The 72089-nt window shown below is 44.1% G+C and overlaps 3 protein-coding genes across 3 annotated transcripts; 2 read left to right on the top strand and 1 right to left on the bottom strand.

Moving 5' to 3' along the window:
- Window positions 1-13204: 13204 nt before the first annotated feature.
- On the top strand, window positions 13205-17659 carry LOC123445745. The gene is made up of 3 exons (XM_045122778.1): window positions 13205-13308; window positions 14382-14449; window positions 14954-17659. The coding sequence occupies exon 3, from the start codon at window positions 15099-15101 to the stop codon at window positions 17385-17387; it is 2289 nt and encodes a 762-aa protein (XP_044978713.1). The 5' UTR covers window positions 13205-13308; window positions 14382-14449; window positions 14954-15098; the 3' UTR covers window positions 17388-17659.
- Window positions 17660-20984: 3325 nt separating this feature from the next.
- LOC123445744 (ABC transporter B family member 20-like) lies at window positions 20985-32086 on the top strand. Its single transcript, XM_045122777.1, has 11 exons — window positions 20985-21148; window positions 24079-24133; window positions 24220-24395; window positions 24684-24884; window positions 25070-25329; window positions 25416-25726; window positions 25836-26056; window positions 26158-26498; window positions 27895-28673; window positions 28908-29149; window positions 30107-32086. Exons 1-11 carry the CDS (start codon window positions 21020-21022, stop codon window positions 31334-31336), a joined length of 3945 nt encoding a protein of 1314 aa, XP_044978712.1. The 5' UTR covers window positions 20985-21019; the 3' UTR covers window positions 31337-32086.
- Window positions 32087-46026: 13940 nt separating this feature from the next.
- LOC123441219 lies at window positions 46027-46430 on the bottom strand. Its single transcript, XM_045117712.1, has one exon. It carries the CDS (start codon window positions 46428-46430, stop codon window positions 46044-46046), a length of 387 nt encoding a protein of 128 aa, XP_044973647.1. The 3' UTR covers window positions 46027-46043.
- Between the last annotated feature and the right edge of the window lie 25659 nt (window positions 46431-72089).

Below are 72089 nucleotides of genomic sequence, written 5' to 3'. Positions count from 1 at the left end.
GGCGGTCTCAAGGAAGGTCTCCATGAAATCTTCGAATCGAAGCTTCTTGGTGTTGGCGACCTGCAACGCCTTCAGCTTTTCTTCGCGAGCTTCCTTGCACTGCACTCGGACTAGCGATAGCGCCACGTCCGCACCACAACGAGCGGCAGACTTCTTCCACGCATGCACTCTATTCGGGACGTCCTCCAGCCGAGTCATCAACCCTTCTATTTCCCGCTGGGAATCGTCTTCGCGCCATAGCTCCTTGTCGATCCGGCCCATGACTTCTCTCAGGCGGCCGATGAAAGGCCCCACTCTGCCAAGGCGAATATGCGCTCGGAGCATGTCCCGATTGGCTTTGTCGCCGAGTGGAACGTTCGGAATAACCGACCGCTCAATGTCAGCTGCTTCAGCCTCAACGCCCATACAAAAATCTGCAAAGACAAGACGAGCAGAAAGTAAGCGCAGAACGAACTACAAAGTCAGGAAACACTCGGCAAAAAGCTTACCACCGAGCAGCGCAATCATCTTCCTTGCCCAGTCGCTGACGTACTTCTCCTGCGAGATGCACCGACTGTTCATCAACTTCATCTGACCCATCAGTTCAGTTCTTTGCTTGCCCATTTTCTCAATTTCGGCCACCAATGCCTTGTTGGTATCCCGGGACTCCTCCAAAGACTTCTCTCGGTCAGCAAGAGTCCCCTTCACACCAGCTAAGTCATTCACGGCCGCCTCCAATTCCGCAGCAAGCTGAATCTTTTCAGCCTTCAGAGCATTGTACGCGGATCCCATTTCGCAAGTCTTCTGCAAATCAGCGCGAAGGGAAGATCAGACACATTCAACAAGGAAAACAATAAAAGCTCAAAGTTCTTCAGACCCCTGCCGACGCAAGCAGTCGACAGCGGTCTCGGGGACTACACCCAGTGGGTTCACTAAGAGTGACCCCACTGGCATGAAGCTCGAACAGGTCCGCCCTATTGAGCTACATGACAAACAGACAAGCCTAGGAGACTACTATTACCCGACCTAAGTAAAAGTACTCTCGGGGACTACTTCCAGTGGGTGCACTCGGAGTGCCCCCACCGGTACCATTCGGCCAGATCAGCTCTGATCCGATCAAGTCACGGAAAACGTATATAAAGACAACTGCCGGTGCAAGCACTCGACAGAAGTCTCGGGGACTACACCCACTGGGTTCACTCGGAGTGAACCCACTGCAAAATAATCCTACTATATCCGAGTATATCCGTTAAACCCCAGTGGGTTACAAGAGGAAAGTAAACACTTACTAGCGCACTTACTCGGATATCGTCCCGGAGCTCCAAGCTTCTCTTGTACAAAGATGCGATGGAGTCGTACGCTCCCTTGGCATCACCCACCATCAACTCCACCTGCACCATGGCCTCCTTGGCGGCTCCCACTTGGTCTTCCGGGAGGTGTCGGGCGTCGTACTGGACGGTCGACGGACCCGGCACGACAAGAGACTACTTGGGCATCCCAAGTCCCGCTTCAGTCGGTTCCGCCGCGAGAGGCACCGCCTCAGTCGACGACATCGTCTCGGTCGGCGGCGCGTCCATGGTGGGAGCAGCAGCAGATGGAACAGCCTCAAGGATAGGCGCCAAAGTTTGCCCTGACCCCTTCGGGTCGTCCTCCTCCAGATGAATCACCTCCAAAGGAAGCCCGACTGAACAACATGAGATTACAGAAAAAGGGCAAGATTAAAGACAACACTCGTGAAACAATAATGCGAACTCTCGGAGTCGTCACAACGTACCTTGCTGGGATGTGGCAGCGTTATCCGTATCCATGGGGTCATCGTCCTGGCATGGCAGAGAGGTGGCGGAGGTAGCAGCTCTGTCGAGTAAAATCCACTCGACCGATAAGCATGAGTTTAATCAAATACTGAAAGAAGATAGGAGAACAAGACACTTACGCTGAGGCAACTAGAACAGCGATCCTCATCCGAGGCAAAGCTTTCTGAGGCTTGGACCCACTCGGTTTGGCCACCTTGGACGGTTGGTATGTGGACTCGGCAGCAGCGTCCCTGGTCCTCTTCACGCTCCGAGCACTCGGAGCCACGGGAGGACCTGGCGGAGCACTCGGAGCCGCTGGAGGAGCCGACGGAGTCGCAGGTTCGTGACGGCGCTTGGTTCGAGGCTCTGATGGTGGAGGTGGCGAGCTCTGCTCCCCAGCCTCCCCCTCCTCCTCTTCGGTCTCCTCCTCCGTCTCCCCAGTGTCGGAGACGTACTCGGCACTGTCCACGCTGCCCTCCTGGCTGCCCTCCTCTTCCTCAGCTGGATTGCCGTTCGAGACGGGAGAATACCAGTTGGTCCACTCCTGCACAAAACACAGTCGACAACATCAGACGTCAGGCGGTGGAACAAGAAAAAGCGATAAATCTAAGAAGATTGAAAGCACTCGACAAGAGGTGCTCACCTCATTCGGAGGAGGATTATCGGCGCAGAAGGGCTTCACCCGTCGGGCTCCTCTGGGGTTGTCGCATGCACCTGTGATGCCGCGGACCCACACTGTCACAACCTCCCCGGTCACGCATTCTGGATGAGTCCGAGTGGAGTCCCAGGCCCCGCGTAGTGCCACATGGCGTGGTGTCGAGCTTGCAGCGGCTGGATGCGCCGACCCAGAAAAGTCTCCAGCAAATTTGTGCCGGTGACTCCCTTGCGGACGACATCTATCGGCGCGTCGACCAGAGGTTGGATCTGGATCTTTTCCACCTTCGAGAGCGCAAGCTGCCTGGGAGGAGCCGGTCGGTCTAGGCTGAAAGGTGGCAGCCCAGTTGCGGCATTCGGACAAGCGACGTCCTGGCAATAGAACCAAGTCGACTACCAGTTCCTAACTGACTCGGACAACTGAAGAGAGGGGTAGCTACTCTTTGTTTTCTTTTGGAAGCCTAAGCCCCCGCACAGCTGGAGGAGATGGGTTTTGTCGTCCGACTGGCTAAGCTTTTTGACAGTCTGGGACCTAGCGGAGAAGATGTACTTAAAGAGCCCCCAATGAGGGGGACATCCGATAAAACACTCGCAAAGGGTGACGAATGCGGCGAGATGGGCTATCGCGTTTGGAGGAAAATGATGGAGCTGCGCCCCGAAGTGGTTCATAATACCTCCGAAGAAGGGGTGAGGAGGCAGAGAGAAACCCCTGTACACGTGGCTGAGCAGCAAGACGCGCTCTCCCTCCTGCGGCGCCGGCTCCGTCTCGCCCTCTGTCGGCAGCCTCCACGACTTGTTGGCAACCATGACTTGCTCCACCAGCTCCAGCAGGTCGTCCGCCGTCATCGTGGAGGGGAGGAAATCCCCCTGGATCCAACCCGCCGGCAGTGCCCGCTGTCGCCGCTGAGCAGGGGCCGCCTTCTTCTTCTTCTTCTTCTGTGACTCGAGCTTGCTCGTCTGCCCCTTCGTCATGGTGGAGGCAGCAGATCCGCAGAGGAGGAGAGGAAGGAGGAGGCTTGGAGCGCACAGGGAGCTACGGGAGAAGCGAGGCGGGTGCGAGTAACCAGGGGAGCGCAACGAGAAACCCCCGCTGGAGAAGTTTAAATAAGCTTCCGACTGGGTCACTAATAGGTGGCCCCGAAATCTTATCCCCCGACCGGCTGCTGCGATATTAGTGGAGAAGATAGAGGCGCGGTAATCGAGGCGGCAGAAACTACTCGATGACGATGCCGTCATCCCCGCTGAGCGCACAGCAACCGAAATTTGAGGATCCCAGAAAATCCGCCGCTGTCAGCTGACCGGTCACATCGAAAGATTCCGCGGAAGCACTCGGCCCCTGATGGTTCGTTTCGCGGATATATTCACTCGGATCACTGGTCGAGAGGATAAAATGGATCGAGGCAAACAACGCCAAAGTCACATCCATACCAGTCGGATCCGTACTCCAGGCATCACTTCGTCGTTCCAACCCCGATCCATTCGGGACTAATGATGGGGTTATAGTCCCCAGGTAGGGTCATAGGCCTGCCCTATAGGTCCTACCCAAGGACTACCCTTCATAAAGGACAAGGCCCTTAGACAGTTCCGACTGAACCGTGGACTTCCCATCATCCAGTCGATGACGATTCCCCCATCATCCAGTCCATGACGAGCATTCGGAGCATATTAAACGTACCGACTGGATTCCACTCTGTATATCGTAACCTCCCTGGAGGGCAACGGTCATACGTTTTCATACACCATTATTAGCATTTAAGACATATGTTACCTGTAACGTAGGCATTTAATCGCCACTACTCCACCCCTGTCCACCAGGCCGTTGTGAAGGGCAGCGCACTCTATATAAGCCGCCCTTCCCCACTGGTGCAAGGGTTGGCATTTACTGTAACCCCATATTCCACTCGACACTAAGCTCCCAAGAGCACTGAGACGTAGGGCTTTTACCTCCACCTTAGAGGGGCCTGAACTCATACATCCTCGCCGTAGCTAAGGCTCCGCCCATCCTTTCGTACCCTACTCATCTACTGTCAGACTTATACCCACGACACCAGTGATTAAACCTGAAGGAGATAGGTAAGTACATTTACCCTTTTTAACTTTTGCCTCAAGGTTGTTCAAATATCTAATGCGTTGACCTTATCATACTGCAGGGGATGGGTACACCCTTTTGGAGTCCACAGGCCGAACTCCGTCCTTGATGTGCTTTGCCGGAGAAATTTCCCGGGGTTTGTCACGTTGCCTGGTGAGGGTCAGGTTCCTACACTAGGATTTTCCTGGGAGCACTACCAGGCTGCGCAGGCCCCACCGGAGGAGATTATAGATGGTGTCTTGTGTCACACGAGGGCCGAGATGGTGATCAAGAGCTTTTGGGTAAATTATCCTTTTACAGAATCTAAAATTAACAATATAGCTAATTATTGTACTAATCGGTGTTTTCACGTTTGATTGCAGACCTTCTATAGGTGTGAGGATGGATATGAGGAGGAGGTGGCCAGGGTTCTCGAGGCCGAGTGTAGGCGGTTACTACAGAACTTGCGCCACGAGGCTCGGCCGCAGGCTATTCGAGATTACTACGCCACGCGTGGTATTAAGAAGCAGAAGAAGGATTGCCGCGGAAAGTTTTTGAAGAAGGAGCAATACATGAAGGTAATTACCTATTCTTAAGTCCTTCTACGTAGTTTTCTTGATTTCATTCATAGGCGTAGCGCTGAAAATTCTTTCTAATAACTTACAGATGCCCCCGAGATGGTGTGCGGATAAGATGGATTGTTGGGAGGCGTTGGTTGATGAGTGGTGCGCAGGCAGCTGGCGAGCCGTCCACGAGAATGCGAAGGATCGGCGTAGCCAAATGGTTGGTGTGCCACACCATCAAGGCAGCGCCAACTTACTTCAGTTTGGACGAAACTGGGTATGTGATTTGCTTCATGATTCATGCAATTCATTCTTGATGCTAATATTTTGTTCCTCTCTTTTAGGCGCATCACAATAAGACGGAGATGCCACACTTGTACGACCTTTATGGCATGGCCCATACTGTCTCGTACAAGAAGGCGAAGGCATTCTCTGAGTCTGACCTGGATGATCCCAATAACTTCACCAACATATCATCCACCAGAAGCTCGTGGCATACAGGGACGCGGGGAAAGGGGATGACTTTAACCCTAGCCAGGAACCTTTGGATCCAGAGCTGGTGATGATATCTGGTGGCGGGAGGCCCCATGGCTCGATAGCCATTGGAGATGGGATAATACGTTGTCCACTCACTCTTCTGGAGATCAAGGCGCGCCAGTCGAGCAGCTTTCCTGAGATAACGCGTTGTCCACGACGAGTCGAACTTGCCATCGAGGTTAGTTGTACGGACTAAGAACACTTTCATCCATTTTATTATGTGTGTCACCATAGATCATTACTGTGGTAACGAGGAATGGTGTTTCAGGCTGCTCTTCAGAAAGAGAGAGCGGCTAACCAGGCTGCTCTTGAGAAAGAGAGATTGGCAAGCCAGGTTGCTCTTCAGGATGCTCTTGATGAGAGGGATGAGACCAAGGCACGATTGATTGAGGAGGAGATGGCCCGGAATGAGGCGGGTCAACGGGCCCTGTACGAGCTTTTTGTGGTATGTTTTTTTTCACATTAGCCAAATCATGTGTGTAATGTCTGTTTCATTACTAACTAATACGACCCACTCTTCAGGGTGTGCGAGAAGAGCGGTCAAGTCCCTCCGCTAATGCCCGTCTTCTCTTTGATTGGCACGATGAGTTTAATTATAAACTAGTATTAATAATTGAGTGTCATCATGCTATCTGAGACATTACAAAATATCTTTTCTGCAGAATAACTCCCGAGCAGCATCGCACGACCCTTCTCCAGGGCAACCGTCTCCAAACGAAGCCACCGCGAGCAACCGTGGTGTTTCTCCTCCTTGATGACCACTACGGTAAGTTTCTCTTCTCCTCTTTCATATTATCCTTGCTTTAATTTCCCCAAAAAGACATAATTAGCCCATTTAGCTCCAAAATGCCATAATAACCTCAAAATGGCATAAGAACCTTGGTTAGCTCATGAATACTATATACTTAGCTTGTTTTCCTCTAAAATGAGATAATTAGCCCATTTAGCTCCAAAAAGACATAATTAGGTAATTTAGCTCCAGGAAGAGGAGAAGAGGAGAAGAAATAGGAAAAATGAAAAGAAAGAAGAAGAAGAGAAGAAGGAGAAGGAGGAGGAGGAGGAGAAGGAGGAGAAGGCCAAGGACCTTCTAGTCCTTCTCCTCCTCCTCCTTCTTCTTGATTTCTTCTTCTTCTCCTCCTCCTCCTATTTCTTCTCCTCTTTCATATTATCCTTGCTTTAATTTCCCTAAAAAGACATAATTGGCCCATTCAGCTCCAAAATTCCATAATAACCTCAAAATGGCATAAGAACCTTGGTTAGCTCATGAATATTATATACTTAGTTTGTTTTCCTCTAAAATGAGATAATTAGCCCATTTAGATCCAAGAAGACATAATTAGGTAATTTAGCTCCAAGAAGAGGAGAAGAAATAGGAAAAATGAAAAGAAAGAAGAAGAAGAAGAAGAAGAAGAGAAGAAGGAGAAGGAGGAGGAGGAGGAGGAGAAGGAGGAGAAGGCCAAGGACCTTCTAGTCCTTCTCCTCCTCCTCCTTCTCCTCTTTCTTCTTGTTTTCTTCTTATTCTCCTCCTCCTCCTCTTTCTTATCCTTTTTCATATTATCCTTGCTTTAATTTCCCCAACAATGACATAATTAGCCCATTTAGCTCCAAAATACCATAATAAGCTCAAAATGGCATAAGAACCTTGGTTAGCTCATGAATATTATATACTTAGCTTGTTTTCCTCTAAAATGGATAATTAACCCATTTAGCTCCAAAAAGACATAATTAGGTAATTTAGCTCCAACAAGAGGAGAAGAAGAGAAGAAATAGGCAAAATGAAAAGAAAGAAGAAGAAGAAGAAGAAGAAGAAGAAGAGGAGAAGATGGAGAAGCAGGAGGATGAGAAGGAGATAATTAGCCCATTTAGCTCCAAAATACCATAATAAGCTCAAAATGGCATAAGAACCTTGGTTAGCTCATGAATATGATATACTTAGCTTGTTTTCCTCTAAAATGGGATAATTAGCCCATTTAGCTCCAAAAAGACATAGTTAGGTAATTTAGCTCCAACAAGAGGAGAAGAGGAGAAGAAATATGAAAAATGAAAAGAAAGAAGAAGAAGAAGAAGAAGAAGAAGAAGAGAAGAAGGAGAAGGAGGAGGAGGAGGAAGAGAAGGAGAAGGCCAAGGACCTTCTAGTTCGTCTCCTCCTCCTCCTTCTCCTCCTTCTCCTCCTTCTTCTTGATTTCTTCTTCTTCTCCTCCTCCTCCTCTTTCTTCTCCTCTTTCATATTATCCTTGCTTTAATTTTCCCAACAATGACATAATTAGCCCATTTAGCTCCAAAATACCATAATAAGCTCAAAATGGCATAAGAACCTTAGTTAGCTCATGAATATTATATACTTAGCTTGTTTTCCTCTAAAATGGGATAATTGGCCCATTTAGCTCCAAAAAGACATAATTCGGTAATTTAGCTCCAACAAGCGGAGAAGAGGAGAAGAAATATGAAAAATGAAAAGAAAGAAGAAGAAGAAGAAGAAGAAGAAGAAGAAGAGAAGAAGGAGAAGGAGGAGGAGAAGGAGAAGACCAAGGACCTTCTAGTCCTTCTCCTCCTCCTCCTTCTCCTCCTTCTTCTTGATTTCTTCTTCTTCTCCTCCTCCTCCTCTTTCTTCTCCTCTTTCATATTATCCTTGCTTTAATTTCCCCAACAATGACATAATTAGCCCATTTAGCTCCAAAATACCATAATAAGCTCAAAATGGCATAAGAACCTTGGTTAGCTCATGAATATTATATACTTAGCTTGTTTTCGTGTAAAATGGGATAATTAGCCCATTTAGCTCCAAAAGACATAATTAGGTAATTTAGCTCCAACAAGAGGAGAAAAAATAGGAAAAATGAAAAGAAAGAAGAAGAAGAAGAAGAAGAAGAAGAAGAAGAAGAAGAGAAGAAGGAGAAGGAGGAGGAGGAGGAGGAGAAGGAGAAGGCCAAGGACCTTCTAGTCCTTCTCCTCCTCCTCCTTCTCCTCCTTCTTCTTGATTTCTTCTTCTTCTCCTCCTCCTCCTCTTTGTTCTCCTCTTTCATATTATCCTTGATTTAATTTCCCCAACAATGACATAATTAGCCCATTTAGCTCCAAAATACCATAATAAGCTCAAAATGGCATAAGAACCTTGGTTAGCTCATGAATATTATATACTTAGCTTGTTTTCCTCTAAAATGGGATAACTAACCCATTTAGATCCAAAAAGACATAATTAGGTAATTTAGCTCCAACAAGAGGAGAAGAGGAGAAGAAATAGGAAAAATGAAAAGAAATAAGAAGAAAAGGAAGAAGAAGAGAAGAAGGAGAAGGAGGAGGAGGAGGAGGAGAAGGAGAAGGCCAAGGACCTTCTAGTCCTTCTCCTCCTCCTTCTCCTCCTTCTTCTTGATTTCTTCTTCTTCTCCTCCTCCTCCTCTTTTTTCTCCTCTTTCATATTATCCTTACTTTAATTTTCCCAACAATGACATAATTAGCTCATCTAGCTCCAAAATACCATAATAAGCTCAAAATGGCATAAGAACCTTGGTTAGCTCATGAATATTATATACTTAGCTTGTTTTCCTCTAAAATGGGATAATTAGCCCATTTAGCTCCAAAAAGACATAATTAGGTAATTTAGCTCCAACAAGAGGAGAAGAGGAGAAGAAATAGGAAAAATGAAAAGAAAGAAGAAGAAGAAGAAGAAGAAGAAGAAGAAGAGAAGAAGGAGAAGGAGAGGAGGAGGAGGAGAAGGAGAAGGCCAAGGACCTTCTAGTCCTTCTCCACCTCCTCCTCCTCCTCCTTCTCCTCCTTCTTCTTGATTTCTTGTTCTTCTCATCCTCCTCCTCTTTCTTCTCCTCTTTCATATTATCCTTGCTTTAATTTCCCCAACAATGACATAATTAGCCCATTTAGCTCCAAAATACCATAATAAGCTCAAAATGGCATAAGAACCTTGGTTAGCTCATGAATATTATATACTTAGCTTGTTTTCCTCTAAAATGGGATAATTAACCCATTTAGCTCCAAAAAGACATAATTAGGTAATTTAGCTCCAACGAGAGGAGAAGAGGAGAAGAAATGGGAAAAATGAAAAGAAAGAAGAAGAAGAAGAAGAAGAGAAGAAGGAGAAGGAGGAGGAGGAGGAGGAGGAGAAGGCCAAGGACCTTCTAGTCCTTCTCCTCCTCCTCCTTCTCCTCCTTCTTCTTGATTTCTTCTTCTTCTCCTCCTCCTCCTCTTTCTTCTCCTATTTCATATTATCCTTGCTTTAGTTTCCCCAACAATGACATAATTAGCCCATTTAGCTTCAAAATACCATAATAAGCTCAAAATGGCATAAGAACCTTGGTTAGCTTATGAATATTATATACTTAGCTTGTTTCCTCTAAAATGGGATAATTAACCCATTTAGCTCCAAAAAGACATAATTAGGTAATTTAGCTCCAACAAGAGGAGAATAGGAGAAGAAATAGGCAAAATGAAAAGAAAGAAGAAGAAGAAGAAGAGAAGAAGGAGAAGGAGGATGAGGAGGAGAAGGCCAAGGACCTTCTAGTCCTTCTCCTCCTTCTTCTTGATTTCTTCTTCTTCTCCTCCTCCTCCTCTTTCTTCTCCTCTTTCATATTATCCTTGCTTTAATTAACCCCTTTAGCTCCAAAATGCCATAATAAGCTAAAAATGGCATAAGAACCTTGGTTAGCTCATGAATATTATATTCTTAGCTTGTTTTCCGCTAAAAATGACATAATTAACTGAAAAACATCATATTTTGTTCTTCTTCTGACTTTCTTATTCACATTTTTGCAGATTGGATATACTACATGCATGGAAGGTGGCATTCATGGAGTTGAACAATGTCGATGGATTAACTTTATATGTATATCATCTAGTTTTCATTTGAGTTGATGAACAATGTCGAACTATATGTATATGTATATATGGATAAACAGTGCAATACTTTTTATGTTGGTTCTTTCGATATATGGGGATGTACATTGATTTATATGTATATCATATATGTGTGGTGAATTATATATATGTGTTGGCAAGTATATGTGTGGTGAACTATATATCATATGTGTGTGGTGAATTATATAAATGTGATGTCAAATATATATATATATATATGTGTGTGTGTGTGTGTGTGTGTGTGCTGTGAAATAATATAAAACAAAAAAACAAGTACTATATGGGCTCTTTGCCGTATGCCAGCTGATGGCAAAGACCTGTGCCATCAGCTGGCAGATGGCAAAGGTGCCACATGGCACCCAGCTGTGCATCCTGGGGTGTCTATATAGGCTCTTTGCCGTCTGCCTCCAGGGTGGGCAGACGGCAAAGAAGAGGGCACAGAGGAGGGGGGAGGAGGAGGCAGACGACAAAGAGTGGAGGGGGGGAGGAGGAAGCAGACGGCAAAGAATAAGGGGGAGGCAGACGACAAAGAGTGGAGGGAGGGGGGAGGAGGAGGAGGCACACGACAAAGAATAAGGGGGAGGCAGACGACAAAGAATAAGGGGGAGGCAGACGACAAAGCCTCCGTTAACCCCTAACAGAGGCAACGCATGTCGGCTGCCGTCTCGAGCACTTTGCCGACTGCTCCTGAGAAAAGCTGACGGCTAAGAGCTTTGCCGTCCGCTTTTGGGGGACAGACGGCAAAGAAGGTCCTATGCCGTCGTAGGCTGACACAGAAATTTTGCCGGCCGTGAGATTCTTTGCCGTCTGTTGTTTTTTCTTTGCCGTCCGGGATTTAGTCTTTGCCGTCTGTGATGGCAGACGGCAAAGAAGGTGATTCCTGTAGTGAACGGGGAATGGAGGTCTTACACTGCTGCAAAGAGGGGGAGAGAGTTGGTGTTGACGACGACAAGATTGTTGGTGTAGATCCCGTCACAATGCTTGCCCGAGTGGCACTCCAACGCCACCGGGAGAGAGGGGTAGATAGCCCCCTCCTTATTCTCCTTACTTGGCCTCCCCCTAGATGGGAGGAGAGTTCCCCCTCCGAGATTGGATCTCCCTCTCTGTTCTCTTTTGTTTCGCGTGCTCTCCTTTCTGTCTCGTTTTTTGGCTGAAAATCGTTTCTTATATTCTTGGAGATCTGTAACTTCGATCGGACTGAAATTTTGAGGGGATTTTTATCCAAAAAATAGCTTTCTTGCGACTGAAGGAGAGCTCCAACAGACATACGAGTTGAGCACCAGAAACGAGGCCGCACCTGGGCCCCTGGGCGCGCCCTGGTGTCTTGTGCGCTCTGTGGGCCTCCGTTTGCGTTGCTTCCACTTCTCAAAATTCTCAAATATTCCCAAAAAATCTCTGTTAATTTTTATCGCCTGTGGACTTCGTTTGATATGGAATTTCTATAAAATAAAACACACACAAAAAACAGGAACTGACATTAGGCAATTGATCAATAGGTTAGTCCAATAAATCATATAAATTGTTACCAAAAGTATATGAAAGTTGTATAATATTGGCATGAAACAATCAAAAATTATAGATACAACGGAGACGTATCAGTGTCCCCTTGGAGGAGGGGTCCGAAATCGACCCTAACTCATTTTTCCCACACACACGGACTCTAAAAATAGCCTATAATATGGTATTTCGAAATTACATGGGCCTGGCCCAAAAATAAGGTGGCACATCACCTATAATAGTCTATGGACGAAATTTATAAAGTGACATCTTGAATATTTCATCCAAGCTTTCATGGTTTCCTTATGGTGGCTTCAAAGTACGAAAATCATCAGTGGAAGCTCCATTGTTTTTCGCGTGTGTGCACCTTCTTCTCCATGATTGACCCTGCTCCAACGGATGTCTTTTTTGTCCATGCTAGATCCTTCATTCATAATGATAAGTACAACAAAAGAATCTAACTTAGGTAGCATCATATGTTCATGAACATTAGAAAAGATTTACAAGAAATGAAAGTACCTAGTAATTCAATTGACGTGCGTGAGCTCTAGTAACTGGTCCAGTATGTATAACAGTTGGGGCTTTTGTGTGTAACTATGATGTTGATGTCCTCGTCAAGTGTCATGGCTCAAAAGGGGGGATTGATGCGGTAACGTGATCATGGAGCAGGGGAGGGTGGAGTTACGTGGCGGCAAGCGCAACATAGGGGCACATGCGAGCATGGCGACTCAAGAGCTAAAACAACAATGTAGGGATGGAGTCGACGACAACGGGCAAATCAGGGGAGGATGACACGAGGCCTGATGCCAGCGAAAATGGGCGGCTCAACCCAGAGTAAAGGGCAAACAAGCACACTTGGCAGCTCCTTTTTGTTTTGTTTTGCACGGTTGATATTTTCAGGCCAGTTTTTGAAAGCCCAAAGCAGAGGATGGGTTGTGAGGGAGGATTATGTCAACAAGTGTCCTCCTAGTTTTAAGGCCCACCAGACCTCTTTTTCAGCCCTAGCCCTCAAAAACCGTGTTCAGTCCTGTTTCGATGGGACCGCGAGAGACGACATTACTTAACATCGAAGTCTTCTAGAGAGTTCCACCCAACCCCCACCCACCCACCCACCCACCATATACTTAACTCAACCATGGTCAAAATCTAACCACACCCTTGGGTTAGGTTAAGGATTCCCCTTAGATTAAGAGAAGCTAGGGTTGGGTTGGTTGAATCAAAAAAACCAAATCCATGGTAGCCAAAGATACCAAAGGAGAAGAAATGCTCTGCCCATTCGTCTCCCCGGGAATCTAGATCGTCCGTCGCCTCCGCCGTATCTCCTCCGCCCCGCCCGCCCGCCCGCCCGCCGGTATAATCTCGCTCCTGCCCCCCTCCGTCCCTCCCTCCCCGCGCTGGAACTCCACCCCCGAACTGCCGCCGAGCTTCAGCGGCGCCGCCCCTCAATTTCGGGCATTGGTTTCCGAGGCACGCCCAGCTTCCGCTCCTCCGGCGGCTGGTTGCTTGGTAGTCCCGGACCAGCCTCCTCGAATCCCGCACGCCCGGCCCGCCGCCTAGATCCGCCCCCGTCTGCTGCTCCGGCTGCCGCTCCGGTCCTGCTCCGCTCCGCTCTGAACAAACAAAAAAAAAAGTTCCCCGTTTTCCGAAAACCAAAGCAATCCGTCGCTCCGCCGTAGAGTAGTCATACCAGTTTGTTTCAGCGATGGCTGGGTGGGCTCAGTTCAACTGATGCTCCGGGTTGCCATGTGTTCTGCTGTCCTCAACAAATTCTTGCACAAAACATCAGTTTCTGTCAGTTGGACCGAATTCCCCATGCCCTGCATCAAGCCAGCCCTGTCCGGATCCCCGCGCTCTCTCGGCGGATTCGCCCTAGCTAGGGTAGGTTCTGGGTTTGAATCATGCCGGCGAATGAATTATGCTGTTTCGCGGGTCGCGCGCAACGTTTGAGCTCCATGTACTTGTGATTCCAGCCACGCGGCGCCGCGCCGAGGACGGTTTTGTCGGTACCCTGTCTGTATATCTTTTGATTGGTCCTTCGTTTTGTCGGTACGATGTTCTGTATCTTTCAATTCAATTGGTCCTTCATGACGTGAAGTGTTGTCCGTTGCGTGTGTTACGGGAGTGTTTCAGTTATGCGCATTTACAGTTATGTCCGCTGAAGGTGGTTACTGTAAATTTCTGAATCTGCACTTGGTCTTGCACCCTTAATGCGGTGCTGCGGCGTCACCCATTGGTTCCAGGATGGTTGTAATTATACGGCAATTTTGTATCTTCACTTGATCCTGAGCATTTATGTGCATTGTTCATGCACTAGTTTCTGTAGTTATAAATCCTGACATGCTGGAGAGGGCTGTATTTGTAATAGATTATTTTTATCCATTGGTTGTATACCATTTTTGGTAACATTTGTTCCCTTTTGGGCAGGGCCTGGAAGCTTCTTGTATGGTCACTTGCTCGACGGTGATTGTTGGAAGATATTGCAGGGCTCGGAGGTCTGATATTTCTCCAAGTAACTTTGCTATGTTTCGTATTAGGTTAAAGTTTGAGTTCTGTGTAGTTGTAATTCCAGCCACGTTGACGTTGGTTTTGTCGGTACCATGTTTCTGTATCTTCCAATTGGTCCTTCATTTTGTTGGTGCTATGTTTCTGTATCTTTAATTGGTCCTTCATTCCGTGACGTGTTGTCCATTGCGTGCCACGGCAGTGTTTCAGTTATTAGTGTGCTGAAGACGGTTACTGTAAATTTCTGAATCTGCACTTGGTCTTGTACCCTTAATGCGGTGTTGCTTCGGTCACCCATTGGGCACCAGGATGGTTGTAATTTTGCCACATTTTTGCATCTTCAGTTAACCTGAGCATTTATGTGCGTCGTCATATAGTAGTTTTGTGTAGTTATAATTCCTGTCATGCTGGAGAGGGCTGTATTTGTAAAAGCAAATTTTCTTCATCCGTTGGTTGTATATCATATTTGGTAACATTTGTTCCCTTTTTGGCAGGGCTTGGAAGCTTCTTGTATGGTCACTTGCTCGACGCTGATTGGTGGAAGATATTGTGGGGCTCGGAGGTCTGATATTTCTCCGAGTACATTGTGACTTTTGTGAGCGTGTGACTGCTGTTTGTACCTTCTTGACCTGTGACGGAATGGAGTGCAACAAGGATGAGGCCCTTAGGGCGAAGCAAATTGCAGAGAGGAAGTTTGAATCCAAGGACCTGCAGGGGGCCAAGAAATTCGCCCTCAAGGCCAAGTCTCTCTTTCCGGATCTTGAGGGCATCATGCAGATGATCATCACCTTGGATGTTTACCTTACCTCGGAACTGAAGGTTGCTGGTGATAGGGACTGGTACTCTATCCTCTCTGTGGACACGTCGGCAGATGATGAAACTGTGAGGAAGCAGTACAGGAAGTTGGCACTTCTACTCCATCCTGACAAGAACAAATCAGTGGGTGCTGAGGGTGCTTTCCAGTTGGTTAAAGAGGCATGGACTGTGTTATCCGATAAGACCAAGAGACTGTTGTATGATCAAAAAAGGAAAGTAGTTGTACTACAACAGAGGACAGCCCAATCAAATAGGACAAGAACAACTCCAGGTGCAGCCAATGGCTTCGAGAATTTCGCAGCCAAATCACCTCCTTTTCAGCCAAGAGCAAACAAGCCAAAGACAGGGTCATCAACATCTGCAGTGCGCCAGCGCCCGCCCCCACCTCCAAAACGCCCGCCTCCTCACTATCAGGCTCCTGCTCCTGCTCCACCTCCAGCAACGAAGTCCACATTTTGGACCTCATGCAACAAATGCAAGATGAATTTTGAATATCTTAAAGTGTATATAGATCATACTCTTCTCTGCCCTAGCTGCCGCGAGCCATTCCTTGCAAAAGAGGTAGCGGTGCCACCGACTGAAGATGTTCATGCAGTACGGAACTCAAACGTCAGTGGTGCACCTCAAGATGCAAGCACTGGGAGGAATTATCAGTGGGGTCCATTCTCAAGGGCAGCTGGTGCAGCTAGTGCTACTGCATCATCATCTGCTGCTGCTCAAGCTGCTAATATGGTTCATCAGACATACGAGAAAGTTAAGAGAGAGAGGGAGGAGGCACAAGCAGTAGCAAGAAGGGAAGAAGCTCTTCAGAGGAAGCAGAATCCTCTAAAAAGGCCAGCAGATGTGTCAATGAACTATGGAATGGGCGGCAGTGCATTTGGAAAGAAGATGAGAACTGATGCTGGAGGTGGTTCTTCATCCATTCCCGCAGGTCCATGGGCCCAATTTGCCAGGATGCCAGGTGGAACTATTCCATTTTCAACCAACACTGGAGGCTTTGAGTTTCATATTATTAATGGTGTACCTACATGGAGGCCCAAGCCCCCTACTCGGATCAGTGTAACTAAGACTTTTTCTCAGCAAGATCTTCGGAGAATTTTGATTGCCAAGATGAAGAGCGATTTGAGGGAGAAGCTAAATGAGATACGAAGTAGGCCACCCCAAGTTACTGTTGATGTTCCAGTGAGCAAGAAACATGTTGAGCGTAGTAAAGCAACAGTTGATTCTACTGCAAGACAAACGAGCAAGAAACATGCTGAGGGTAGTAGTAAAGCATCAGATGATTCTACTGCAAATAATGATGATTGTGCTGATCCAGAGGAGAATGGTTCTGCTAATAGCACAGCTACTGAAAATGGAGATGAGGACCCTTTGTCTTTTACTGTTCCTGATCCTGATTTCCATGATTTTGATGAGGATCGCACCGAGGAACGTTTTCAGAGTGATCAAATTTGGGCTTCATACGACGATGATGATGGCATGCCTCGGTTTTACGCATTTATTCAGAAAATTATCTCCTTGAATCCGTTTAAGGTCAAGATAAGTTACCTCGAGACCAAGACGAATAGTGAATTTGGATCATTGAGTTGGGTTTCTTCTGGCTTCACAAAGACATGTGGTGATTTCAGAATTGCCAAACATCGAATCTGTGATGTGGTCAACATGTTCTCTCACCAGATTAAATGGGAGAAAGGCCCACGTGGGGTGGTCAAAGTTTACCCACGCGAAGGCGATATCTGGGCTTTGTACCAAAACTGGTCCCCTGAATGGGATGAAGATACTCCAACTAATGTGCTGCATGTCTATGATCTGGTTGAGATACTGGATGATTATGACGAAGATCAAGGAATCTCTGTCATTCCCTTGGTTAAGGTTACTGGATTTCGAACAGTTTTTCAGCGTCACCAGAACCGGGACGTCATCAAGAGGATTCCAAAAGGGGAGATGTTTCGGTTTTCACATCAGGTCCCCTTCTATAAGTTGTCAGGGGAAGAAGCTCCAAACGTCCCCAAAGATAGCTATGAGGTAGACCCAGCTGCCATTTCTAAAGAACTTCTTCAGGGGATCACAGAAACGGCGGAGGAGGCAGAAGGAACTTCTAAATCCAGTTGAGACGGTTGATGCTGTGACTCCATTATGCCTTTGTTGACCTGCCAGCCCTTTTGAATCAAACATTTGTTGGCACTAGCTAGCTTCTGTAGTGTTTCCTAGCTTCTATACTTTGACAGTTACCTCTGCGTACAACGGCTGGTCTGGGGCTAGCCATTCCTGTCTTGTATGCCATGTGTCTTGCCGTCTCATCAATGAAGCTCATGATGTGAGTAAGCGGCAGTCATTTTGTATGTCAGAAAAAGTATCTTATATGTGCTGTTTTACCTTGTCTACAACTTGGAATTGCTGATAGACACTGGTACTTTCTTTGTTGCTGGTCTTACCATTTTGGCCTATCTAGTAAGAGGAACTTTTCTTGTACTGTCTCATTATCCGATATAGATATGTTATCTCACATGTTAGTAATAGTCTACCATGAGCAATGCAAATCGGCCAACAGTATTTGTTTCCCACCGTTCGTCTTCCCCATTTGAAGCATACAAATCATCATGCAAGATACTAGCTAGAACGGGTTTCATAGGGATGCCCTGTGGACCGTGGAGTGGCGTTTCGACTCCAGATGGTCTAATCTTTGCTCTAGAGATGTGACCTTTACTAAGCAACGTAGAAATATAGTTCATTTATATCTCTGTAGCTGTATGAGAATGAATCTTTTGCTATTTTATCCGTTTCATTGCTCACCATCAGCTAGCTGTTACAGCTTACCATGATGGGTGGTTCGTGTGGGTACTGTTGCCCGCCGTACTATTTCAGGTTGTCACCGGCAAACTATGGAGTTCAGCATTAACAGCCCTAGTATTTGTTGCTCAAGATACTGACATTTGTGGCTGAAGTGTATCTTTTGTTCCTGTCTGCGTGCCAAGCTTGTCTTTTCCTTTGCAGAGTTTATTTTCATTTGTCCTGGTGCTAACCGAACCCCAAGCGGCAGCATTGTCTGGGCATGTGAAGAAAGTCCTTTGCAGCGCATCATCCGTTTCGTCTTCAGGTATGCCTCCACATACCGTTTACGCATCAACAGCCTTTTTTTTTTTTTTGCACCAAGTGTGCCGAATGGATCCTTCTTGTGTCTACAATTGCATCCAGCTCAAAAGTGTACCAGTTTTTGCCATGTTATGCCCAAAGGGATCAACCTTAATCTCCTATCGTGTGCACATGGGGCCAAAGAAACGTGATGTTTCTAGCATGGTCGCATGCTCTCATTATTTTTTTCTCCTTTTGGGTGAAAAGGAAGAGTTTTATTGTGGTTGTGCTCCTGATAATGATAGTGTCTTCCTGTTTATGGAAGCCTCCGCTGGCGGCCTGGAACCAGATTCACCGCGCTCTGTGGTGCACGCACGGGCCCGTCTGTTGGTATCAGGTTCAGAACCAGCAATAGTCCAGTTGAATGCATATGAAATATGATGGTGATATAATAGATAATAATAACATGGTTATTGCTGATGGAGCAATGCACAGCTTATCATGGAGCACTTGCCACAGATTTGCATGTCCCGCTGCGTAAGAAGGCATCTCTGTAGCCTTTGTTGCGGACTCCTACTGTTTCTTCTCGACGTTTGCCACACTCTGCTCACTATGTTTGTTTTCAGTTTTGCTGTAGCAGTTGATGTTTTGTCGGAGTTGGTTCCGTGTGTGTGTGTTTTGGTGTTGGGCGGTGTTGCCCCCTAGATAGATAGATGGATGTTATGTTGGTTGACACACTGGTCTGTTTTTCTTAAATGAAATTGGGGGCCTTTTATTGAAGAAGAAAGACCTCACAGCTTGTTATTCTGTGTACAGGCCGTGGCGACCGCCTGTCGGTTTTTTCGTTCCAGAAGAAGCAATGCCGGCGGGGACCGGAGGAAGAACTCTCCTCGGTGCTATTGTGGCAAACTATTGTGGCCGTGGAACCTGAAGACAACCAGGTTGCTGCTATTGTTTCCATGTTTCTACCCCCTTGGTGGTTTGGTTTTCTGAAAAAATTACAGCAGGAAGGAGTGTCGGTTCATCAGAGAAGCGGTCATGATCTATCGATCACGGCGGCGGTTGCGACGGGCATTCGAATCTTGGATCCTGAATCGAATTTTCTCCGTGAAGCTTTGAAAGCATGTAGGAGTATGTATGTATAGTGGAGTAGGTATGTATGTATGTGAGAGCTGTGTGGCTGTAGTGCTGGAATCTAGCTTGGCAGGCAGGCAGAGCTGTATCTTTCTATCTGGCTGTCACATCACATCACGTGGCATCTCAGCCGTTGGTCAAACATGCCCACGCCATCTCAGCCGCAGGTACATGGTACACCAGTAGTATATTTGTATGCAAAAAAACCCAGCCAACTCACGGTAATCATGACTCGGGCCGTGTCCTCCTCTTTTCAATGACTTTGAGATATAAATAAACAAAAAGGTCCTGTGAGGAAAAAGACTATCAAGTACGGAGGAAAACCTTTGCACGGGCACCCTCCGCCTATCTCGCCTTGGCACCCCCTTCCCTCCCTCCCATGACTCTCTACCGTCAAAAAGACACACCGGCGCGCGATGCGAAGGTGGCGCACGCAGATCGCAATGCGAAGGTGGCTCAACTTCATGCTCGACCTACAATGCCGCAATCATCTTCCTTTCGTTTCTTATATTCTCACACGACATTGATCATCTGTCCTTGTTTCGAACCGGGCGGACGCTACTGACCGGAAGCTCATACGTCGAGCGATCTACCAGAGCTCGGTTCGAAGGGCCTGGGGTTCAATGTGCACTGCTTATAATTAACCATCGACCTTTGACGACATCATCATAGCCAATCAAAATACGCACACGGTTCATCGACCCGGCCCGGCTGAACCAAGTATCGGGTCGGTCCATCTGTTCGTTTGTACTTGCTTGCTTGATTGGCGGGCCGGGCCGGGCCGGGGTGGGCTGGCGAAAGTGGAGAAACTGAGGGGTGTTTGTGTGAGACACCCGCCAAAGGGCCAGGCTGGACTACCCTGGAACTGGAACTGGAACTGAGTTCACACTAGATTAGACTCCACTCCACTCTGCACGCCGCCCCGATCCGGCCGCCCCGCCGCCGCCGACGAGAGGCTACGGCTACGACGGCTACGGCCAAGCCCCCGTCGCCTTCGCCATTCATTCCGCCAGCAGCTCCCCTCGCCCCGCTCGTTTGACCGCAGCCGACCAACCAACCAACCAACCAACCAACCCATTCCATTCAAATCCCTCCCCACCACCGCCGCCGCCGCCGCCAGCGACCCAGTAGCCGTTGCGCAGCCCGCGGCCACCCGGCACAGAGCAGCAGCCGCCGCACATACTCGCCCGCTCGCCCGCCCCAGGAGCAGCCCAGCGGCCCGAACCCTAGCCACCGCCGCGCCGGCCATGGTGTCGCGGGGGCTGTTCGGCTGGTCCCCGCCGCACGTGCAGCCGCTCACGCCGGTCTCGGAGACCTCGGAGCCGCCGGAGTCGCCCTCGCCATACGCCGCCGACGCATTCGGCGGCGGCGGCCCCGGCGGGGACGGCGGAGGCCCGCCCCGCCACCCCGACGGCGCGAGCCCCGGGGACGACGGCGACGACGACGACGGGGCCGACGCCGAGGACCCTGAGCCGCCGCCCGCCGCAGTGCCATTCAAGCGCCTCTTCGCCTGCGCCGACCGCCTCGACTGGGCCCTCATGGCCGCGGGGGGCGCCGCTGCCGCAGCCCACGGGGTCGCGCTCGTCGTCTACCTCCACCTCTTCGGCCGCGCCATCAACTCGCTCCACGGCCGCCACACCGACCAGCTCTTCAACGACATCAAGCAGGTCCGTCTTCCCCCCCGCAGCGGCAGACACAGATCTCACTCACACCCATGCCGCTCCGTGTTTCCTTCGCTAAGCTGGGTACTGTATTCGGTTACAACGTTTGTGCTGCTAGTTCCCTTCTAGTTCTGCCTAGTTTCCTCAAACACAAGAGGAGATGGATGATCCAGGCGACAAATTTGCTTCTATCAACTGCTGTTCCGAGTCCTGTTGTATTGTGTTCTTTAGCTGCCTGGTGTACTGTACATGTAAATTGTAACAATGATGTTCTCATGTTTGGCAACTCAAGATTCTTCACTCATGCGTGCTATTTAGCTTTATGAGATTATTGGCGTCATAATTTGTCGGGGTTGGATGCGCTGCATGGGCTGCTTTATAGGAAGGGGATTATAATTTATAGCATTTTGTCTCGATGGAATACCAACAACGGAATTTCGTTAGGGCAACCGTTTAAGTAGGTAGGGTTAAACCATTTTGTCGATGGAATACCGACAAGAGAATTTAGTTTGGGATGACCAATTAATAGGGTTAGCCATTTGAGGCCAGTGTGCTCGCACCGTGCTCGGTAGCGGCCAAGCGTATGGGTTCTTCTTTGGGCTAGACGACACGTAAGGGGTAAGGCGATAATGAGGTCCCGAAAGTGGTACTTGTCGCTTTACGTATAAGGGGCAATTCAATGATGTCCTGCCAGATCTGGACGGCTCTTTTCCAGCCAGATCGTGGCGTCCGACATGCTCGCTGTGCGTGACTAGCCGCATATCTTTCATTTCTTCTGATAATACATTTTTATGGTTTTTCGAAAGTGATAGATGCATCTGTTTAAGTAATGCTGTTTAGTTAAGGTTTTCCTGCAGTACATTGGTGTAGTTAGCAATCTGGATTCGGTTCGAACGTTTCTGCCAGTTTCGTTCTAGTTCTGCCCAATTTTCTCAAACAGAAGAGAAGACGATCCTAGTGAGAATTTTGCGTCAATCAAGTGCTTAGGACTGAATAGATGCGCTGTCCGAATCTTGGTGTGCTATTCATATAAATTATAATCATTGTTCCGATGTTTTCTCTTTATTTATGCCTGCTACTTGGCTTCATGAGATCATTGCCATCATGACTTATTCATAGTGAGCAATCTGGAGTCACGTGTGTGTATTAGCCTGTTAGGACATTTGCGCTACTAGTTTCATTTTAGTTCTACCTGATTTGCTCAAAGAGGAGAAATCTGCTTAAATCAAGTGCCTAGGACTGAATGTGTCTGTTCAAGTCCTGGTGCACTGTTCATACAAATTGTAAATCAATGACGTTCTGATGTTTGGCAAGTCACACTTCTTTACTCATGCGAGCTGCTTACGAGATTGTTGCCATCGCAATTTGCTGGGGCTGGATGCGCTGCATGGGTTGCTTTATAGGAAGGGGATTATAGTTTATAGCATTTTGTCGGGATGGAATACCGACAAGGGAATTAATTTAGGATGACCGTTTAAGTAGGGTCAAACCATTTTGTCGATGGAAGACCGACAAGAGAATTTAGTTTGGGATGACCAATTAATAGGGTTAGCCATTGGAGGCCCGTGTGCTCTGTAGCGGCCAAGCGTATGGGTTCTTCTTTGGGCTAGACGACACGTAAGGGGTAAGGCATACACGAGGTCCCAAAAGTAGTACTTGTTGCTTTACGTATACAATTCAATGACTTCCAGCCAGATCTGGATGCTCTTTTCCAACCAGATCGCGACGTCCAACATGCTCGCTGTGCATGGCTGGCCGCATATCTTTCATTTGTTCTGATAATACATTTTTATAGTTTTCGATTCGACTCCTGAAGATGATGCTATGGAGAAATCTGCTTAAATCACGTGCTTAGGACTGAATGTGAAAATGTGCTGTTCGAGTTCTGTACTGTTCTTTTTAGGTGTTACTGTTAATATAAATTATAATCGATGTGCACTGTTAATATAGATTATAATCGATGTTCTGATGTTTGGTAAGCAGTGGTTATTTGTTCATGCCTGCTACTTGGCTTTACAAGATTATTGTCATCATACTTTTCCCATTTGCTAGGGTTGAATGTGCTGCATGTGTTTGCTTTAAAGGAAGCGAATTATAGCATTTTGTCTGGATGGAATACCGACAAAAGGAATTTAGTTAGGATAACCGTTTAAGTAGGTTTAACCATTTGAGGCCTGCCTGCTCACCCCACTCAGTAGCGGCCAAGCACATGTGTTCTCCTTTGGGCTAGACGACACGAAAGTAGTACTTGTTGCTTTCCGCATACAATTCAATGGATGCCACCAAAGTTCGTGTCAACCAAAATCCGGATGGCTCTTCTCCAACCAGATCATGGCGTCCGACATGCTCGCTCTGCGGGGCTGGCTGCATATCTTTCATTTCTGCTGATAATTCATTTCTACGGTTTTCCAAAAATGATAGACACATCTGTTTAAGTAATACTATTTATTTCGATCCAATATGATCTGACTATGCTCTGTAATTGATCTTATTGCATTATTGTGCTGAGCCCCAATTTGGAACCCCAACTTGCTATTATGATTTTCTACTTATGTTTACCTGATTAACTTGCTATTTCACTTGTTTGTATGTGAATTTGAATGCAAATCACACTTTCTAAAAATCCATATGGAAGAAGAAAAAACTCTCGTGAATCTTCACAAGTTCATGCTTGAAAATTTATTTGCATGAACCTTTGCATGTTGGTCTGGGAAACTTGTAACTTTGTGACGCTTTTCTCCACAGATGTTAGCGCTCACTTATCAATTTTGTAATTTGTCACGCTATGCCTAAATACTGCATATTAGCAGTCTTTTGTCCCAGAAAATGTTTGGGTATCATTCATTTGTCTTGCTGTCTGCCTATAATAGTTTTTCTCTACCAGATTATTTGTCTTTGTGTTTTACAAGTCACCCTTTTTGTTGTTGGCTCTGCAGCACGCTTTATACTTCCTCTATATAGCCATTGGTGTGTTCTTTGCTGGATGGATAGGTAAGATGAGGCTGCATCAACTTATCAAAATCACTAAACGGTCCTTCTATGTTCAGCAAATTTCATCAAGTCTGCTACATTTACAGAGGTTTCATGCTGGATTTTGACTGGGGAAAGGCAGACAGCAGTGATAAGGTCAAAGTATGTCCAAGTCTTGTTAAACCAAGACATGAGTTTCTTTGATACCTATGGAAACAATGGTGATATTGTTAGTCAAGTGCTGAGTGATGTCTTGCTCATTCAGTCTGCCCTGAGCGAGAAAGTGAGTTTTCATTGTTGAACCTTTTTAGTCATTGATAATGAATTGTGTTACATATCAGCTCTATAGTCTATTGAACCATTCTATAGTTTATCTTGCTGCTATATGATCCATTCAGTGTTATGATTAACCTTTTTAACTGTGGATAATGAATCACATGCTTAATTATCTTCCGGCCATATGGTCTATCGAATCATTATCTATTATCTTATATATGGTCTATAGATCATTTTGAAATTTATCTTGCAATTGTATGCTCCATTGAATTGTTCTGAATTGTGTTACTTTTAGGTTGGAAACTACATCCACAATATGGCTACATTTTTTGGTGGACTTGTCATTGGTTTGGTGAACTGTTGGCAAATAGCTCTTTTGACATTGGCCACTGGACCCTTCATTGTTGCTGCAGGAGGAATATCAAACATATTTCTCCATAGACTGGCAGAAAATATTCAGGATGCGTATGGTGAGGCAGCAAGCATTGCTGAACAGGTATATTTAACTTTCCTGTGAACTTGTAAGAAAATAGAACATGCCACCTGTTTTTATTGATAATGTTGGCATGGGGCACTTTATTTAGTAGCAAATAAAGCATGCTTGGTTTTTAGAGTTGCATGCATCCATCAGCCAACTGTAAATGAAGCCCTATATCTACCTGAGCAGTGCTTGTTTTGCAGGCAATCTTATACATTAGGACATTGTACTCCTTCACAAATGAGACCCTGGCAAAATATTCTTATGCTACTTCGCTTCAAGCGACTCTGCGCTATGGGATTCTGATAAGTCTGGTGCAAGGTCTTGGTCTCGGATTTACATATGGGCTTGCCATATGTTCTTGTGCCTTACAACTTTGGGTCGGGAGATTCCTTATTTTGCGTGGAAGAGCAAATGGTGGTGAAATTGTAGTTGCCCTGTTTGCTATTATTCTGAGTGGACTGTAAGCATGTTGATTGTAAGAGATTTCCTTACTTCTACACTTTTGCTCTGATAATCATCTTACCCAGTGCTCTTAATTGTTTGTAGTGGACTCAATCAAGCAGCAACGAACTTCTACTCCTTCGAGCAAGGACGTATAGCTGCATACAGACTCTATGAAATGATAAGCCGTTCAACTTCTACTGTAAACCAGGATGGTCGTACCTTAAATTCAGTACAAGGCAACATTGAGTTTCGTAATGTCTACTTCAGTTATCTCTCCCGGCCAGAAATCCCCATCTTAAGCGGGTTCTACCTTACTGTACCTGCTAGAAAGACCGTTGCTCTTGTTGGTAGAAATGGTTCAGGAAAAAGCAGCATAATACCTCTCATGGAGAGATTCTATGACCCAACCTTAGGTATTATAGTTTTCTTTGGGTTCCTTAGGTGTTGTAGATGCAAGCTATTTTTTTCTATTAGGTTGTCACCTCAACTATGCTTATGGTTTACTCTGATTATGTCTTACAGGTGAAGTACTTTTGGATGGGGAGAATATAAAGAACTTGAAGCTAGAGTGGTTAAGAAGCCAAATAGGACTTGTGACCCAAGAACCAGCATTGTTGAGCTTGAGCATTCGGGAAAATATCGCATATGGAAGATCTGCTACAACTGACCAGATTGAGGAGGCAGCCAAAACAGCTCATGCACATACTTTCATCAGTTCACTAGAAAAAGGATATGAAACCCAGGTATCTTGCTGCTTTTATCTTGGAAGTTGCTGGAATGGCAATTTCGTTTATTTATTTTTACAGTTCTGACATGTTGTTCAATTTGAACTAACATAAAATAGGTTGGTCGTGCTGGGCTTTCGCTGACGGAGGAACAGAAGATAAAGCTCTCCATTGCTCGTGCTGTGCTCTCAAATCCATCAATTCTTTTACTGGATGAGGTTACTGGTGCTCTTGATTTTGAGGCTGAGAAAGCTGTTCAGGAAGCACTAGATGTTTTGATGCTTGGGAGGTCTACTATCATCATAGCTAGACGTCTCAGCCTTATCAGGAATGCTGATTATATAGCAGTGATGGAGGAAGGCCAACTTGTTGAGATGGGGACACATGAAGAATTGTTAAATCTTGATGGTCTTTATGCCGAACTTCTTAAGTGTGAGGAGGCAGCAAAACTTCCGAAGAGGTCAGTGCATCATCCCTTGCGCAACTAGCAATTCACTAGTTCCCTGGAAATAGAACTTGTATGTTGGTGTAGAACTTCCTGATCCTTGTTTGGTGAACAGCTGCTGTTTATTTTGGTTTGAGTTCCTATGCTGATGCAGAAATATGATTGAAAATAGATCTGCTTGTATGAGACAGCCACTTCACATTTCATGGCTGATGATTTGTCATATCTTTACTGTTTTAGTAGTTTCTGGAATCCCGGAAATTTGTTTTGGAGGCCGAGCTCCATGGAGGCCTCCAAATGCAAAATTCAAATTTCGTGAAAATTCATATTTTAACATTTCAAAAAATTCTGAAAAAATACATAGATAGATGAAGGTATAATACACAAGTGTGTAAATTTTCAGGACTAAATACGTTGAAATGAGAGTTGTGCAAAAAAGACAAATCTGAGGATTTTTAACACATGATATTATTCATCCTTTCAGACCATGAATTTGTCTTTTTTGTACAGGTCGTGTTTCAAAGTATTTCGGCCTGAGATTTTACACACACATATATAACACCCTTGTTTAGTTGTACAATTTTTTTTCGTTTTTTTTTTAAACTAAAAATTTCAATTTCAATTTTTGAATTTTTCAAAAATTCGGCCTCCATGGAGGCCGAGAGCCAAAGCGTCATTCTCCTGGAATCCATGCTTTATTTTTGTCAGTATTGTGTTCCGTACCATGCTAAATTCTGTCTGATTTTTTATGTCCAACGTCTTGCTGCTTTATTTGTTTGTAACATCTATCTCTGAGTTTCTGTTCACCGAATAAAGAATAAAGATGGTAATTCATTTGCACAAGTGGTATTTTATTTTCATATTATATGGTAATATGGACAGATGATGTTGAGGTGGAATTCTCACTGGTTCCTGGTCTCACTCATCTATCCATTTGATATGTACAATCATTTTTACTACACATGTGACCTGCATGATGGAATATCTTTGTTATGTACATATATGTTTTGATTGGGCTGTTTGTGTTGAGCAATATGTATAACTGGCCTCTTAGCTTGCAGAAGAGCTGTTAGTTTTGAATGCTTATTTCATACACCACATATCTTGGGCTTCTGAAATTGTTTTAGTTACACAATTTCAGTCCCTTGTATATACACCTTACCTAGTGTAAGCTCTGAACTATTTATTGTACCATTAGCTTTAAATTGATGTAATTTTGTTTCTTGTATGCACCTACTGGAAGATCTTAACTATTTAGTTTGCTCAGCTATCATACAATGTTTGTTCTTCATGTCTGCACCAACAGGCATAATATTTGTTTCATAGATTTATTAAGTTTTGTTGGTCCTTTGAAGTGTTTATTTGTTTTGTCTGTTGATCGAGGCACTTGTTTTCTCCTGAACTGTTTCAGGACACCTATGAGAAACTACAAAGAGCCCAGCTCCTTCCAAATTGAACGGGATTCGTCAGCAAGCCACAGTTTCCAGGAGTCATCTTCTCCTATCATGTCAAAATCACCTTCACTTCAGAAAACACATGGTTTTCTTGCATTCCGAAATTCTGATGCCAATCCTAACTCGCGTGAGTCGCCAAACATTCAGAGTCCTCCTTCAGAGCAAATGGCGGAAATCAGACTACCTATGGTTCCTTCTGAGAGAGCTCCATCAATCAAAAGGCAGGATAGTTTTGAAATGAAATTGCCTGATCTTCCCAAAATTGATGTTCCCTTACACCGACAGTCTTCAAATACTTCAGATCCAGAATCACCAATATCACCATTGTTGACTTCTGATCCAAAAAATGAGCGTTCCCACTCAAAAACTTTCAGCCGAACTCTTGATATTTTTGATAATTTTCGTGCTGATCCGTCAAAGAAGAATCAAACAAAAGCTCCATCATTTTGGAAGCTTGCTGAGCTTAGCCTTACGGAGTATTTTTATGCTCTGCTGGGGAGTGCTGGTGCTGCCTGCTTTGGTTCATTTAATCCTCTTCTTGCTTATACAATATCCTTAATACTGGTGGCATACTACAGAATAGGTGTCCGCGATGTACATGATGAAGTGAACAAGTATTGCTCATTCATTGTTGGCATGGGTATAATTACTGTGCTGGCTAACTTCTTGCAACACTTCTATTTTGGTATAATGGGAGAGAAAATGACTGAGCGTGTAAGAAGGATGATGTTTTCAGGTATATATGGAAAGTTTCGTTCTTGCGTCCTTATGGCGCAAACCCTCCTTTTGTAACATATTCATGGCATAATATCATACCGTTACATCAAGCACATCTCATCAATATCTAATGCATTGAATAATGCTACGATATTCTAACATCATAGCTTAGTATTAGTAATTTATCGTTAAAAAAATGTCATTGTACCGCCAAAGACTTATCTGTGATTGCTGCCCCTTTATTGCATTTCAGCAATTCTGCGCAATGAAGTTGGATGGTTTGATGATGAGGAGAACAGCGCGGACATTTTGTCCATGCGGCTCGCAAATGATGCAACATTTGTTCGTGCTGCTTTCAGCAACAGGCTTTCTATATTCATCCAAGATACATCGGCTATTTTTGTGGCGCTTCTTCTGGGTATGCTGCTAGAATGGCGGGTTGCTCTTGTTGCACTCGCAACCTTGCCTATCCTTGTGATTTCTGCAGTCGCACAGGTTAGCCCTCATCAACTTTCATCATTCTGATACCTGAAAATTGTAAGGTTATTTGTTTTGAACCTTCCGTTTTGCATGCACGGATTTATCTTTATGCTAAATGTCTATGATATGTTTAGTTATTTCTCAGTAAGGTTCAAACTGTGTCCAAGTATGAGTCACATTGAAATTTGAATCATGTTTTTATGATACTGATATATCTATTGTGTTCTCATTACCTGGCAATTGCAATGCTTGATATTTCCCCGATGGCCTGTCTCTAGCAATGTTTCAACTTCCAAGTAAATCAACCTCCTACCTGTCATCGTTATAGGAGAAGATGCTAAAACAACAACATCCACAACATAACCATATTTATAGAACAAGATGTTTAACTTCACAGCCCTGTTGAACAATGAGTGCGCTTCCTAGTGTCACAGGCTTGCTGTTTTTGCGTTAGCTGTACAACTTCTGCTCTGTCAGGGCACTTTACTAGCAGATACCCCTGTCATTGTTAATTTGGCAGTAGCTATGTATGAAGCTGGGTTTTGGATAAAAAACAAATATTTTTCTTCATGGTGTACTCAAAACTGAACTCAGATTTGCACACTATGACATTACGGAGTTGGCTTTGTGTCGACCAAATCTTCTCTGGAACTGCATAACATTTTTCACGTAGGTGGGCTTTTTTTTCCACATAGGTGGACTTAAGGCTGCTATACTAGTCCACCTATATTTTCATTCATATCACCATTTACAAAAAGTTATTTTCAATCGGCATACCACCTTATGCAGTCAAAATGGTCTAGGAGACTACAGTATCATCAGTAATTATTTGAACTGCTTTTACTTTTATGTTTCTAGCCCATTTAAGTTCAAGTACACGTTTTAATCCACAATTGTATTACTCTTGAATAAGTTCTTACTGTTTAAACAGTACAATAGAGCTGACAGTTGGATTCTTCCTTTCTTTTTCAGAAAATGTGGCTTTCTGGCTTTTCTAGAGGAATTCAGGAGATGCACAGGAAAGCTTCTTTAGTTCTTGAAGATGCAGTCAGGAATATCTATACCGTGGTGGCATTCTGTGCTGGTAACAAAATAATGGAGCTTTACAGACTGCAGCTAGGAAGTATTCTCACAAAAAGCTTTGTTCATGGGATGGGCATTGGCTTTGCCTTTGGCTTCTCTCAGTTCCTTCTTTTCGCCTGCAATGCGCTTCTGCTATGGTATACAGCTGTAGCTGTGAAGGCTGGGCATCTTAGCCTGGTAACAGCACTCAAAGAGTACATTGTCTTCTCTTTTGCGACTTTTGCATTGGTGGAGCCATTTGGCCTTGCGCCATACATTCTCAAACGTCGGAAATCCCTGACCTCTGTATTTGAGATTATTGACCGTGTGCCCAAGATTGATCCAGATGATGCGAGTGGCCTGAAACCCCCCAATGTGTATGGGAGCATTGAGTTCCGGAGTGTTGATTTCTGCTACCCAACTCGACCTGAGATGATGGTATTGAGTAATTTCAGCCTTAAAGTCAATGGAGGACAGACTATTGCTGTGGTGGGTGTATCTGGGTCAGGGAAGAGCACGATAATCTCCTTGATCGAGAGGTTCTATGACCCCACTGCTGGCCAAGTTTTGCTGGATGGCCGTGATCTGAAGCTGTTCAATGTGAGATGGCTGCGGAGCCACATGGGACTGGTTCCTCAGGACCCTGTCATATTCTCCACAACCATAAGAGAGAACATCATATACGCGAGGCACAATGCGACGGAGTCCGAGATGAAGGAGGCTGCCAGGATCGCGAATGCCCACCATTTCATCAGCAGCCTGCCCCACGGCTACGACACGCACGTGGGGATGCGCGGAGTTGACTTGACGCCCGGGCAGAAGCAGCGGATCGCCATTGCCCGTGTCGTGCTGAAGAATGCGCCCATTGTGTTGCTTGATGAAGCCAGCTCTGCTATCGAGTCTGAGTCAAGCAGGGTGGTGCAGGAGGCCCTTGATACGTTGATCATGGGGAACAAGACGACGATCCTCATCGCGCACAGGGCAGCCATGATGAAGCATGTGGACAACATCGTGGTGCTCAATGGTGGCAAGATCGTGGAGCAAGGGACGCACGACTCGCTGGTGCAGATGAATGGATTGTACATCAAGCTGATGCAGCCTCACTTCACCAAGGGGTTCCGCCAGCGTAGGCTAATATAGATGATGGCCGGGTAGATCTTGTACATTACCTTACCCCAATGGAATTAAGCTAACCGGTTCCGCTTTGCTGACTGGTAATGGGCAAACATGGATGGAAGGCAGCTTCAGTTTCCTGTCACCTCAAGATAGGGTACAGCTATTTGTGCGTGGTCCGACAGAATAGGATTGGGAGATGGTATTCAATATTGGCTGTATGTTACTACTGGGGCTTTGATTCTATATATTGGTATTTGTCATTTCGAAAATTACAGCGGGGCATGGATGGAGCTGGAATACCATTGTAGAGTGAACTTGGTGCATCAGATCGGCTCCAGCGTTGCATGATTTAGCGAGCATGGAGTTTCTTCTCAAGGCATTTACATGTGCAGGCTGTGCTGCCTATACATTCATTCATGCCCTTTTTGTAACTGTTGATTGTTAGATTGGGTTCCTATCGTACTATGGTGCAGATTGGAACTAGAGATGCTTTTTCTTCTTTTGCCCATTTAGGTTGAGCTCTCTTGCTGGACAGCTTGGTCTGGACTATCACTATGGAGGGTAGTTTGCCCATTTAGGTTGAGGTGTAATTACATAAGTAGTGGAGTGGAGGGATGGATACTGTCCTTGTCTTTTGTTTGTTATGCCATTGTTTAGTTTGTGGTGGTAGCTTATATTAGCACAGCCTAGGACCATTTTGTTTTGATCATGTTCATCATACATACTTAGCCTCTTAATTTAATGGGTGCGCATACATTTGCCGTGTTAATTTAACCGATGGGTGAATTACTAATATTTGCTGCATACATCTTTCTATTTATCCTTTTCTTTTTCTAAATTCGTTCCTTTTTAGTGGAATATATTATTTTATCTTGGAGGATAAAAGCTGGTGTTTGAAAATAAAATAGGAAGGAGAGAGAAAGGCCTGGCTTATTTGGAGCCTGGTTGGCAGCATGCTTTCCTAGGCTCCTCACTCCTGAGGCTAGCTTAGCTTAGGGCTTTGTTGGTGATGGAGAGCAAGGCAGGCTCCATGTGGATCTCGACGAACGACATTTCTTGGCTCATTGATGGCGCTGGGGTACTGCCATGTGGGATTTCTGCCTCTCTGATGACAGAAAAGGTTGGCGCCACTGACAGCGATGAGGATTGGGATGCAAAGAAAAGTGTCAAATCTTGAAATAATTTAACACTTGGTGTAGTTTAGGATGCTTCCTGTTGAATAATTTTCCTAGGCTCCTCACTCCTCTGGCTAGTTTAGGATGCTTCCTGTTGAATAATTTTCCTAGGTTCCTCACTCCGGAGGCTAGTTTAGGATGCTTCCTGTTGAATAATTTTCCTAGGCTCCTCACTCCCGAGGCTAGTTTAGGATGCTTCGTGTTGAATAATTTTCCTAGGCGCCTCACTCCCGAGGCTAGTTTAGGGTGCTTCCTGTTGAATAATTTTCCTAGGCCCCTCACTCCCGAGGCTAGTTTAGGGTGCTTCCTGTTGAATAATTTTCCTAGGCCCCTCACTCCCGAGGCTATTTTAGGGTGCTTCCTGTTGAATAATTTTCCTAGGCCCCTCACTCCCGAGGCTAGTTTAGGGTGCTTCCTGTTGAATAATTTTCCTAGGCTCCTCACTCCCGAGGCGAGTTTAGGATGCTTCCTGTTGAATAATTTTCCTAGGCTCCTCACTCCCGAGGCTAGTTTAGGATGCTTCCTGTTGAATAATTTTCCTAGGCTCCTCACTCCCGAGGCTAGTTTAGGATGCTTCCTGTTGAATAATTTTCCTAGGCTCCTCACTCCCGAGGCTAGTTTAGGATGCTTCCTGTTGAATAATTTTCCTAGGCTCCTCACTCCCGAGGCTAGTTTAGGGTGCTTCCTGTTGAATAATTTTCCTAGGCCCCTCACTCCCGAGGCTAGTTTAGGGTGCTTCCTGTTGAATAATTTTCCTAGGCCCCTCACTCCCGAGGCTAGTTTAGGGTGCTTCCTGTTGAATAATTTTCCTAGGCTCCTCACTCCCGAGGCGAGTTTAGGATGCTTCCTGTTGAATAATTTTCCTAGGCTCCTCACTCCCGAGGCTAGTTTAGGATGCTTCCTGTTGAATAATTTTCCTAGGCTCCTCACTCCCGAGGCTAGTTTAGGATGCTTCCTGTTGAATAATTTTCCTAGGCTCCTCACTCCCGAGGCTAGTTTAGGATGCTTGCTGTTGAATAATTTTCCTAGGCTCCTCACTCCCGAGGCTAGTTTAGGATGCTTGCTGTTGAATAATTTTCCTAGGCTCCTCACTCCCGAGGCTAGTTTAGGATGCTTCCTGTTGAATAATTTTCCTAGGCTCCTCACTCCCGAGGCTAGTTTAGGATGCTTCCTGTTGAATAATTTTCCTAGGCTCCTCACTCCCGAGGCTAGTTTAGGATGCTTCCTGTTGAATAATTTTCCTAGGCTCCTCACTCCCGAGGCTAGTTTAGGATGCTTCCTGTTGAATAATTTTCCTAGGCTCCTCACTCCCGGGGCGAGTTTAGGATGCTTCCTGTTGAATAATTTTCCTAGGCTCCTCACTCCCGAGGCTAGTTTAGGGTGCTTCCTGTTGAATAATTTTCCTAGGCCCCTCACTCCCGAGGCTAGTTTAGGGTGCTTCCTGTTGAATAATTTTCCTAGGCCCCTCACTCCCGAGGCTAGTTTAGGGTGCTTCCTGTTGAATAATTTTCCTAGGCTCCTCACTCCCGAGGCGAGTTTAGGATGCTTCCTGTTGAATAATTTTCCTAGGCTCCTCACTCCCGAGGCTAGTTTAGGATGCTTCCTGTTGAATAATTTTCCTAGGCTCCTCACTCCCGAGGCTAGTTTAGGATGCTTCCTGTTGAATAATTTTCCTAGGCTCCTCACTCCCGAGGCTAGTTTAGGATGCTTGCTGTTGAATAATTTTCCTAGGCTCCTCACTCCCGAGGCTAGTTTAGGATGCTTGCTGTTGAATAATTTTCCTAGGCTCCTCACTCCCGAGGCTAGTTTAGGATGCTTCCTGTTGAATAATTTTCCTAGGCTCCTCACTCCCGAGGCTAGTTTAGGATGCTTCCTGTTGAATAATTTTCCTAGGCTCCTCACTCCCGAGGCTAGTTTAGGATGCTTCCTGTTGAATAATTTTCCTAGGCTCCTCACTCCCGAGGCTAGTTTAGGGTGCTTCCTGTTGAATAATTTTCCTAGGCCCCTCACTCCCGAGGCTAGTTTAGGGTGCTTCCTGTTGAATAATTTTCCTAGGCTCCTCACTCCCGAGGCGAGTTTAGGATGCTTCCTGTTGAATAATTTTCCTAGGCTCCTCACTCCCGAGGCTAGTTTAGGATGCTTCCTGTTGAATAATTTTCCTAGGCTCCTCACTCCCGAGGCTAGTTTAGGATGCTTCCTGTTGAATAATTTTCCTAGGCTCCTCACTCCCGAGGCTAGTTTAGGATGCTTCCTGTTGAATAATTTTCCTAGGCTCCTCACTCCCGAGGCTAGTTTAGGGTGCTTCCTGTTGAATAATTTTCCTAGGCCCCTCACTCCCGAGGCTAGTTTAGGGTGCTTCCTGTTGAATAATTTTCCTAGGCCCCTCACTCCCGAGGCTAGTTTAGGGTGCTTCCTGTTGAATAATTTTCCTAGGCTCCTCACTCCCGAGGCGAGTTTAGGATGCTTCCTGTTGAATAATTTTCCTAGGCTCCTCACTCCCGAGGCGAGTTTAGGATGCTTCCTGTTGAATAATTTTCCTAGGCTCCTCACTCCCGAGGCTAGTTTAGGATGCTTCCTGTTGAATAATTTTCCTAGGCTCCTCACTCCCGAGGCTAGTTTAGGATGCTTGCTGTTGAATAATTTTCCTAGGCTCCTCACTCCCGAGGCTAGTTTAGGATGCTTGCTGTTGAATAATTTTCCTAGGCTCCTCACTCCCGAGGCTAGTTTAGGATGCTTCCTGTTGAATAATTTTCCTAGGCTCCTCACTCCCGAGGCTAGTTTAGGATGCTTCCTGTTGAATAATTTTCCTAGGCTCCTCACTCCCGAGGCTAGTTTAGGATGCTTCCTGTTGAATAATTTTCCTAGGCTCCTCACTCCCGAGGCTAGTTTAGGGTGCTTCCTGTTGAATAATTTTCCTAGGCCCCTCACTCCCGAGGCTAGTTTAGGGTGCTTCCTGTTGAATAATTTTCCTAGGCCCCTCACTCCCGAGGCTAGTTTTGGGTGCTTCCTGTTGAATAATTTTCCTAGGCTCCTCACTCCCGAGGCGAGTTTAGGATGCTTCCTGTTGAATAATTTTCCTAGGCTCCTCACTCCCGAGGCTAGTTTAGGATGCTTCCTGTTGAATAATTTTCCTAGGCTCCTCACTCCCGAGGCTAGTTTAGGATGCTTCCTGTTGAATAATTTTCCTAGGCTCCTCACTCCCGAGGCTAGTTTAGGATGCTTGCTGTTGAATAATTTTCCTAGGCTCCTCACTCCCGAGGCTAGTTTAGGATGCTTGCTGTTGAATAATTTTCCTAGGCTCCTCACTCCCGAGGCTAGTTTAGGATGCTTCCTGTTGAATAATTTTCCTAGGCTCCTCACTCCCGAGGCTAGTTTAGGATGCTTCCTGTTGAATAATTTTCCTAGGCTCCTCACTCCCGAGGCTAGTTTAGGATGCTTCCTGTTGAATAATTTTCCTAGGCTCCTCACTCCCGAGGCTAGTTTAGGATGCTTCCTGTTGAATAATTTTCCTAGGCTCCTCACTCCCGGGGCGAGTTTAGGATGCTTCCTGTTGAATAATTTTCCTAGGCTCCTCACTCCCGAGGCTAGTTTAGGATGCTTCCTGTTGAATAATTTTCCTAGGCTCCTCACTCCCGAGGCTAGTTTAGGATGCTTCCTGTTGAATAATTTTCCTAGGCTCCTCACTCCCGAGGCTAGTTTACGATGCTTCCTGTTGAATAATTTTCCTAGGCTCCTCACTCCCGAGGCTAGTTTACGATGCTTCCTGTTGAATAATTTTCCTAGGCCCCTCACTCCCGAGGCTAGTTTACGATGCTTCCTGTTGAATAATTTTCCTAGGCCCCTCACTCCCGAGGCTAGTTTAGGGTGCTTCATGTTGAATAATTTTCCTAGGCCCCTCACTCCCGAGGCTAGTTTAGGGTGCTTCCTGTTGAATAATTTTCCTAGGCCCCTCACTCCCGAGGCTAGTTTAGGGTGCTTCCTGTTGAATAATTTTCCTAGGCCCCTCACTCCCGAGGCTAGTTTAGGATGCTTCCTGTTGAATAATTTTCCTAGGCCCCTCACTCCCGAGGCGAGTTTAGGATGCTTCCTGTTGAATAATTTTCCTAGGCCCCTCACTCCCGAGGCTAGTTTAGGGTGCTTCCTGTTGAATAATTTTCCTAGGCCCCTCACTCCCGAGGCTAGTTTAGGGTGCTTCCTGTTGAATAATTTTCCTAGGCCCCTCACTCCCGAGGCTAGTTTAGGGTGCTTCCTGTTGAATAATTTTCCTAGGCCCCTCACTCCCGAGGCTAGTTTAGGGTGCTTCCTGTTGAATAATTTTCCTAGGCCCCTCACTCCCGAGGCTAGTTTAGGGTGCTTCCTGTTGAATAATTTTCCTAGGCTCCTCACTCCCGAGGCTAGTTTAGGGTGCTTCCTGTTGAATAATTTTCCTAGGCTCCTCACTCCCGAGGCTAGTTTAGGATGCTTCCTGTTGAATAATTTTCCTAGGCTCCTCACTCCCGAGGCTAGTTTAGGATGCTTCCTGTTGAATAATTTTCCTAGGCTCCTCAGTCCCGAGGCTAGTTTAGGATGCTTCCTGTTGAATAATTTTCCTAGGCTCCTCACTCCCGAGGCTAGTTTAGGATGCTTCCTGTTGAATAATTTTCCTAGGCTCCTCACTCCCGAGGCTAGTTTAGGATGCTTCCTGTTGAATAATTTTCCTAGGCTCCTCACTCCCGAGGCTAGTTTAGGATGCTTCCTGTTGAATAATTTTCCTAGGCTCCTCACTCCCGAGGCTAGTTTAGGATGCTTCCTGTTGAATAATTTTCCTAGGCTCCTCACTCCCGAGGCGAGTTTAGGATGCTTCCTGTTTAATAATTTTCCTACGCTCCTCACTCCCGAGGCTAGTTTAGGATGCTTCCTGTTGAATAATTTTCCTAGGCTCCTCACTCCCGAGGCTAGTTTAGGATGCTTCCTGTTGAATAATTTTCCTAGGCTCCTCACTCCCGAGGCTAGTTTAGGATGCTTCCTGTTGAATAATTTTCCTAGGCTCCTCACTCCCGAGGCTAGTTTAGGATGCTTCCTGTTGAATAATTTTCCTAGGCTCCTCACTCCCGAGGCTAGTTTAGGGTGCTTCCTGTTGAATAATTTTCCTAGGCCCCTCACTCCCGAGGCTAGTTTAGGGTGCTTCCTGTTGAATAATTTTCCTAGGCCCCTCACTCCCGAGGCTAGTTTAGGGTGCTTCCTGTTGAATAATTTTCCTAGGCCCCTCACTCCCGAGGCTAGTTTAGGATGCTTCCTGTTGAATAATTTTCCTAGGCTCCTCACTCCCGAGGCGAGTTTAGGATGCTTCCTGTTTAATAATTTTCCTAGGCTCCTCACTCCCGAGGCGAGTTTAGGATGCTTCCTGTTTAATAATTTTCCTAGGCTCCTCACTCCCGAGGCTAGTTTAGGATGCTTCCTGTTGAATAATTTTCCTAGGCTCCTCACTCCCGAGGCTAGTTTAGGATGCTTCCTGTTGAATAATTTTCCTAGGCCCCTCACTCCCGAGGCTAGTTTAGGGTGCTTCCTGTTGAATAATTTTCCTAGGCCCCTCACTCCCGAGGCTAGTTTAGGGTGCTTCCTGTTGAATAATTTTCCTAGGCCCCTCACTCCCGAGGCTAGTTTAGGGTGCTTCCTGTTGAATAATTTTCCTAGGCTCCTCACTCCCGAGGCTAGTTTAGGGTGCTTCCTGTTGAATAATTTTCCTAGGCTCCTCACTCCCGAGGCTAGTTTAGGGTGCTTCCTGTTGAATAATTTTCCTAGGCTCCTCACTCCCGAGGCTAGTTTAGGATGCTTCCTGTTGAATAATTTTCCTAGGCTCCTCACTCCCGAGGCTAGTTTAGGATGCTTCCTGTTGAATAATTTTCCTAGGCTCCTCACTCCCGAGGCTAGTTTAGGATGCTTCCTGTTGAATAATTTTCCTAGGCTCCTCACTCCCGAGGCTAGTTTAGGATGCTTCCTGTTGAATAATTTTCCTAGGCTCCTCACTCCCGAGGCTAGTTTAGGATGCTTCCTGTTGAATAATTTTCCTAGGCTCCTCACTCCCGAGGCTAGTTTAGGATGCTTCCTGTTGAATAATTTTCCTAGGCTCCTCACTCCCGAGGCTAGTTTAGGATGCTTCCTGTTGAATAATTTTCCTAGGCTCCTCACTCCTGAGGCTAGTTTAGGATGCTTCCTGTTGCTGGACATGCATTGAGCGTAGTTTTAACACTTGGTCTAATTATAGAGGGTAGTGGTGGGATGGGATGAATGATTTATTAATTGACAAGTTCATAAACTAGGAATTTAAATTTGTTATGCTAGAGCTTGGACACTTGGCACCATACATTTAGAAAAATCCGGATATATTCCTCCAATATATCTACGCATCACCGTCCAATATATCATCCGACATCCCCGATATGTTCAAGCCAAACCAATACGAACACGATATACAATATTTTGAACCCTGAAAGTAGCTGAATTAGTACGTTATAAATATGGTTACATTTATTTTCCTTGTTTTGAATACGTTTGACCATGTCAGAACGTGGAAGGGTCATTTTTTTTTGCCAAAAAACGTGCTCATTTAAAATATGCCTGGCAAAAGCAAATTCTTTTGCACGATTGGTAAAATGTAATCCCTTCGCAACCTACTACTAGTATAGTATTTCCAAGTGAAGTAATCTTGGTTCATTCATGCAAACACAAAATCACCTATGCACGCGAAAACCAAAATAAAAGCAGGTAGAGCAATAAAACATGGTGATCAATATACATTGTCGCATGCATGTCTGAACAAGATTTTATTATTGAATCACATCATTGCCATTGTTTGACATGATGGTTTAGTAGTCACAAACAAAGCAGTAACATTTACTTGCAATCTACTCCCTCCGTTCCTAAATATAAGACCTTTTAGAGATTACACTATGTACTACATACGAAGCAAAATGATTGAATCTACACTCTAAAATATGTCTGTATATTCGTATCTAATTCATAGTGGAATGTCTAAAAGGTCTTATATTTAGAAACGGAGGGAGTAATTCTTAGCATACAATTTTTTATTATTGAATGCTGTAAGATTTTATTATTGAATACAAAGATGGTTTAGTAGTCACATACAATGCAGTAAGATTTTATTATTGAATCACATCATGTGGGTACAACAAGATTTTTTGACGTGATCTCCTCAGGAATTATGGTAGGAAGACCGGCAATCTAATTCTTAGCATACAATTCTGAAGACATATATATGGATATGGGAGATTGATTTTGTACCAACATGAATGGAATTTCCTAGTTGAACAATCACCATAAGGCACGAAGAATGATTTTTTCCTCCATAAGATGAGACACAAACTTCTTCTTGCCCTTCTTTGTGCATCCAGAAGCATTCACGAAGCTAGAGAACATTTACTCGCATTTCACTCAAATAAGACCTAAGGGCATCTCCAAAGCTGACCCGCAATCACTAGTAAAAACATGGCTTTAGTCCCGTTGGTAAGGGCCTTTAGTCTCGGTTCACCAATCGGGACTAATAACTTGAGACTAAAGCCCCCTTCTCACTATCGTCCCGGCTGGCCACGACCCGGGACTAATGTCCTTCTACGTGGCTGACAGCGCGAGGCGACGACCTTTAGTCCTGGTTGGTAACATCAACCTGGACTAAAGGCTTTGGGGATTTTGTGTTTTGGGGTTTATTGTTTATTATTTTTGTTTTTCATTTTCTGTTTTTCATTTAATTCTTTTTCATTTTAAACATATTTTACACCATTACATACTGTACAAATTCATTAGGAGGGGCTTGGAGAGACAAGGAAGAAATGAAGTAAACATACGTACATGTCTATATATAAGCAGCAGAAGCAAGTAATATAAATATATCCTCTTTCTTCCTCTACAACACTAAATAGAGCAACACCAATCATTGTACACAAGGAGCAGCAACGGCAAGCCGATAAAGAAAGCTCAGGATTTGTGTCTTTTGCAAGTTTTAGCACACTAGTACATGTGTTAAAATGAAAGTGTCCCTGCTGGGTTATATTAATAAATAATCCAAGTGTTGAAACAGTCAACAAAATAAAAAAAATCTATACACACGCACAGAACACAACACACCTGGTTGCTTGCAAGGCTATTTTTTGTTGGCCAGACTGCTTGCATCCAAGAATGAAAAAGGAATTCGTTCGTTTGTAGGCTGTTGTATATAAGGTGCAAATGAAACATAATGTGATGGATGCTGACTGCCTACGTGCACAATGGGTGCCGGCAACGGATGCCGCTGCCGTCCGCCTGCCTACTACTGCTGTACCTAGCTGCTGCTATTGCTGCTGCAAATGGGGGGTTGAGCCGCAGGCGTAGCACAGCAGGCCAGGGAAGTGTGTAGCTGTTCCTGATGGAAATTTTGCAATCACAAGAGAAACAAAACATAATAGGCAAGCAGTGTGTATAATCCATGGACGACACATAAAAACAACCATCTGCTTCGGCGGGACTCAGTAGTACTTAAGTCTAAAATTCAATCAGTCATCTGGAGCTGGCACGAAAGGGACAAAGCGAGCATGAGAACAGAATTCGCCCTAATTAAAGGTGCCCGTACGCTACTACTGAAGAAAAAAGAAACAAACAGAAACCATTTGACTGAATTAGAGGTGCAGATAGTTGATCTTTGAATTTAGAAATTACCTGTAAACATAACTCGTCAATACAATACACAAGAAATTGCAAGTAAACATAATTTTCGATGGTCCGTACAAAAAGATATTAGCACTAAACTGAATTTATAAAGACAATAATGAGCAAGTTTCATCAGCTAACTCTAAGTGCTTGTGCGACCAAAGAGAACTATAGCAGGAGAATTTTTTATGCTAACTATAAAGATATGCATCGATCAGTACAAACAAAAGAAGTATAACTACCAACAAACAACACATATCGCTGAAAGCAGTACCAAGTAACCGACAACAAGCTCTCAAACAGGCAATGCTAGGCACAATTGCTAGTAATACATGTTATTTTTGCAAAGTGGTTTAGTGCTATGATATTTTTCTACACGTACTCTCGGATTTTTCTTAGTCATATACTGATCTGCTCACTCCAGTTCTATCTACTCACCATATTCACATGCAACGTAAGGAACTAGTGTAGAAAACCACTCAACCGCATTCACAGCAACGAACAAGGTAGATGGATATATGCGTGCATTGGTCACCTCGCGTCCCTGACCTGCGCGAACTTGATGAAGAAGACGTCGGTGTAGTTCTCACAGTCCTCGGTGTCCATGGGCTTGCACCTGAACCCAAACAAACGCACGCACACACAGAGAGACACGGAAAGAAAGAAAAATGGTGAGCACTGAACATTAGCAGGGAGAAGAAGATGCGGATTCAGGTCGCTTCTATCGGTTCACTCTTCCAGGGGGGCGTACGCCAAGAACGTGGAGCCGAGCTCGTCGCCGCAATCGAGTGTCGGCACGTTCCAGACGACGAGGTACCTGCGGTCGAATCGGTGTTCGGGATAAGACGCAAGGAGGGGTTAGCGGCGGTGATGCGGAGGAGGAGAGGCTGCGCTAGGGTTGAGGAGTGGTGGTTACTTGGACTCGTCATAGACCCATCCTGCAGCATCGGCATGTCCTTGACGCTGACCATCCCCGGCATGTTCCGCACAATAGACTCCGTCATCTTGGCTCCGATCCGGAAATCTCACCACCAGAGGGGGACGAAGCGGCCGCAGATCTGGTGCTCCGGCGAGAGGCCAAGCGATTTGGAGTGGAGATATCGCTAGGCTTAGTGGCGGGTCGGAGCGATTTGGAGGAAGAAGTAGGAGGGGAGAGGCTTACCGGTGCCAGATCCGACCACCTCTGGCCTCGCCGTCACCGGATGTGTGAGATCGATCCCGGGGGTGTGCTGCGCACCGGTGAGAGCGGCGTCAACTCGCCAGAATCAAGCGGCGCCAGTGACGGCGGCAGAGGAGTCGCAGGAGGGGGACATAGAGAGGGCTCGCGGGGGAGAACGGGGATAGTGGTTTTGTTTAGATTAGGTCGAACGATATACATTGGATCTGCATGGTGTGGACGGTCTAGATTCGCTAGAGCGGGGTGATCCGTGGGAGGGTGTTTTCAACCTCCTGATTGGTTCAAGATATGTGTAATTGAAAATGGTTTTTAGTGCTATAAAAACAAGGAATTTTTTAAAGAAACAATGAAAAATATTTTACAAAATGACACCATGCTATAGTTTTTTCAAATGTTCCCACATTGTTCCCAAATGAAAAAATATTTTACATAATGACCGCATTTTCAAATGGGGATGCAAAATTCAAAAAAATTCAAAAAACTGTAAAACCTTCGCATTGTGTCACTTTATGTGACCTAGTTATCAGGAAAAACAATAAACTTGAATACGACAATTATTTTTAAAAAGTGTTCTAAAAAGTGAGCTATCACTTATGAAGATTCATAGCTTTCAAGCGAGATGATCGATCTTATGGCCACATTCATGGCATAGTTTGTTCAAATGATCTCATATTGCACACAAGGTTGCATATTGGAATGGCCAACAATGTTGCTTAAGGAAGTTTTCATTTCCCTTGTATGAAAAATTCATTTTCCATTTTTCAAGTGTCTAAAATAAGTTTTTTGTGAAGGACCTACCATATATTTATTGCCAAATTGAACCAAATCATTTTTCTAAAATTCTTTGCCATATTTAATGTACAATTGACCAAATATTTGGGTGTTAAAAAGTTTTTATCCACCTGTCGTGAAAAAGACAAATTTCCCCGGATTCAGTAGGAAGCGGGTCAAATTTGAACTGCAACTCCCTCATAGTTTGCTCTTTATTTTTCCCAAAAATCATTTGTAGGTAGATATGTATCTATTTAATCATAGAAAAACCAAAATGTTTCCAATATTCAACAACTAGCTAGGAATGGAAAACAACGGTGCATCTTGGAATGGAAAACAACGTTGTAGGTAGATATTTTTGTAGGTAGATATGTATCTTGCTATTTAATCATTTGTAGGTAGATATGTATCTATTTATTAAAATGACCTCATATTGTGCACAACGGTGCATCTTGGAATGGAAAACAACGTTGTCTAAGGAAGTTTTCATTTTCTTTGGACGGAAAATTCATTTTCTACATTTCGAATGCCAAAAATGAGTTTTTTTTGTGAAAGACCTACGATATTTTTATTTGCAAAATTGGATCAAATTATTTTTGTAAAATATCATATCATATTTAATGTACAATTGACAAAATGGTTGGGAGTAAAAATCATTGAGACACCTCTCGTGAAAAAGAAAAATTTCCCTTGATTCAATAGGAAACGGGTCAAATTTAAACTGCAGGTGCATTACAGTTTGCTACTTATTTTTCCAAAAAATCATTCATAGGTACATAAGTATCCATTTAATCAGAGATACATGGTGTGGTGGTAGTACGTCGAGGTTTGGATGGTGTCTGAGGGCCCCAACTTCAGAGCACGCAAACCGGCATGCCAACCGCGTGGTCACCCTAAAAGAGCTTCTATTTCTTCAAAGCATCTCACTATATCCCCTTTTTATCCGACATATACTTATAAGATGGAGGCACTGATGGAATAAATCGAAAACAACACCATTAATGTACTAATAAAAGTAACAAAATGCATCGAAATAGGGGTACTATGCCAGAAGGAGGCCTCCTCTGAACGGCCTTCTACAATAGATATAAAGAGCAAAGCTATTCTTTAAATGGATTCATATTTGCTTGGACCGTATTACTAGACCCGTTCCTTTATTAAATATATTCATTTGAAGAATGGCTTACGGTGTTTGATTGTGGTATTATTGTTAGACGATAGGCTTATACCATGTAATGTGACTTGTATATTAGACTAGACTCTAGAGTGACATGCCGGTTGTTGAGAAACCTGTACCGGCTGTCCTTATGAACCGCGACAATCAAATAGTGATCAAGAAAGTAAGAAGCTGAAAGGATAACATAAAATCATCAAGACACGTCCAGAGAAGGTTAAAATCTGACTAGAAAATGAGAAACTCTGTAGTTATTGCATTGGATTATATCCAAAAATCGCAAAATCTGACAGATCCTTTTAGTAAGGGTCTATCACGTAATGTGACAGATAATGCATCAAAGGAGATGGGTATGAGACCCACAATATGAGTTGTTCACAGTAGTAACCTATTCCTTATGATCGGAGATCCTGTGAATTAGATGTGGAAGACAAGTTGTTGGTCAACTGAGAGGAAAGTATCCTTATCGTTGATAATACCACTCCATGAAGATGCATGACTCATTAGGGGTACTTTCCTAAACTGCATGGCAGGTTGATATACATCATAATATGTTCTAAGTGGCTTATTGAAGCAAAGATGTGGTCCTTCAGAACATCTTTTGAAGAACACACCTATATGACTCTGATCGTTAACGTCGCAATCTATGGGAGTAGGGTGCTCTCTAGTAAACTCATGAATGGTCTTGGAGTATGACACATAAGCTCCACCTGCAGGGAAGTCCCACGGTAGCCTAGTATCGGTCAAGTCTCTTTGTGAAGCTAGATTCGCAGAATACTTGTTGTTCAAGGCCTAGTCCACTTTTCAAGTTGCTTACTAGTGTAGCATATCTGTGAGAAGTCAATTAAGAGAATGTAGATAAGAGGGGAAGATCTTAGCATCGATATCTGGTAGTGACAAAACAATTAAGAGAATGTATATAATGAGACTTATCAGGGCTACAGCACACACGTGTGATCGAGCTAAAACAACCCGATCAGACAAGCTGTTTCATTGATTTGTTTCTTACATCATCAGTTTAACTAGCGATAGTACTTGTTAAATTCGTCGCCACGGCAATTTGAATGGTTTGGAAATTTAGTCATTCATGGAAGACTCTAAGGCTAGCTTGCTGCTCGTACCATTTATTCATTGTTTTGTTGATTAAATCTGATTGACAAGAACTAGCTAGTCGATCGGTCGTGCATGCATGTGAGTGAGGTGAGTTGAGGCCCATATATAAGACCGACAGAGCGACCATGTTTGGTTTCATGCATCCAACTTATCAGCACCAAATGCATGGCATGCACATGGACAAGAAGAGTGAAGTGGTAAGGATATATTAATACAATTAGTCTAATCTGCTAGAGAAGAGCAATGTGGCGCTGTGCCGCAAGGCCGGTAACATACAACATCGAAGAAGCGCTCTAGAGTTTCAAGTGAAGCATAGTTGAATGAGTCAACCATGCACAATAATCAACTAGAAGAATGACAAGTACGTAGTACAATTTATTTCACGATATGAATAAACATATCGTGATGGGTCCATGAGGTTCCCTATATCCGGATTGTTACAAGTGCTCGATCAGGCGAAATAAAGTCGCCAAAAGAAACAAGTAAAAATGAAACAAAAACTAGTGCACGTACAATGTGCATTCGTGACAATGAAATTATGAGAAACAATAGAATATAATTTGGTGTGTGTGGCAGGAGGGGGGGGGTATGTTATTTGGCGCAGACGATGGTGTATGCTTCTAAATATTAATGAGATGCAACTTACGGAATTGGCCGGCTAGCCTCCGTGAAGCTATCCTCCATCTTCTTGAACTTCTCAGCGGGTGCTGCGGCAGTAACTATCTTAGCGGCTATCTTGTAGGCCAATAGATGTGTATCAAATTTCGCCTTGTCTCCCTTGGCCTTCTTCATCGTGTCCATAGCGAGGAGTTCCTGCTTTGCAACAGCCCCGGCTACTTTGATCCTTTCGGATGGTGGGGCGGCGGCGAGGACCCCGTCTAGGGCCGTCTTGATGATGGGTGTTAGCTCAGCCAAGGCGGCCTCCTCGGACTTGACGATGGCGGCGCTTGCAAGCATTGGTAATGATGCGATTTCCACCATGACGATGAGAAGGGTTAGTGCCACCGCAATGTTCTGGAGTGGGGCCATTGCTCTTGTTGGCCTAACAGGTTGCTGAGAGGAATGACTCACCAGGATTTCAGTGAGATTGATGTTTTCACCGTGGAGGTCTATAAAGGTGGTCCTTGCTTTAAATAGGTGACGTTTCACAAAGAGAGCATGAGGCCACGAGAGCTTCGCGGGCGCCATGCCGTACGTGGGTGAAAACTTTCTTGCATGCACGCATGTCTAGCCGTGTGAGCAACCGCTTTCCTCTCAATCGTAATTCCTAAGATGTAGGAGTACCATCCATCTAGCTGGGCAGCACCACTAGTAAAATGACCGGATCTTGTCTGGTGTGCATGGTTCCATGTATCAGAGGTTCATGATATAACCTTCTGAATGAGAGGTTCACGATACAACCTTTTGACTACAACGCTAACTCTGTTGGAATTAAACATGACATATTCTCCTAGTGGTGCTCGGGTTGCATGTATCCGATTAGTATTTGAGTCAGAGCAGGAGAAGGTTGCAGCCAACGTGGGAGGTCATGTGCTTCCTATATATCACTTTTATGCAAAAACTTAACTTGGTGTTTTGAAAATTTTGAATGTAACTCCCTCTTTTAAATTATGCCCAGTTTCTAGGTTATGACTACAACCCCAATTTTCCTTGCCCAAACAATTCCCAATATGTCGAGCACTCTGCGTGCGTGCTCCGGGTGTGGCCAGAGCACCTGCACTGCACCCCGACGGCACCCGAGCCCTGCCGAGCCTTTTGCTGCTTCGCCTGCACGTGCACCTCCTCCTCCCCTTGCTCCGTAAGACACCCACCTCCCTCCGACCCTCTCCCTCGTCCACTAGCGTCGACCACCGCCGTCCTCATCGTCCTCAACCACCGCAGTAAAGTCCGCTGCCGCAATCCACTCGGGGACGGCAGTGACCTGGCCGCCGCCACCGTGCCTTCTTCGGGAAACCGAGAAACCGACGTTGCACGGCTATATAAGAGCCTCGCCGAGATCTTCTCAAGGAATCCACATCTCCTACCCACTCCTAGGATCCCCCCCCCCGCCCGCCCGCACGCTCAATCGACCACGCAAGGCCGTCTTCTTCATCTCCGGCAGCTTCTGTCGTCGTCACCATTCAGATCATTCCATCACAACCACGGCCTCCAGCTCCCCACTTTGTTCACCAATAGGTCCCTACCAGCCCCACGGATCCGTTCCCCTCCCCAATTTGGCCGGAGAAAGCCCATAGGCGAAATCTCTCTTCCAGCTCCGTCGGAGCTTCTTGGGAGAACCTCGCCGCCGGCGACCTCGTGCCTCCCTTCGTTCATGACCTACCCCTGCGGGATCTCCAGGACTTCCTGGTCACGCTGGTGTTTTCAGTTCCTTGAATAGCGCCGCCGTCCGCAGGCAGCGATTGCCAGAACTCCACTCTGTTCTGTCGCGGGAGGGAGACGACGAACCGGTGAAATCAAACAAGCGGGGCCCAGTCGCAAGCCTCTCCTCGCCTCTCTACTCGTTCCACTGAGAAGTTGGGCCGGCCGAGTGACACCGCTCGGTTATATAGCGCTTAGGGCGCGCTTCTAACGTTCTCTCTTTTCTTTTACCATCAGAATACAAATATTCCACAACACTCATTTTAGGCACAAAATTGATGATTCAAATTTTCAAATACTCCTAAAAACATGCTCTATTATTATAGCTAGGGTGAACATTTTTCCTTGGCTTATTTTTTGTTGGGTCCATTTAATAGTCCTTTTAATCATTTATTCCATCTTAGAAATTCCATAAATAATCCATATGAACTCCAAATGAATTGATTCCTTTCTCGTATTCCTTATATTTAATATAGTCTATTTTAGTATTCATTTCAAAATTTTCTAGACAACTTATTAGCTCTATTATGGAGTTATATGGTAATTTAAATATTTTTGAAATAGGAAATGGAGGGGAGATAAATATTTCAAACTTTTGGAGTGTACCCAATATTTCTGCATGTTCAAGGCAAGCATATTGAACACTTGACATGGTGATTGCATGCATAACTGTTGCTAAAATAAATGATCCATGCATGAGTTGAATTTGAGTAGTATTTGCACATGGCTACTTTGCATGCATGATTCCTGACTAATTGTTGCTGTCATCCTTAAAACTTGATGTCTGAGTAAGCATGGTTACTTTTACGTGTCATATATATGCTTGTGTGATCCGGACTAAACTCCAGGAAAGAATTAGTCAAAAGTAAAGTGACCGTGAGACTGAATTCTCGTGATGACAAGAATAATCAGTAAGGGCATGTCCAGGTAGTGACCCTATTGGGTACTACCGAGAGAATATGTTGTGCTAGTCACTGTAGGAAAACATAACCTCCTAATTCGACCGTAGATCGAGTCTTGTTCCGGTAACCCCCATACTTGATCTGTGGTGCCACGGGTCCTTCCGCAAAGAAGGTATCATTCAGTAAGTTGATAACCCGTGTCCAGGTACACACTACATAGAGAGCCACGGTGAGGGTTTCCATGCATGGACGAAATCCTGTCATCGTGTCAGGGGGCATGGGTGTTTCCGGTTGGTAGCCGAGAAGGGGGAACCCCCTGTAATCCATGCGTATGAATAGTGATCCCATGGAAGACGTTGGTCTCCCCGTCTTAGAGTTTACCGAACAGATGCCCTGGGTGATTGCTGGCAGCCAGACGGTTAAGCTGGTGTGCGCTGGTGAGGTGTGTTTCAACCTAAAGACCGTAATGGGAATTAGCCAACGTCTCGGTGTTGGCTAAAGAAATCCTTCACTTGTGGGATAAGAGTATACCCTCTGCAGAGTTATATCTATTCGAATAGCCGTGTCCGCGGTTAAGGACTACAATCTGGGTTGGTGAAGTGTCAGTCTTAGAGTCGGTCTCTAGAGGAAATAATGAAATTGAGCAAGGTCTATATTGCAGGATAACTATTGCTGCTAGTGTTACTACGATTATGATTGATGATATGATTATCATTGTGGACTAACCCTGTCAATTTCTTTTATTTTCTGAGTGTCTCAGGGGCTGGCTAGATTACCCCGGGCATTCAGTTTTATTTTCAAGACCTCTTGTGGCGTTCCTCGAGTTCTCACGCGGTTCTATCTCGCCACTACTCTTGTGGAAACCCGACTGGAATTTATTTTCAAGACCTCTCATGGCGTCCATCGAGTTCTCAGGCGGTTCTATCTCGCCACTACTCTTGTGGACACCCGACTGGCATTTCTTTTCAAGACCTCTCGTGGCGTCTCTTGAGTTCTCGGATGGTTCTGTCTCGTCCGATTTCTCTTTTAGACACCCGTTTGACATTTCTCTTCCAGACCTACCGTGGTGTTACCGTGATGTCACTTGACATCCAGCCGACCTTTCTTTTATGTTTTCTATGGATTATTGGATCGTTCTGTCTCGTCTGATTTTTCATCAACCTTCTTTGTTTGTCGCTAACTCGTTACTTCTGCACATGCTAATTAATATGTCATCAGGCCATGATTTAATTCCTGTCAGCATGCATATAATATAGTCTAGCATGAGCACAAGCAAAATAGTTTACTTCTTCATGATCATATATTATTTGCTGCATTCGGTATATCATTTGTTTATAATGTTTGCAAGTACATTCAAACATACTCACTGGCTTGTCCTTGGGTATTTCATTGGCCAGGTCCGAAGAGTATTATGATGACGTCCATACGGAGCCTAGGATAGCACCCACGCGGGATAGGAGTTATCCAGGTCACTCGTTCCTGTGGGAATGGAGCCCCATCGACGTTGGAGAATTCACGGATCGCTTCCGTCATCCACCACCAGAAATCATTATTGTATCACTAGACCTTTACAGTCTTGTATCAAATTCATGTAATTGCTTGGAAGTATGTCACTACAAAAAATATGCTAACTTACAACCTTCAATATTTGTCACCGAATGGTCGTTGGTTTCCATTTGCGACCTTTTTACGACAGAAACAGAAGGTCAAAAGCTGAGGGTCTCTAATGAACTATAATGACCAAAATGAAAGGTCGTTGATTCTACAACCAATTTTTTCGTCGCTCGCAATCTGCCCTCACCACGTCGGATCTGACGTGGCAAGCTGACATGGCAAATTTGCGACCAATTGAAAAGCTCGTTGGTAAGAATCAGTCCGGTCCAATTTGGTGTCTATATGGGCCAAGCCCATCAATTCAGCCCATTTATATTTCCTTCCAATTTGGGTCAGCTGCATGGGTCAAGCCCTACAATTCGGCCTTTTATTTTCTAGGCCATGGCCTTGTAAGTGCATCTAGTGCCCCTTAGTGATTTTGGTGGTTTGAAGACTTATAGGTTAAGTATCTAATGTGTTTGTGAGTGTACACAGGATCTATAAGTCATCGAGGAGTTTGAGATATTTGAAGAATATCGACCCCTAAAAATATATGTCTTCAGTTGAAGAAATTGGTCTGAAGCTGAAGAAATGAATCGTGAGGAATCTGCGATGAAATTGATATTCCTCATGAAGATATTGATATTGAGAAGATTGGTGGTTCCTGAAGAAAATCGTTCTGAAGAAATTGAAGCGTGAAGATTTACGTTTTCTGTTTTACTTTCTTCGCATTTGATGAATAGGAACACCGTACTATTAAAGGGGTCAAAGTAACACTATGGAATGAATTTCCTCATGATGCTCAACCCAAGCCTAATCCTACCAAAAGCCTCAAGTGAGGAATATGAGTGACATGAGGACTCTCGCAGTTGAGGGTCCCGACCGTTTTGATAACCACGCCAAGTCATTGGTCTTATCCACTTCAACGGTCATATTATTTAAGGGCAATAGTGTCAAATCATGTCGGGATGCTCCCAGGCTATAAATAGCCACCCCCACAACCACTAGCTGGTTTGCTGCTCCGTTAGAAACTGACACTTGTCATAAGAGCAACCCAAATTCCTCAGAGCTTTCTAGAGTAAATCATCAGTGAGGAAATACACCACCCACCGAAACCACAAACCAAACCTAGTGATTGAGCATCACTGAAGAAGTTGTTCCTGTGTGGGACTGAAGCCTTTTACCTTTGAGGACCGTGCATCCTCCAGACGGTTAGGCGTCATGGTCTAGAGCAATCCAGCAGTCAATTGTGGATTGCCGGGTGACCAAGTTTGTGAGGGTTTGGAAGTCTGCCCTGAAGACTTACCACAAGTGTTGGGCGAGGACTATGTGTCCTTAGCTCAAGGAGAATACGGTAGGGACTGTGTGTCCCGAGACTGGGTGTCCTTTGGTTTCAATACCAAGCCGCTCCAAACCAGATGTACAACTGTCACAGCAGTTGGAACTGGGTCATCAACAACAGTCTTCACCAAGAATCGGGTTCTAATTCCTCAACTCTTTACTTTCTCTGTATTATGTGTTGATGACTTTCACTGTGACTGTTTGAAGAATTTGCTGAAGACTTTCTCTGAATTTCCTCAACCCCAAATTCTTCACTATAGTTAATCATCATCTGTTTTCTGCGTGCCTGCTTACTGTGCAATCTGTTTTCACATTCTTCACTCTGTAATACTGTTATTGTGAACGTTTGCACGTCTGATCCGTAACTGCTTCCGCTGTAAGTTAGTCATCAGTAAGGAATTTCCTCAAAAGGAATTTCCTCAGCGATGAAATTCTAAAAATCTCCTAGTCACCCCCCTCTAGTCGATATAACGCACTTTCAATTGGTATCAGAGCAAGGTACTCCCTTGTTCTGTGTGATTTTGGTTTAACCACCTGGAGTTTTAATTATGTCGATTGCAGGCATGTTTAAGGTGACTGCAGCATGTCCTACCTATGAAGGAAAGAACTTTCCCTTCTGGAAGAACAAAATGCAAATGCATCTACAAGCTATTGACAATGATCTCTGGTATATTGTGGAAAATGGTGTCCCCATCATTTCTGCCAGTGTCACTGCAGCTGATGTGAAGAAATTCAAGCAACTCGATTCTCAAGCGAAGAACATCATCTGTGGTCATTTGAGCCCTGGCCAGTTTGGAAGAGTAAGTGCCTTGGGCTCTGCAACACTGATCTGGGAGAGACTGTGCAAGGTAAATGAAGGAGTATCAACCCAACGTGACTCTCGTGTTGATATTCTTCGCAATCTCTTCAATCGCTTCAAGAGACATGACAATGAAAGCTGCCAAGACACCTTTGATCGCCTCACTGATATATCAAATGAACTGCAAGCACTGGGAGCTCGAGACATCACTGATCACGAAGTTGTGAAGAACCTGCTGAGATCCTTAGATTCTTCATTTGACACTCTAGTTCTGATGATTCAAGAAAGGCCAGACTACAAGATGCTAGATCCAGCTGATATCCTTGAAAGGATAAATACTCATGAATTCCAGCTAGAAGAAAAGAGAGATCTATATGGACAAAGCTATTCCAGACCACGTGCACTGAAGGCTAGAGCAATTTCCTCATCTGAAGAAGAAGACACAGATGACAGCAGTTGTGACCCTGAAGAATTTGGACAGGAGCTTACAATGCTTGTGAGGAAATTCCAGAGATTTACACGACGAGGCCAGTTCGGTAAATCATCAAGAAGAGACATGAGGAAATCAGAATCTGCATCTGAGGACTACAAGAAACGGACCTGTCACAAGTGCAAGAAATCAGGTCATTACATTGCTGATTGTCCCCGCTGGGGAAAGGAATCAAAGAAGAAGAAATACAAGGATGACAGTTCTGATGACTCAAAGAAGAAGAAGAAATCTTCAAAATCCTCATCTTCAAAGCCCTCATCGCACAAGAAGACCAGTTTCAGAAAGGCTCGGGCACTTATTGGCAAGGAAATGGACTCCGAGGCAGAATCAGAGGAATGATGAAGAAGATGGGTCTGAAGAAGACTCAGAACTGGTCAGGCTAGTCTTGCACTAGCTACCACTTTCGTCAGCAACTCAATCTTCAATCTTGAAGAAAATGATTGCACAATCCATACTGATGACTATGCTGATGACATCGCTCCAACCTATTGCTTCATGGCAAAAGGTTCAAAGGTATCAAATAATGCCTCCTCCTCTGATTCAAGTGACTGTGAACCTAATGATTATAAGAAACCCAATTACAGTAAACTTGCTATCATTGCCACTAAACAACAAACTGCTCTGGAAAAGCTTCAGAAACTGCTAGACAAGAGTGATGATCTGTTGAATGATGAAATGAACCTTACCCAAATCCTCACTGATGACATGAAAAGTCTTCAGTCTAGATTTGATAATCTTCACGATCGTTATGATACACTCCTCACTGATCATGAGAAACTTTCCTATGAATTTCTTCAAAGGAAGCTTGATCTTGAGAAGCTGAGGATGTCTCATGATGATCTTCGTATGGAAAATGATTCATTACTAGCTCAACAGATCAGCGCTAGTCAAGTTGAATTTATTCCTCCATGTCTTAAATGCATTGAACGCGAAACTGCTAATTCCTCACCAGAATCTTCAAATGCTACCGTTGCTACAAATTCTTCAACTGCACCTGTTGTGTCTATTTTCTCACTTGAGGAAAACACAAATGTTACTGATGAAAATGCAGGGTTGAAGGAATTGTACGTGACTGGTATGTACAAAAGCCTCAAAGGACATCAAACCCTTTGTGATGTGCTCAAAAAGCAGATCTTGAACAGGAACCCGAGGAAAGAAGGAATTGCCTTTGAGAGGAAATTAAATGCTGATGGATCTTATTGGAAACCCGAGCAGTATCCCAAAACCTCATGGGTTGCTGCTACTGGGCCTCCTTTTGATTCATCTAATCTAACTGGCTTCTCTTGTGAATTATCCTATTCCTCAGATGAGTCATTTGATTCCAACTATAAACTGTTCAAAAATCAATCTGGTGAAGTATTTGCTCGATATGTTGGAACTAACTGCAGGAATGACCCTCCTATGAGGAAAATCTGGGTTCCCAAAAGTTGTCTTGAAAATCTTCACGTGAATGTCCTCATGACACCACCACTGAAGAATCTGAACCCCAGATCAAATTCCTCAGGAGGACCAAAGTCTTCAAGAGGATCAAAATCCTCAACTGGTCAAAACTATGCTCGTACCCGTGCTTATGCGTCTAACATGCAGGGACACTACAAGGAATATGAATATGAGCGTTACTCCTCAAATCATTATGTTCATAAATCCTCAAACCAGTTCTTTGCATATTCATTTGAGTACTTTAATCCCCCTACTGTTAAGAGAAGTGCATTAGCTTCAATGCCACCTTTCTCATATGGTGCTCGCAGGATGATGAACGCTTTACCACCCCTTCAGATGTGGGTGGTGAAGAAATCAAACTAATCACTTCTGCAGGTCAGGTCTCCAGATGAAAATCATCATCTGAAGAATTTGCTGGAGACCTGAGGAAACGCTTGATAGGACGCAAGCTAATGATTGATGAAATAGAAATATTTCACACGTCCTTATATTTCTGTTATGATGAAATCACTGAACTGATGAAATTAGTATCATATTCTTCAAATCTGAAGCATATGAGATGGTAAGCTGTACTAATTCATCTGCAGGATGACAAACCCAAAAATACTGAGTGGGTTCTCGACAGTGGCTGCACACATCACATGACTGGTGATAAAAGCCTACTGATGAATATGCCACTAACTCCATCACCTCTGAGGCAAATCACATATGCTGACAAAGGTAAAAGCAAGGTATTGGGACTTGGCAAAGTAGCTATTTCCAAGGATAGGCATATGGACAAAGTGATGCTTGTTGAATCCCTTGGTTTTAACCTCATGTCAGTCTCGATGCTTTGTGATCTTGATATGATTGTTATCTTTGGTAGATATAGATGTGTAGTCATCATGGAATCTGACAGATCCAAAGTCTTCGAAGGTGTAAGAAGAGGGGATTTGTACATTGTTGATTTCTCTACAGGTCCTCAACCAGCCACCTGCTTACTAGCAAAAACCTCAGAAGGATGGCTGTGGCACCGAAGACTAGGTCATGCAGGCATGAGGAATTTGCACACGCTTGCAAAGAAGAAGCATGTCATTGGCATCGAATCAGTCAAATTCCTCAAGGATCATCTCTGCGGTGCTTGTGAATCTGGGAAAATGACCAGATCCAAGCATCCCTCCAAAACCATCATGACCACTACACGTCCATTTGAATTGCTTCATATGGATTTATTTGGACCTACTCACTATGCCACACTAACCAATGCAGCATCTCTATATGGCTTTGTCATAGTTGATGATTATTCCAGATACACTTGGGTGCATATTATAGTGTATAAAACTGAAGTGCAGGAAATCTTCAAACGATTTTCTTCAAGGGCCTCGACGAACTTCGGCATCAAGATCAAACATATCAGGAGTGATAACGGAACCGAGTTCAAAAACACTGGTCTTGATGATTATCTTGATGAACTTGGTATTACTCACGAATTGTGTGCTCCTTATACTCCTGAGCAGAATGGTGTCGTCGAAAGAAAGAACAGGACTCTGGTTGGAATGGCAAGAACTATGCTTGAAGAATATCAGACTCCTCGTCGCTTTTGGCCTGAAGCAATCAATACTGCATGTCATATCATCAACAGGGTATATCTTCACAAATTCCTCAAGAAAACCTCATATGAACTCCTCACTGACAAGAAACCCAATGTAAGTTATTTCAAAGTCTTCGGTGCAAAATGCTGGATTAGAGATCCTCATCATAGCTCAAAATTTGCACCTAAGGCACATGAAGGTTTTATGCTCGGTTATGGAAAGGACTCGCACACCTACAGAGTCTTCAACAACTATCACAACAAAGTTGTTGAGACTGTAGATGTGCGGTTCGATGAAACTAATGGCTCGCAAAGAGAGCAATTGCCTTTTGATCCAGATAAGCTGTCTCCTGAGGAAGCAATAAAGCTTAAGCCTACTGAAGACATTGTCCCCACTGAGGAAATTGGTGAAGAAACAATCCCCATCGCTGATAAAAACCAAGAAGATGCTCCTGAGGAAATTGCAACAGCACCACTTCCTCAGCCCAGACAAAATCCTCAACCAGCTCATCCGAGGATTGCAAACGAAGTAGAACTTGACAAAATCCTCAACGACATCAACGCACCAGGTCCTCTCACTCGCTCAAAAGCTTCACACTTAGTTAACTTTTGTGGGCATTTTTCCTTTGTATCCATCACAGAACCCTCAAAAGTAGCTGAGGCTTTTCTGGAGCCGGAGTGGATCCAAGCCATGCAAGACGAACTTCTTCAATTCAAGCTGAATGACGTATGGGAGCTCGTCAAACGACCAGATCCTCGCAAGCATAACATCATCGGCACCAAGTGGATTTTCCGAAACAAGCAAGATGAGGACGGTCAAGTGGTGAGGAACAAGGCACGACTAGTAGCCCAAGGCTACACCCAGGTTGAAGGAATAGATTTCGATGAAACTTTTGCACCTGTTGCTAGACTTGAAGCTATTCGAATACTACTTGCTTATGCTAATCATCATAACATCACCTTATATCAAATGGATGTGAAAAGTGCATTCCTCAATGGTAAGCTTGAGGAAGAAGTATATGTTGCTCAGCCCCCTGGTTTTGAGGATCCAAAGAATCCAGACAAAGTCTTCAGACTCAAAAAGGCTCTGTATGGCCTCAAGCAAGCCCCTCGGGCATGGTATGATACATTGAAGGAATTCCTCATGAATAAAGGCTTCAAACCTGGTTCACTCGATCCAACTCTTTTCACTAAATCCTATGATAATGAGCTATTTGTGTGTCAAATATATGTCGATGATATTATATTTGGCTGTACTGACAAAAGATACAGTGATGAATTTGCCTACATGATGAGTGCAGAACATCAGATGTCCATGATGGGGGAGCTGAAATTCTTCTTAGGTCTTCAAATTCGTCAACAAAGCAATGGAATCTTCATCTCACAGGAGAAATACCTCAAGGATGTTCTGAGGAAATTCGACATGCACGAATGCAAAGGTGCCAAGACTCCGATGCCTACCAACGGCCACCTCGGCACTGATGAAATTGGTAAAGATTTCGATCAGCAGGTATACCGTTCTATGATTGGCTCTTTATTGTATCTATGTGCATCTAGGCCAGATATAATGCTTAGTGTTTGCATGTGTGCACGTTTTCAAGCAAAACCGAAGGAATCACACCATAAGGCTGTGAAACATATTCTTCGATACTTAGCTCACACACCAACACTAGGATTATGGTATCCCAAGGGCTCCAATCTTCATCTGGTAGGGTATTCTGACTCAGACTATGCTGGTGACTGTGTGGATCGGAAGTCAACTTCTGGCACATGCCATTTCCTCGGAAGATCACTAGTTTGCTGGTCCTCAAAGAAGCAGAACTGCGTATCACTCTCCACTGCCGAAGCTGAGTACATTGCTGCTGGTTCTTGCTGTGCTCAATTGCTATGGATGAAGCAAACCCTCAAGGACTACGGCATCAACATGAAGAATGTGCCTCTCTACTGTGACAATGAGAGTGCTATCAAGATTGCATACAACCCAGTACAGCACTCGAAGACCAAGCACATCCAGATTCGTCATCATTTTCTTCGGGACCATGTCCTCAAGGGCAATATCCTCATCGACCATGTGAAGACTGATGATCAACTAGCAGATATCTTCACTAAGCCCTTGGATGAGAAAAGGTTTTGCAAGTTGCGGTGTGAGCTAAATATCTTAGAATCTTCAAATGTTTTGTAAAAACATGCACACATCCTAAACATTTATGCAAAGTTGATGACTTAGATGTGCAACACATGATGAAATGATTTTCTTCAACTAATGAAGAAAGTCACTCTGAATGTGAAGAAATTAACGAAGAAATTGATTCTCAGGGCCCTACGACAATTGTACGCGGCGTCTGTAATCAACATTCTTATATGGTGGGTAACGCCACCGCCCAATGTAAAATTCCTCAAGTTGATTTTCATCAAATGATCAATTTCCTCACAATGCATTTTTCTTCAAAACAGTTATTCTTCATTGTGATGATCTATTACAAAATCTTCAAAAACACTTGATGACTTTTATTTGCCTAGTTAGACTGTGATTTCTAGTCCTCAACAACATTCACTTATTGCTATTTCTTCAAGTTGATGTTTCTGCTAAGTGAATGTGATCGGACCCTACTTTCCCTCTATGCTATACTTATCCAGTCTATTCAATTCTTCATATGCGTTCTACTTGAAACTTTGTTCAAAATCCTCACTGCATCCTTGTCAGCTGATGATTTTGTAACGAAAATCCTCAAATCCTCAAAAATGGTTTTCTTTAAAGGAACAGTAACTGAACCCCACTTCCCACGATCGGATAACCACGATCTCCACTATCTCCACCGCATCGTACGGGAGCTACACGTGTCCTGCGGAGACGTAGAGGTAGGGGCTATTTGGTCCGAAACTTTCGCGCCAAATAGTAACTTTCGGGCTATAATAGGTCCATATCCCCCTCGGTATCCTCTTCTTCGCCTCATCGCTCTCCTGCCATCGCACTCTCCACCGAACCCTAGCGCCACCGCTGGTAGTCTTGTCGCCGGTAAGGAAGAGCTTCACTGCCTCGACCTTTTCACCGCCAGGATCACGCCGGAGTCGGAACATCTACGTCCACCGCCGCCGTAGACGTCCTCTGCCGCCAAGTTAGGGTGCATTGGACACTCGAAGAAAGAGCCTCTCCAACGCTACTTTCTGTGTTCTTCGTTCGCACCGTCCAGGGTAAATATATCCCATTTTTACAGCAGATTAGATCTGAAATTTTACCCCTTCTATGAGAAATCTGTTTTTCCTCAAGATACGATGTGCACGTGATTCCTCAAACACTATCTATCACCACAATCATTGACGAACTAGCTAAGCATCTAAGATTTTCAAGAGATTCCTCAATTGTGCAAATTTTCGGATCTGTACAACTCTGGAACCCAAGAACAGTATGCTTAGGCAAATTCCTCAACCACTCGTTATATTCCTCAAACTGTCAAACTTTTCATTTTCTTCAAATCTGAGAACGCATATGACCTCTCCAAATTCCTCGCAACTATACTCTGTTCACAGGTACACACATGTCAGCTGATGAATCTCTCGGTTCTCATCACATTAACTCATTTGCAGCGCTACTGGAAGAAACTCTTCAAGGCTCATCAGAATCCTCAAGAGTTCAAAATCATCAGCAAATTCCTCATCTGAAGAAAATGGAGGAAGAAAGGAAACAGAAGGGAGGGAAGAAACTGGAGCAGAACACAGCTGCTGACATTCCCGAGGACATATACTTGGACTATTGTACGCCTGATGATGAACCTGAGACAATGGCCAAGAGAAAGATTAGGCTGCATAAGATTGAACGCAGATGGGCGAAGGAATGGAAGGAGTACAGGTTTGTGACTCCAAAATATGCGAAGAAATTCGCTTTGAAGCCTCCTGGCAGAAGGGCCCCACTTGAGGATTATCAAGAAGCACATCCCTCAAGTCATATAAAAATTGATGACTACCCAGATGAGAAAGAAAAGCATTTGGCCAAGCTTAAGAGGCAAGCAGAAGCTGCCGTGAGGAAATTCAATGAATCCTCAGCTGCTGCCTCCGGTGCTGCTAATTCCTCAGCAGCAGAAACCTCAGGCTCAGAGATTCCTCATACGCAGTCTGTGCAAACAAAGCAAAGGGCTCCAAAGCCTCAAGAGAAGTCTGTTCAGGCTTCTGTCACAAAACCCTCAGCTCCAAAACTCTCAGCTCCAAAACCCGCGGTTCCAAAACCTTCAACACCAAAACCATCAGCGCCAAAACCCTCAGCACCAATCTCCTCTGACCCAAAATCCTTAGCTCCACCTCCAAAGCCTCAAGAAAAACCAGCACAGAAGAATGTCGTGAAACCTACGACCGCCAGCTCCAGTTCCTCACTCCCAGCTGCAACCAGCTCGGAGACAAAGTCTTCAACACCACCTGTGAAGACTTTGACAACTGCTCAACCTGCACCTCTGTCCAGCCCCAGCAAAATCATCGCAGTCCCGTCTGCATCAGAGGGAAGTGATGAGTATGATGATGAAACCCTGCAAGCCATCATCAGAAACAAGCAAGAACGGGTAGCACAAGCATCAGGCAGTGCTATTCCTCTGGCAATGGACCCCAAGGTCCTCCTCGACTACATCAATGTATGGTATGAGGACCCAAACACACCCATTGATGATTTGAAACTTCCTCCTGGCATCAGCCACATGGTGGCCACCTTCATAAACGAAGCCAAGTGGAAGGAACAGAAGGCCAAGCAGGCAAGGGTTGCAAAGGCCAAAAAGGAGAAATTCCTCAGGCAGAATCTCCTCAAGCTGACTCCTGATGCACTGGTATCAACCCAGGCAGATCTGCAAGTCTTGACTGACAAGTGTGACAAACTATCAGACCGCAAAAGCATCAAGCGCAATTTCATCAAGCTAGCCACTAGTGCTGTTGATGATTACACCAAACGACACCCACCCCCAGCACCAACTCCTCAGCCCCTGGTTGAGCAGCCAGCAGATACATCTCCTGATAAGGAGGAAACTCCTCAAGCCGAGGAAGAACACCAGGAGCGCCGTGCTGATGAACCGGCCATTGAAGAAATCATCACCGAGACTGCAACTGATGAAATTGCAATCACTGAAGAGACTGCTCCCGATCCAGCTGCTTCATCAAAGCAGGCTGATGACTCTGTTCCAGCTGGTTCCTCACTACCAGCTGAAGAATCTGCAGAAAGAACACCTTCACCAAAAGCTTCAAAGGTGAAGAAGATAATCCCGTCTGCATCAGACGCAAAAAAGACAAGAGCTGCTGAGAAAGAAGCAAAGAAGAGAAAAGCTTCCTCAGCAGAAGAAAAGATAGAGGCAAAGCGCCTCAAGGAAACTGAAGAAACTGCTCCACTGGATCCAGTACCTCAGCCTGAAGCTCAGCCAGAACAAGCATCATCTCCCCAGACAGAAATACCAGCTGATGAAATTCCTCAACTTGAGGAAATTGCTGAAGAAAATGTACCCGCCCAAGACAATGAATTCATTGTGCTCAACCCAGAGACTGCCATTGTTGTCTCCTCCTCCATTCCTCAGCAGAATATTAAGCCAGTTCAGCGCCAACCCTTCTCCAAGCATCCAAAGTTTGAGAAAGAAAATTTCTTTGAGAAACGCATGTATTTCATCGGAGAGAACCCTTATGACAAGCCTCAAATGAGGCATCTTAAGTTTTGGACAAGGACTCAGATGAACTACTACGCCTCTGTGCTCTGTGGACGCAACAAGATATTCCAGCACCGCCACATTCCTCATGTTGAGCTTGAAGCATTACCTTGCATGGAACCAGTCCTCAGTGTACTCCATGATGCAGGTTTGCTCCCCATGTGCTCCGACATCTCCGACTGGAATAGTGAGCTTATTCTTCAGTTCTATGCAACTCTGCACATCTCTGGCAACGCTGATGACATCAACACTTGGGTGTTTGATTGGATGACCCAAACCACTCACCACAGGGCTCCTGCTTCTGAACTCCTCAGAGAACTGCCCGTACCAATTCCTTCAGATGGGGCAGTGAAGCTTTATGGTGAGCGTGAGCTGCCAAATGGAATGATGGAAGTCCTCATGAAGCCTTTGGCTGCAGGAAAACCCTCAAGAACCACATTCCTCGTCCATGAGCTCAAGTACACACCCCGGTCTGTCTACAGAATCCTCTGTAGTGTGCTCGTGCCAATCAAAGGGCATGACGATGAAGAAGATGTGGTAGGCCTCATGAAGAATATCCTCTTCAACATCATTCACGGTATTCCTATCAATATTCATGATTTTTCTTGAGGACTTTGGCTGACAATGCCATGTGCCCCTATGACCACAAGATTTATGCCCCATGGATCATGAGATTCATCAGGACAAGGACATGCATCAACTTCCACGCTGATTTCCAAAACCATGTTGGTTATATGCCTCCTATCCGGGTCAACAAGAAGACTTTCGAGCCCATTGAGGGAAAAGGAAAATCTGTGATTGACGAAGGCAGCAGGCCCCTTGATGGTCAGTTCAAAGAGCCAGATGCATATTCTTCATGGGACGATACTGAGACTCGTCCACCAAGCCCTGTTCCTCCTCGAGTGCTAACCACCAGAGAGCTTCTCCTCAGTCTTCATCAGAAGGTGGATCACAACCACAAATGGGTCAAACGCCAGTTTGGTGCCATTTTGAAAACCCTCACTGAAACCCAGAACTCTGTGAAGATTAATCATCACTATCTGCATGAGGTTTTTGATCGCACCTGGGCTACCCTTGCACATCTCAAGACCCAGACTGAGCTTGAAGAAATGAACTTTGAACATGACTTTGACTGGTCGTGGCCTCCCAAGAAGAAGTTCATGCCCATTCCAGTGCCAGATCTTGAAGACAGCTCCTTTTCTTCATTCCGCACCGCCGAATCTGATGAGGAACAACTCGACACAACAACCGGCCCAAGGAAGAAGACTACACCCAAGAAGCGTCAAGGATCTTCATCAACCGCCAAGAAATGAAGTCTTCGCGGGCGTTAGTCCTTAGTTTGTCCCTTTTTGTCACTTGATGACAAAGGGGGAGAAACTCGAGAGTTAGTCCTCAAACGGGATATTTTGGGGCTTATGAACTATATTAAGTTACAAACTCTTGGCTCTTTTGAAGTTTTTATGTAATGAGTTGTAACTTAAGCCCGATGGTACTCTGACGCTTTTGAACGTTTTCTTCGCATGCTTATTCCTCAAGTTTTAATGCACGCATGCTGAAATTCATCAGATACCATTTGCCATCATGCATTTTCATTTTCTTCAAATGATATGTTATATGTATGCATGATTTACAAGACTCAGGGGGAGATCTCCATGATATAAATCATCAATGTGCATTTGCTGTGAAAAGAAAAATCCTCAAGGTATGCACATCTTCAGGGGGAGTCTCTCTGAATCTTGTTTTCAAATTCCTCAAATGAGTATTTACACTCCACATTTTTATTCCCTGTTGAAGACTTAACCTAATTGTCATCAACCACCAAAAAGGGGGAGATTGTAAGTGCATCTAGTGCCCCTTAGTGATTTTGGTGGTTTGAAGACTTATAGGTTAAGTATCTAATGTGTTTGTGAGTGTACACAGGATCTATAAGTCATCGAGGAGTTTGAGATATTTGAAGAATATCGACCCCTAAAAATACATGTCTTCAGTTGAAGAAATTGGTCTGAAGCTGAAGAAATGAATCGTGAGGAATCTGCGATGAAATTGATATTCCTCATGAAGATATTGATATTGAGAAGATCGGTGGTTCCTGAAGAAAATCGTTCTGAAGAAATTGAAGCGTGAAGATTTACGTTTTCTGTTTTACTTTCTTCCCATTTGATGAATAGGAACACCATACTGTTAAAGGGGGTCAAAGTAACACTATGGAATGAATTTCCTCATGATGCTCAACCCAAGCCTAATCCTACCAAAAGCCTCAAGTGAGGAATATGAGTGACATGAGGACTCTCGCAGTTGAGGGTCCCGACCGTTTCGATAACCACGCCAAGTCATTGGTCTTATCCACTCCAATGGTCATATTATTTAAGGGCAATAGTGTCAAATCATGTCGGGATGCTCCCAGGCTATAAATAGCCACCCCCACAACCACTAGCTGGTTGGCTGCTCCGTTAGAAACTGACACTTGTCATAAGAGCAACCCAAATTCCTCAGAGCTTTCTAGAGTAAATCATCAGTGAGGAAATACACCACCCACCGAAACCACAAACCAAACCTAGTGATTGAGCATCACTGAAGAAGTTGTTCCTGTGTGGGACTGAAGCCTTTTACCTCTGAGGACTGTGCATCCTCCAGACGGTTTGGCTCATGGTCTAGAGCAATCCAGCAGTCAATTGTGGATTGCCGGGTGACCGAGTTTGTGAGGGTTTGGAAGTCTGCCCTGAAGACTTACCACGAGTGTTGGGCGAGGACTGTGTGTCCTTAGCTCAAGGAGAATACGGTAGGGACTGTGTGTCCCGGGACTGGGTGTCCTTTGGTTTCAATACCAAGCCGCTCCAAACCAGATGTACAACTGTCACAGCAGTTGGAACTGGGTCATCAACAACAGTCTTCACCAAGAATCGGGTTCTAATTCCTCAACTCTTTACTTTCTCTGTATTATGTGTTGATGACTTTCACTGTGGTTGTTTAAAGAATTTGCTAAAGACTTTCTCTGAATTTCCTCAACCCCAAATTCTTCACTATAGTTAATCATCATTTGTTTTCTGTGTGCCTGCTTACTGTGCAATCTGTTTTCACATTCTTCACTCTGTAATACTGCTATTGTGAACGTTGGCACGTCTGATCCGTAACTGCTTCCGCTGTAAGTTAGTCATCAGTGAGGAATTTCCTCAGCGATGAAATTCTAAAAATCTCCTATTCACCCCCCTCTAGTCGATATAACGCACTTTCAGGCCTTTTGACAATCCATTTATTTTCAAGTCCAATTTTCAAATGGTAACAACTGTCAGATTTTTCTAGGCATATGTTCCAATTGTTAGGTTTTGATATTTTTTTACAGCTTATTGATAAGAAATATATCATATAGAAAGGAGAGAAAAAACATATGAAAATCTTCAAATAGCCTCATTCACATTCTAGTTTATTACAATATTCTAGTGAGAACAGAACAAAACACTGAAACTACATACACTCATTCACATTACAATAGCCAGTTTAACCAACAAATCTTGCATACCCAGGAACTTCAAACTTCACTTGGATAACCAAACAATATTCCACACAATAAAAAATATTGCAATCTACAAATAAAACGCTCTGCAAGTGTAAAAGATGACTACTCTTGGATACCATGGAACATGCTCTTCGACATGGAAAGAAGTCATCAACGATGTTCTACCAACGGACGTTCCATTCACCTACAAGAACAGAACGGAATATCAAGTACTTGCATTGTTCCAGCAGATTACAACCAACATATATATGTAGAAGTACATCAGGAAATATGATGGAGCAAATCGGACAACAAATACATTAAGTAGACAGCCCAACTGATGGTTGATGACGACAAGCAAAAAGTATACACCCAGGTTTGCATCCAAACAACATTTAGAGCTAGAATGATAACTAATAGACTATAAGCATACAAAAGGAAATATAATTTCAGCAAAATTAAAACCGATGATGAAAACTAAATAATAGTGCAGCAGATTAGCTCTTAGAATGAAGGAACATCATCAAATTAAACAAGACAGTTGTTCATGTTTCTATACAACTATTCATGATTACAGTTTGTTATTGTCGTCCAAATTCTCCAACATGTACAAAATTAATTAATACATCTGAATGAACAAACATGACGCCATGAAGCATCAGGCCAGCCATGATTTACATATTTTCCAATGAACAAACATGATACATGCATCAAGCATTAGGCCATTAAGCATCTGTCCCATATTTGTTCAACAGGACGAGTACATACCTGAATTTGGGTCGATGCGATGGATGAGGCTGCAGTTGAACATCTGGTCTAGGGATGAGCCTGCTAATCCAAATCGAACAAACAAATTCATTAGGAGGGGCTTGGAGAGACAAGGAAGAAATGAAGTAAACATACGTACATGTCTATATATAAGCAGCAGAAGCAAGTAATATAAATATATCCTCTTTCTTCCTCTACAACACTAAATAGAGCAACACCAATCATTGTACACAAGGAGCAGCAACGGCAAGCCGATAAAGAAAGCTCAGGATTTGTGTCTTTTGCAAGTTTTAGCACACTAGTACATGTGTTAAAATGAAAGTGTCCCTGCTGGGTTATATTAATAAATAATCCAAGTGTTGAAACAGTCAACAAAATAAAAAAAATCTATACACACGCACAGAACACAACACACCTGGTTGCTTGCAAGGCTATTTTTTGTTGGCCAGACTGCTTGCATCCAAGAATGAAAAAGGAATTCGTTCGTTTGTAGGCTGTTGTATATAAGGTGCAAATGAAACATAATGTGATGGATGCTGACTGCCTACGTGCACAATGGGTGCCGGCAACGGATGCCGCTGCCGTCCGCCTGCCTACTACTGCTGTACCTAGCTGCTGCTATTGCTGCTGCAAATGGGGGGTTGAGCCGCAGGCGTAGCACAGCAGGCCAGGGAAGTGTGTAGCTGTTCCTGATGGAAATTTTGCAATCACAAGAGAAACAAAACATAATAGGCAAGCAGTGTGTATAATCCATGGACGACACATAAAAACAACCATCTGCTTCGGCGGGACTCAGTAGTACTTAAGTCTAAAATTCAATCAGTCATCTGGAGCTGGCACGAAAGGGACAAAGCGAGCATGAGAACAGAATTCGCCCTAATTAAAGGTGCCCGTACGCTACTACTGAAGAAAAAAGAAACAAACAGAAACCATTTGACTGAATTAGAGGTGCAGATAGTTGATCTTTGAATTTAGAAATTACCTGTAAACATAACTCGTCAATACAATACACAAGAAATTGCAAGTAAACATAATTTTCGATGGTCCGTACAAAAAGATATTAGCACTAAACTGAATTTATAAAGACAATAATGAGCAAGTTTCATCAGCTAACTCTAAGTGCTTGTGCGACCAAAGAGAACTATAGCAGGAGAATTTTTTATGCTAACTATAAAGATATGCATCGATCAGTACAAACAAAAGAAGTATAACTACCAACAAACAACACATATCGCTGAAAGCAGTACCAAGTAACCGACAACAAGCTCTCAAACAGGCAATGCTAGGCACAATTGCTAGTAATACATGTTATTTTTGCAAAGTGGTTTAGTGCTATGATATTTTTCTACACGTACTCTCGGATTTTTCTTAGTCATATACTGATCTGCTCACTCCAGTTCTATCTACTCACCATATTCACATGCAACGTAAGGAACTAGTGTAGAAAACCACTCAACCGCATTCACAGCAACGAACAAGGTAGATGGATATATGCGTGCATTGGTCACCTCGCGTCCCTGACCTGCGCGAACTTGATGAAGAAGACGTCGGTGTAGTTCTCACAGTCCTCGGTGTCCATGGGCTTGCACCTGAACCCAAACAAACGCACGCACACACAGAGAGACACGGAAAGAAAGAAAAATGGTGAGCACTGAACATTAGCAGGGAGAAGAAGATGCGGATTCAGGTCGCTTCTATCGGTTCACTCTTCCAGGGGGGCGTACGCCAAGAACGTGGAGCCGAGCTCGTCGCCGCAATCGAGTGTCGGCACGTTCCAGACGACGAGGTACCTGCGGTCGAATCGGTGTTCGGGATAAGACGCAAGGAGGGGTTAGCGGCGGTGATGCGGAGGAGGAGAGGCTGCGCTAGGGTTGAGGAGTGGTGGTTACTTGGACTCGTCATAGACCCATCCTGCAGCATCGGCATGTCCTTGACGCTGACCATCCCCGGCATGTTCCGCACAATAGACTCCGTCATCTTGGCTCCGATCCGGAAATCTCACCACCAGAGGGGGACGAAGCGGCCGCAGATCTGGTGCTCCGGCGAGAGGCCGAGCGATTTGGAGTGGAGATATCGCTAGGCTTAGTGGCGGGTCGGAGCGATTTGGAGGAAGAAGTAGGAGGGGAGAGGCTTACCGGTGCCAGATCCGACCACCTCTGGCCTCGCCGTCACCGGATGTGTGAGATCGATCCCGGGGGTGTGCTGCGCACCGGTGAGAGCGGCGTCAACTCGCCAGAATCAAGCGGCGCCAGTGACGGCGGCAGAGGAGTCGCAGGAGGGGGACATAGAGAGGGCTCGCGGGGGAGAACGGGGATAGTGGTTTTGTTTAGATTAGGTCGAACGATATACATTGGATCTGCATGGTGTGGACGGTCTAGATTCGCTAGAGCGGGGTGATCCGTGGGAGGGTGTTTTCAACCTCCTGATTGGTTCAAGATATGTGTAATTGAAAATGGTTTTTAGTGCTATAAAAACAAGGAATTTTTTAAAGAAACAATGAAAAATATTTTACAAAATGACACCATGCTATAGTTTTTTCAAATGTTCCCACATTGTTCCCAAATGAAAAAATATTTTACATAATGACCGCATTTTCAAATGGGGATGCAAAATTCAAAAAAATTCAAAAAACTGTAAAACCTTCGCATTGTGTCACTTTATGTGACCAAGTTATCAGGAAAAACAATAAACTTGAATACGACAATTATTTTTAAAAAGTGTTCTAAAAAGTGAGCTATCACTTGTGAAGATTCATAGCTTTCAAGCGAGATGATCGATCTTATGGCCACATTCATGGCATAGTTTGTTCAAATGATCTCATATTGTACACAAGGTTGCATATTGGAATGGCCAACAATGTTGCTTAAGGAAGTTTTCATTTCCCTTGTATGAAAAATTCATTTTCCATTTTTCAAGTGTCCAAAATAAGTTTTTTTGTGAAGGACCTACCATATATTTATTGCCAAATTGAACCAAATCATTTTTCTAAAATTCATTGTCATATTTAATGTACAATTGATCAAATATTTGGGTGTTAAAAGTTTTTATCCACCTGTCGAAAAAGACAAATTTCCCCGGATTCAATAGGAAGCGGGTCAAATTTGAACTGCAACTCCCTCATAGTTTGCTCTTTATTTTTCCCAAAAATCATTTGTAGGTAGATAGGTATCTATTTAATCATAGAAACACCAAAATGTTTCCAATATTCAACAACTAGCTAGGAACGGTCATGTCCACCGTTTTGACCGCATTTTGAAACAGGCATGAAAAATTCAAAAAAACTCAGAAAATTGGAAAACCTTCTCATTGTGACATTATATGTGACCAAGTTACCGGAAAAAATAATAAACTTGTAATAAGGCAATTATTTTAAAAAAATGTTCTAAAAAATGAGCTATCATGTATGAAGATTCATAGCTTTCAAGCGAGATGATCGATCTTATTGCCACATTCATGGCATAGTTTGCTCAAATGATCTCATATCATGCACAAGGGTGTATATTGAAATGGCAAACAATGTCGCTTAAGGAAGTTTGCATTTTCTTCGTATGAAAAATTCATTTTCCATTTTTCTAGTGTCCAAAATGAGTTTCTTTGTGAAGGACCTACCATATATTTGTTCCCAAATTGAACCAAATCATTTTTCTAAAATACTATGCCAGATTTAATTTATAATTGAAATTTTTTTTGGGTGTTAAAAGCTTTTATCCACCTCTTGTGAAAAAGACAAATTTCTCCCGATTCAGTAGCAAGCGGGTAAAATTTGAACCGCATCTCCCTCATAGTTTGCTCTTTATTTTTCTCAAAAATCATTTACAGATAGATAGGTATCTATATAAGCATAGAAACACCAAAAAAATTCTAATATTCAACCACTAGCTAGGAACGGTCATGGTCACCATTTTGACCGCATTTTGAAACGGTCATGAAAAATTCAAAAAATATAAAAAATTGGAAAAACCATCGCATTGTGTCATTATATGTGACCAAGTTACCAGGAAAATAATAAACTTGTAATACGGCAATTATTTTTCAAAAGTGTTCTAAAAAATGAGCTATCACGTGTGAAGATTCATAGTTTTCGAGCAAGATGATCGATCTTACGGCCACATTCATGGCATAGTTTGTTCAAATGATCTCATATTGTGCACAAGGGTGCATATTGGAATGACAAACAATGTTGCCTAAGGAAGTTTCATTTTCCTTGTATGAAAAATCCATTTTCTATTTTTCAAATGCCCAAAATGAGATTCTTTGTGAAGGACCTATCATATATTTGTTGCCAAATTGAACCAAATCATTTTACTAAAATACTATGACATATTTTATGTACAATTGAAAAAATGTTTGGGTGTTAAAAGCTTTTATCCACCTCTCGTGAAAAAGACAAATTTCCCCCGATTCAGTAGGAAGCGGGATCAAATTTGAATTGCATCTCCCTCATAGTTTGCTCTTTATTTTTCCCGAAAATCATTTATAGGTACATAGGTATCTATTTAATCATATAAACACCAAATGTTTCCAATATTCAACCACTAGCTAGGAACGGTCATGCCCACCGTTTTGACCGCATTTTGAAACGGGCATGAAAAATTCAAAAAAATAAAAAATTTGGAAAACCTTTGCATTGTGTCATTATATGTGACAAAGTTACCAGGAAAAATAATAAACTTGTAATACGATAATTATTTTTAAAATGTGTTCTCAGATTGAGCAATCATGTGTGAAGATCAATGGCTTTCAAGGAAAATGATCAATGTTATGGTAGCATTCATGGCATAGTTTATTAAAATGACCTCATATTGTGCACAACGGTGCATCTTGGAATGGAAAACAACGTTGTCTAAGGAAGTTTTCATTTTCTTTGGACGGAAAATTCATTTTCTACATTTCGAATGCCAAAAATGAGTTTTTTTGTGAAAGACCTACGATATTTTTATTTGCAAAATTGGATCAAATTATTTTTGTAAAATATCATATCATATTTAATGTACAATTGAAAAAATGGTTGGGAGTAAAAATCATTGAGACACCTCTCGTGAAAAAGACAAATTTCCCTTGATTCAATAGGAAACGGGTCAAATTTAAACTGCAGGTGCATTATAGTTTGCTATTTATTTTTCCCAAAAATCATTCATAGGTACATAAGTATCTATTTAATCAGAGATACATGGTGTGGTGGTAGGACGTCGAGGTTTGGATGGCGTCTGAGGGGCCCAACTCCAGAGCACGCAAACCGGCATGCCAACCACGTGGTCACCCTAAAAGAGCTTATATTTCTTCAAAGCATCTCACTATATCCCCTTTTTATCCGGCAGATACTTATAAGATGGAGGCACTGATGGAATAAATCAAAGAAACAACACCATTAATGTACTAATAAAAGTAACAAAATGCATCGAAATAGGGGTACTATGCCAGAAGGAGGCCTCCTCTAAACGACCTTTTACAATAGATATAAAGAGCAAAGCTATTCTTTAAATGGATTCATATTTGCTTGGACCGTATTACTAGACCCGTTCCTTTATTAAATGTATTCATTTGAAGAATGGATTACGGTGTTTGATTGTGGTATTATTGTTAGACGATAGGCTTATACCATGTAATGTGACTTGTATATTAGACTAGACTCTAGAGTGACATGCCGGTTGTTGAGAAACCTGTACCGGCTATCCTTATGAACTGCGACAATCAAACAGTGATCACGAAAGTAAGCAGCTGAAAGGATAACATAAAATCATCAAGACACGTCCAGAGAAGGTTAAAATCTGACAGGAAAATGAGAAACTCTATAGTTATTGCATTGGACTATATCCAAAAATCTCAAAATCCGACAGATCCTTTTACTAAGGGTCTATCACGTAATGTGACAGATAATGCATCGAAGGAGATGGGTATGAGACCCACAATATGAGTCGTTCATAGTAGTAACCTATTCCTTATGATCGGAGATCCTATGAATTAGATGTGGAAGACAAGTTGTTGGTCAACTGAGAGGAAAGTATCCTTATCATTGATAATACCACTCCATGAAGATGCAATACTTTCCTAAACTGCATGGCAGGTTGATATACATCATAATATGTTCTAAGTGGCTTATTGAAGCAGAGATGTGGTCCTTCAGAACATCTATTGAAGAACACACCTATATGAGTCTGATCTTTAACGTCGCAATCTATGAGAGTAGGGTGCTCTCTAGTAACCTCATGAATGGTCTCGGAGTATGACACATAAGCTCCACCCGCAGGGAAGTCCCACGGTAGCCTAG

The sequence above is a fragment of the Hordeum vulgare genome, chromosome 3H, assembly GCF_904849725.1.
Source record: "Hordeum vulgare subsp. vulgare chromosome 3H, MorexV3_pseudomolecules_assembly, whole genome shotgun sequence".
NCBI classification, from domain to species: Eukaryota; Viridiplantae; Streptophyta; class Magnoliopsida; order Poales; family Poaceae; genus Hordeum; species Hordeum vulgare.
The sequence above is the reverse complement of the archived record's forward strand: the minus strand, read 5'-3'. Positions and strand labels throughout refer to the sequence as shown.

Bases quoted from the DNA above. Each gene is read 5' to 3' on its own strand.
- LOC123445745 (XM_045122778.1), top strand. From the start codon at position 15,099: ATGGAGTGCAACAAGGATGAGGCCCTTAGGGCGAAGCAAATTGCAGAG.
- LOC123441219 (XM_045117712.1), bottom strand. From the start codon at position 46,430: ATGGCCCCACTCCAGAACATTGCGGTGGCACTAACCCTTCTCATCGTC.
- LOC123445744 (XM_045122777.1), top strand. From the start codon at position 21,020: ATGGCCGCGGGGGGCGCCGCTGCCGCAGCCCACGGGGTCGCGCTCGTC. The intron at 26,057-26,157 runs GTATCTTGCTGC...AACATAAAATAG, and splicing joins AAAAAGGATATGAAACCCAG to GTTGGTCGTGCTGGGCTTTC. The intron at 28,674-28,907 runs GTATATATGGAA...ATTGCATTTCAG, and splicing joins AAGAAGGATGATGTTTTCAG to CAATTCTGCGCAATGAAGTT.